General features: G+C 37.8%; 2 protein-coding genes across 5 annotated transcripts; one reads left to right on the top strand and one right to left on the bottom strand.

Moving 5' to 3' along the window:
• Positions 1 to 21,312: 21,312 nt before the first annotated feature.
• ninl (ninein-like) lies at positions 21,313 to 53,096 on the top strand. Of its 4 annotated transcripts, none has more exons than XM_065297276.2 (28): positions 21,313 to 21,539; positions 22,792 to 23,003; positions 23,130 to 23,226; positions 25,127 to 25,320; positions 31,740 to 31,806; positions 31,884 to 32,074; positions 32,216 to 32,371; positions 34,730 to 34,897; positions 35,164 to 35,300; positions 35,475 to 35,615; positions 35,695 to 35,869; positions 36,253 to 36,363; positions 37,146 to 37,238; positions 38,332 to 38,479; positions 38,623 to 38,691; positions 38,777 to 38,898; positions 41,802 to 42,160; positions 42,868 to 44,424; positions 46,622 to 46,726; positions 46,821 to 46,890; positions 46,968 to 47,252; positions 47,390 to 47,503; positions 47,590 to 47,736; positions 47,813 to 47,962; positions 49,933 to 50,046; positions 50,464 to 50,673; positions 50,794 to 50,907; positions 52,826 to 53,096. In XM_065297276.2, the coding sequence occupies exons 2-28, from the start codon at positions 22,821 to 22,823 to the stop codon at positions 53,015 to 53,017; spliced, it is 5,469 nt and encodes a 1,822-aa protein (XP_065153348.1). In that variant the 5' UTR covers positions 21,313 to 21,539; positions 22,792 to 22,820; the 3' UTR covers positions 53,018 to 53,096. The 4 variants fall into 4 exon arrangements, with proteins under 4 accessions (XP_065153348.1, XP_065153349.1, XP_065153350.1 ...); XM_065297277.2 differs by having other exon boundaries at positions 37,149 to 37,238; XM_065297278.2 differs by lacking the exon at positions 42,868 to 44,424.
• Positions 53,097 to 53,239: 143 nt separating this feature from the next.
• Positions 53,240 to 56,744, bottom strand: gins1 (GINS complex subunit 1 (Psf1 homolog)). The gene is made up of 7 exons (XM_065297280.2): positions 56,520 to 56,744; positions 56,371 to 56,435; positions 56,194 to 56,292; positions 56,012 to 56,102; positions 55,815 to 55,931; positions 53,845 to 53,919; positions 53,240 to 53,768 (listed from the first exon to the last, which is right to left on the bottom strand). The coding sequence occupies exons 1-7, from the start codon at positions 56,592 to 56,594 to the stop codon at positions 53,700 to 53,702; spliced, it is 591 nt and encodes a 196-aa protein (XP_065153352.1). The 5' UTR covers positions 56,595 to 56,744; the 3' UTR covers positions 53,240 to 53,699.
• Positions 56,745 to 68,279: the final 11,535 nt, after the last annotated feature.

Genomic DNA, 68,279 nt, shown 5'->3' on the forward strand with positions numbered 1-68,279 from the left:
CCAAACGGATGGATGGGGGATATAAAATTCACCCCCTTACACCTGATTATCCTCCATGTTTTTAACACAATCATTGATTGGTCACACTGATGATGGCAGCAAGTAGACATTTGTCCTTGTATCTCCAACATGAAAATATATCAGTCTATATATTTTTATGTAAGAAACACTTAGACTGTGTAAGATAACTGTGCTCTTGGAAGTCAGCTTAAGTCAGTGTTTCTCAAACTTTTTCTGCCATTCCCCACTTTGGAGGTAGGGAAGGGTTCCGAGCCCCACCTGTCCCCAATCGCCCCAACAAAATGGTAATCAAGTACACTTTAAATGAAAACACCAAGGTTTTTCAATATTTTACCATGTTCTTACCTCAACTTTTTTCAATGCTTGCACTTAATCTTTGTACAGCGCGTTGTGAATGTGTTAGCATTTAGCCTAGCACCATTCATTCCTTAGGATCCAAAAAGGGATGAATTTAGAAGCCACCAAACACTTCTATGTTTTCCCTATTTAAAGACTGTTAAATTAAGTAGTTGCATGAGTAAGTATGGTAGCACAAAATAAAACATGGAGATTTTTAAGCAGATAAAAAATTTGAACTATATTGCATATATACCTCGGCGCGCAGTAACTAATCACTCCTGACTACTCCCCTCTTGCTCAAACTTCCGTCAATATTACTGCGCCCAAGGTCGAAGTTAAAGATAATAATGCAACTATGTTTGCATTTTGTCTTTGACAAAAGTCATCATACTTTCTCTTCAGCTGGCTTTTTAGTTGATAAGGTCCACTGTCAGTCTTGGTTTTCTCTGCAGGTGCCGAATGTCCAGTTCTTTCTATTCCATGTCACAAACTTATCCATTGTTAACTTTTATACCCACTACCGCCTATACCGCCTACACATTAAAGTTTTTGTTCCGCTTCAATTAACATTCCGACGTTAATTTATTGTTGTAGGCTATAGCTCAGTGTGACATTTTCTTCACAGTCTGATGTTGTTTTAAGTTAGACTTATTTTTAAATGTGTCGTTTTGAGTGATTAGTCAATAAATAAATGAATTAATAGAGATCACAAAAATTACCAAATTTCCTCCAGTTTATCATGCCCCACTTGTAATATTCCTATTCCCCACCAGTGGGGCCCGCCCCACACTTTGAGAAACGCTGGCTTAAGTGAACAAATGGTAATGTTTATGAAAACTTAACTTTTGACACTGTTGCAAACTAATCCCACACAAAATATGAAGAATAGTGAGAATCTTGATGTATCAGACACAGGTGTGTAGTATCTGTTATATATTGGCGGTTGACAGGTTTGTTTGTATGTAATTGCATTATTATTATTTTTTAAATCCAGTCTCTTTTCACACAGCACCTGATCTGCTAAGATGCACAGATTCAACTCTGACCCAGCATCATCCCAACATTATCAGTTTCATTTAATGTCCGTCAATTGCAAATGCTATTTATTTTAGTTCTATAACAATTTAATATGAACTTTAATTGAGACTTGTATTGTGTAAAACAGGGCTTTTCATTCCACAACCTATTAGACAAATGTAATCTACCCTAGACCCACTAAAAATTATTTTTTAAATAAGGAAAACACATTTGTTCTCTTTCAGTCATTTTATTTTCTATTTCATAATGTAAAGTACATACAAGTTTATTTGCAATATCAACATATTTTATGGTATATTCTATCAAAACCATTGTCATTTTTCAGGCATCCCTCCTCCTCCCCATCTCCTCATTCGCTGCTCTCTTTCTTCCACTGTGCAGTTGTGTTAAAATTGAAAATTAAAGTCGCATTTAAGTCTTGTGTAACAGTCTCTCTTTTTTGTGACTATATTCACGATGTAACATGGTACTTTCAGCACTTACTACATTACAGTGTTATAATGCTTTTTATTTTTAGGTTTATTATAAATTCATTTGTTTTTAATGAATTCCCTTTTTATCTAGAACTTTTAAACTAGAGTCTAAAATGTAAAATGTCATGATGAGCCCTGGGTCTTGTGCTGTGATAAAATGAACAGTTGGTAAATGTCATAGCTTTGCAGTATAGTGGGCTCTGGATGTAATGAACAGTCAGCACACAGGTTTCATAAATATAATTTGGTAAACAAACTTGTCTGAACAATTCATGCTGTGATTCTGGATAATGCCTGATTAAATAAATACATGTATAATGTGTTTCCACATTTGTATAAGGTTACTTCATCTATATAGACATCTATTAGAGAACAGTGCAGAGACTGCTGTGCATTATTGGTTACAGTGTATTCGTTAAAATGATTATGAAGACCCTTCCGTGTACAAGGTACTTTCTTTGAGTATCTTTATGTGTTTTATTATTCTGCACTTAAAGCAAAACGCATTTGCAGGTGCCCCCTCTTACGTATTACTGCAAAATATGCAAGTGAAACTGGACTAAATGCATCTACATAAGGGCCTGATTCCATGTTTTTGCATTACACGTGATATGATATAGGGTATATGATAATTACATTTTGTGCATGCAAAATAAAAACCAAACTCTTAAAAACTGTGGCAAATTATATGCATTAGATATATTTTTTTCAAACTTTTTGTTTGTGTTCAATACAGTAAACAAGAAATGAGTGTAAAAAATGAAATGAGTTAAGCATTGAGGTCAGCTCTGCCCTTGTTTGTATTTTATTGTGGTAAGTAGTTTGTCACACTCCTTAATTAACCTGCACAGCGTTATTAGGGTGCACATTGTGATGTCACGTACAGAACTCTGACAGAGCGCTTGGGTGATTATTTCGTCACTCTCAGGTCCCTATATAAGCCCGCGCAAGTTACCATAGTTTCGTGGGTTTGTTGTTAGGAGTGCACTTGTGCAGGTTTTGTTGTCTTTGGATAGCGACTTTTTTTGAAATGAAGAAGAGGAATTATCGAGGACCAAATAGGGCCGCTGCGGTCAGTCAGCCATTCTTTGGCCGGCTGATCGCGCGGGTCTTTTTTGGTCTCTGTAGTTTCTTTCATTCGATCTTGCGCTGTTTTCGGGTCGCGCGGCCCGAGGCAAGCGCCAACGGGCAGCCACTCGGTGAACCGGAGGGAGTCTTCGGACCTCATAGCGAGAGTCCAACGATGCTCGCTGTGGGGTCCGAGGTGAACCCGGTTCATCGTGTTGACTGCCCCGTTTCGACACCTGGCACCGCGCTGGAGATCTGTAAGTAAACTAATTTCTTCTGTTATTAACTATACAGTACTGTCATATCTGGTTTATCATCCTTGTTTAAGAGGTGTTTTGACCACTTTTTGGGCTGGTTTTAGTTGGTCAGGATGGCTGGTCTTAGCTGGATTAAGCTGTTTTAAACTAGTCAGGCTGGCTGGTTTTAGCTGTGTGACTGGTCTGAATGGAAATTAAATGAATATAAACTTGTGTATCAGATTATTAAGATATTGTGATTTTTGTTTTGTATTTGTATTGTATTGTTGTTCATTATAGAAATGCAGTGTTTGTTTTATTTGTATTCTCTGTAACAAGTCTATTTATAACCCAAACAATTTGATTTCATTTTCAGTTTTTTCCCAGATAAGTTTTTTGCTACTACCTTAAAAACTTGACAGTTCATATAAAGGGTCAATATCATTATAAAGTGCCTTTGAGACTGCACAATCTAAGTTTTTCCATTTAACTTCATGTGTTTTGTATTAAGGAGACCTTAGGCTGTTAGAAATGCACTTTTTTTAGCGGGTCAGGATGGTTTTAGCTGGTCTCCCAGCCTGGTCATAGCTGGTTTATCATGCTGGTTTAAGAGGGGTTTTGAACACTTTTTTTAGTTGGTCATGATGGCTGGTCTTAGCTGGCGAGGCTGGTTTTAGCTCTTCATGCTGTCTTAAGCTTGTCAGGCTGGTCTTCGGTAGTCATGCTTGCTGGTCTTAGCTGGTTTAAGCTGGTCAGACTGGTTTTATCTGTTTTAAGCTAGTCAGGCTGACTGGTTTTAACTGTGTAACTTGTCTGAATGGGAATTGAATTAATATAAACGTGTGTATCAGTTCATTAATTATTGTGTCTTTTTTCAGTACTGGTGACATTAAAATGTGTTCTTTATTATAGAAATGCTGTTTTATTTGTTTTTTGTTTATTTAAGTTTATTTATAACCCAAACACTTGTTAAAAATGATAGTTGATTATATTTGGTCATACAACTATGGTGAATGTATTTCTTCAGACAATAATTTAATCTCATTTTAGTCAGGGCATGCTACAGACTCATGCTTATGCTATAATTTATTTGTGTTTTATCATTTTGTTTTAGACTCCCCTCAGATATATTATATCATTAGCAACTAGAATTATTTAAGCTACATTACCCCAAAATGACAGTGTGGACAGCAATTTCGTAAATGTTTGGCCATTTATAATAAAACCTCAGAATTTCATTATGCTGGATTATATTCATGATGACTCTGATGAGGACAGCAAAAGGCACTTTATAGTGATATTGACTCTAAAACCCTGTTGTTAATGTTGTTGACATTGCATGTTCTTTTTCACCTGACTGAATCTCATTTGGACTCTTCTGGATAATATACAGGAAGAAAGAACAATCTTGTTGTTTTCCTTTACTCTTGTACTGTAAAACTTATGAAGTGCTTTTCAAATACAGGTCCAGATGCCCAACCCCGAAGACCTCTCCTGAGGTTTTCAGAGCGGATGTCTGTGACAGTAAGCGGCTGTCTCACTAAAAGGTAACATAAAACATTCACAGTAAATAATATAAAGAATCGGTTGAAATTCATGAACTTGTTAATGCAGGGGTACCCAAACTCGGTCCTGGAGGGCGGTCTCCAGCAGGGTTTAGCTCCAACTCGCCTCAGTTTCTAGTTAGTATGCTTATTAAGATGTGTTTGATTAGGGTTGGAGCTAAACTCTGCAGGATACCTACCCTCCACAACCGAGTTTTGGTACCCCTGTGTTATAATGTCAGTGGGCTTGTAATGATTTAGATGAGTGCTGAAGGAAACGTTTGTTTTTTCTTTGTATTTACAGACCTTCATTTTGGAGTACTGCACGACCTCTGGGAGTGACTCCTCAAATGTGTCCCACTTGTGCTTCACAGGTTAGAGTTTACCAAAGCCCTGATCATAACTAGTGCCAAGTTACAAAGTAGTAAAATGCATGTATTAATTCTCTGTTTGTTGCATTTACAGCCAAGTGGTACACTTTTTGAGGAGTTTACACCAAGGCCGTTGCATGCTCGAAATGATCGATCTTTAGTTGAGTCCCGTTACGTCTCCACCAATTATCAAGCTAGGGGAATACGTAAGTTTTGAAATTTTTGGATAAATATTTATTTACATTTAAGGACTTTACAATTGTTCTTAAACTTGTAATTTTTGTTCTTGCTTATCAGGTTCTGTATACCCTAAGCTTCTCCTCCGTTGTCTGGGCCCTGGCAGGATACGCTCTGCTGACATCGCACAGGTTCAAATTTGATCATACCTAAAGCCAATTTCAAGCTAAAAAGTAGTTTAATGATCATTTGTTAAGTCTCAGTTTGTTATATTTACAGCGGACTGTCAGAGAGAGGTATGAGGAGGTGGAAGTGATCGTTAGACGTTGCACACGCAGATCTAACGTTTCGTGAGTTCAGCTATTAACCTTTTGTTTTAATTAATCATTTGCCATTTTTGTTTTAGCCATGTTTATTAAAACAAATATGTAAACCGCAGTTGTGTAGTCCTTGAATAATTCAATGTTTATTTATAGACCCGTACATCCCTTCCCGCTACCTTCCTTGGTTCCCCAGCGACGTCGAGGTCATCCTGCTGCTCCTACTGTAGGTAGTAGAGCCTTAGAGCAGGATACCCCCAGACCTCTTCTGTCAGAGGAAATCTGTAAGTTATAAAAAAATGAATTTCAATTTCCAAGCAGTGCTATCAGTTTTTCTTATATGCACAATTGTTTTTAAAATCTTATCAGCTTCTGCACAGCCTGAGCGTCCTCGGGCCCTGGAACCTGGCAGGAGTCTGTCTGTGGTTGTGTCACAGGTTAGAGTTTTACCAGAGCTCTATTCATGACTAATGACAATTTTAAGTAGTCTACATGCATTTTTTTACTTTTTTTTTTATTTACAGCAGAAACCTGTCCAGGTTGTGCATCCTCTGGGCCGGCGTACACGTTGGGGTCGTGTCGCACCGGCTCAGCAGGTCCAGCCCTCGCCCGCTCTGCAGCTACGGGCTACATATATTGCTTGTGTCTCACTGGTAGAGTTTTACTAGAGCTTTGATCATAACTAATGCCAATTTTAAGTAGTCTACATGCATTTTTTCCTATTTCCTTTTATTTACAGCCTAGATTTACAAGCAGAGGGAAGGACCGACCTGTTCAGGTTGTGCGTCCTCTGGGCTGGCCTACACGCGAGGGTCATGTCGCGCCCGCTCTGCAGGACCGGACCCCGCCGGCTCGGCAGGACCGGACCCCGCCGGCACGGCAGGACCGGACCCCGCCGGCTCGGCAGGACCGGACCCCGCCGGCTCGGCAGGACCGGACCCCGCCCGCCCGGCAGGACCGGACCCCGCCCGCCCGGCAGGACCAGCCCGCTGCTGTCTCACAGGTAGAAATTTACCACAGCTCTGATCATAACTAGTGTCAATTTTTAGTTAAGTAATTTAATGTGCATGTATTAAATCTCTGTTTGTTTTAACATCTACCAAGAGCTCTGATCATGACTAATGCCAATTGTAAGTGGTCTACATGCATTTTTTCCTGTTTTTTTATTTACAGCAGAAACCTGTCCAGGTTGTGGCTCCTCTGGGCCGGTCCACACTTGAGGGTTGTGTCGCACCGGCTCAGCAGGTCCAGTTCTTGCCTCCTCGGCGGTTCCTGCCTACACCGATCGCTGGTGTCTCACTGGTAGAAATTTACCTGAGCTTTGATCATAACTAGTGCTAATTTTAAGTGGTCTAAATGCATTTTTCCTGTTTCCTTTTATTTACAGCACAGACCTGTCCAGGTTGTGCGTCCTCTGGGCTGGCCTACATGTGAGGAGCATGTCGCGCACGCTCTGCAGGACCAGCCTCGGACCGTTCGGCAGGACCAGACCCCGACCGTTCGGCAGCCCTTTGCTGTCTCACAGGTAGAAATTTACCATAGCTCTGATCATAACTAGTGTCAATTTTAAGTTAAGAAGTAATTTAATGTTCATGTATTAAATATCTGTTTGTTTTAACTTATGTCAATTTATATTTGAATTGTTGTGTTATATGCATGCATTAAATCTCTGTCTGTTTTTTAACCTCTCAGCTAGTCCAGACCCCGCCCGCTCGGCAGGTCCAGACCCCGCCCGCTCGGCAGGTCCAGACCCCGGCCGCTCGGCAGGTCCAGACCCCGCCCGCTCGGCAGGACCAGACCGGACAGTTTGGTAGGACCAGACCCGGACCGTTCGGCAGGACTAGACCCCGACCGTACGGCAGGTCCAGACCCCTGCCGCCCGGCAGGTCTAGCTCTTTCCCGCTGGTCTCGCAGGTAGAAATGTACCCTAGCTCTGATCATAACTAGTGCCAATTTTAAATTAAGAAGTAATTTAATGTGCATGTATTAAATATCTGTTTGTTTTAACAAATTTTTTGCGAATTGTTGTGTAATATGCATGCATTAAATCTCTGTCTGTTTTTTAACCTCTCAGCTAGTCCAGACCCCGCCCCTCCGGCAGGACCAGATCCCGCCCCCTCGGCAGGACCAGATCCCGCCCCCTCGGCAGGACCATATCCCGCCTCCTCGGCAGGACCAGACCTCGCCCGCTCGGCAGGACCAGACCTCGCCCGCTCGGCAGGTCCAGACCCTGACCGTTTGGCAGGACCAGACCGGACAGTTCGGTAGGACCAGACCCGGACCGTTAGGCAGGACTAGACCCCGACCGTACGGCAGGTCCAGACCCCTGCCGCCCGGCAGGTCTAGCTCTTTCCCGCTGGTCTCACAGGTAGAAATGTACCCTAGCTCTGATCATAACTAGTGCCAATTTTAAGTTAAGAAGTAATTTAATGTGCATGTATTAAATATCTGTTTGTTTTAACAAATTTTTTTGTGAATTGTTGTGTTATATGCATGCATTAAATCTCTGTCTGTTTTTTAACCTCTCAGCTAGTCCAGACCCCGCCCCTCCGGTGGGACCAGATCCCGCCCCCTCGGCAGGACCAGCTCCCGCCCCCTCGGCAGGACCAGACCCCGCCCCTCCGGCAGGACCAGATCCCGCCCCCTCGGCAGGACCAGATCCCGCCCCCTCGGCAGGACCATATCCCGCCTCCTCGGCAGGACCAGACCTCGCCCGCTCGGCAGGACCAGACCTCGCCCGCTCGGCAGGTCCAGACCCTGACCGTTTGGCAGGACCAGACCGGACAGTTCGGTAGGACCAGACCCGGACCGTTAGGCAGGACTAGACCCCGATCGTACGGCAGGTCCAGACCCCTGCCGCCCGGCAGGTCTAGCTCTTTCCCGCTGGTCTCACAGGTAGAAATGTACCCTAGCTCTGATCATAACTAGTGCCAATTTTAAGTTAAGAAGTAATTTAATGTGCATGTATTAAATATCTGTTTGTTTTAACAAATTTTTTTGTGAATTGTTGTGTTATATGCATGCATTAAATCTCTGTCTGTTTTTTAACCTCTCAGCTAGTCCAGACCCCGCCCCTCCGGTGGGACCAGATCCCGCCCCCTCGGCAGGACCAGATCCCGCCCTCTCGGCAGGACCAGATCCCGCCCCCTCGGCAGGACCAGACCTCGCCCGCTCGGCAGGTCCAGACCCTGACCGTTTGGCAGGACCAGACCGGACAGTTCGGTAGGACCAGACCCGGACCGTTCGGCAGAACTAGACCCCGACCGTACGGCAGGTCCAGACCCCTGCCGCCCGGCAGGTCTAGCTCTTTCCCGCTGGTCTCACAGGTAGAAATGTACCCTAGCTCTGATCATAACTAGTGCCAATTTTAAGTTAAGAAGTAATTTAATGTGCATGTATTAAATATTTGTTTGTTTTAACAAATTTTTTTGTGAATTGTTGTGTTATATGCATGCATTAAATCTCTGTCTGTTTTTTTACCTCTCAGCTAGTCCAGACCCCGCCCCTCCGGTGGGACCAGATCCCGCCCCCTCGGCAGGACCAGCTCCCGCCCCCTCGGCAGGACCAGATCCCGCCCCCTCGGCAGGACCAGCTCCCGCCCCCTCGGCAGGACCAGATCCCGCCCTCTCGGCAGGACCAGATCCCGCCCCCTCGGCAGGACCAGACCTCGCCCGCTCGGCAGGTCCAGACCCTGACCGTTTGGCAGGACCAGACCGGACAGTTCGGTAGGACCAGACCCGGACCGTTCGGCAGAACTAGACCCCGACCGTACGGCAGGTCCAGACCCCTGCCGCCCGGCAGGTCTAGCTCTTTCCCGCTGGTCTCACAGGTAGAAATGTACCCTAGCTCTGATCATAACTAGTGCCAATTTTAAGTTAAGAAGTAATTTAATGTGCATGTATTAAATATTTGTTTGTTTTAACAAATTTTTTTGTGAATTGTTGTGTTATATGCATGCATTAAATCTCTGTCTGTTTTTTTACCTCTCAGCTAGTCCAGACCCCGCCCCTCCGGCAGGACCAGATCCCGCCCCCTCGGCAGGACCAGATCCCGCCCCCTCGGCAGGTCCAGACCCCGCCTGCTCGGCAGGTCCAGACCCCGACCATTTGGCAGGACCAGACCCGACCGTTCGGCAGGACCAGACCCCGACCATTCGGTAGGACCAGACCCCAACCGTACGGCAGGTCCAGACCCTGACCGTTCGGCAGGTCTAGCTCTTGCCCGCTGGTCGCACAGGTAGAAATTTACCATAGCTCTGATCATAACTAGTGCCAATTTTAAGTTAAGAAGCAATTTATTGTGCATGTATTAAATATTTGTTTGTTTTAACAATTTTTTTTGTGAATTGTTGTGTTATATGCATGCATTAAATCTCTCTCTGTTTTTTAACCTCTCAGCTAGTCCAGACCCCGCCCCTCCGGCAGGACCAGATCCCGCCCCCTCAGCAGGACCAGATCCCGCCCCCTCGGCAGGACCAGATCCCGCCCCCTCGGCAGGACCAGATCCCGCCCCCTCGGCAGGTCCAGATCCCGCCCCCTCGGCAGGTCCAGACCCCGCCCGCTCGGCAGGTCCAGACCCCAACCATTTGGCAGGACCAGACCCGACCGTTCGGCAGGACCAGACCCCGACCATTCGGCAGGACCAGACCCCAACCGTACGGCAGGTCTAGCCCTTGCCCGCTGGTCGCACAGGTAGAAATTTACCATAGCTCTGATCATAACTAGTGCCAATTTCAAGTTAAGAAGTAATTTAATGCGTTTTAACTAATTTTATTTGTGAATTGTTGTGTTATATGCATGCATTAAATCTCTGTCTGTTTTTTAACCTCTCAGCTAGTCCAGACCCCGCCCCTCCGGCAGGACCAGATCCCGCCCCCTCGGCAGGACCAGATCCCGCCCCCTCGGCAGGTCCAGACCCCGACCATTCGGCAGGACCAGACCCCAACCGTACGGCAGGTCTAGCTCTTGCCCGCTGGTCGCACAGGTGGAAATTTACCATAGCTCTGATCATAACTAGTGCCAATTTTAAGTTAAGAAGTAATTTAATGCGTTTTAACAAATTTTATTTGTGAATTGGTGTGTTATATGCATGCATTAAATCTCTGTCTGTTTTTTAACCTCTCAGCTAGTCCAGACCCCGCCCCTCCGGCAGGACCAGATCCCGCCCCCTCGGCAGGACCAGATCCCGCCCCCTCGGTAGGACCAGATCCCGCCTCCTCGGCAGGACCAGATCCCGCCCCCTCGGCAGGACCAGATCCCGCCCCCTCGGCAGGACCAGACCTCGCCTGCTCGGCAGGTCCAGACCCTGACAGTTTGGCAGGACCAGACCGGACAGTTCGGTAGGACCAGACCCGGACCGTTCGGCAGGACTAGACCCCGACCGTATGGCAGGTCCAGACCCCTGCCGCCCGGCAGGTCTAGCTCTTTCCCGCTGGTCTCACAGGTAGAAATGTACCCTAGCTCTGATCATAACTAGTGCCAATTTTAAGTTAAAAAGTAATTTAATGTGCATGTATTAAATATCTGTTTGTTTTGTAACCTCTCAGCTAGTCCAGACCCCGCCCCTCCGGCAGGACCAGATCCCGCCCCCTCGGCAGGACCAGACCCCAACCGTACGGCAGGTCCAGACCCTGACCGTTCGGCAGGTCTAGCTCTTGCCCGCTGGTCGCTCAGGTAGAAATGTACCCTAGCTCTGATCATAACTAGTGCCAATTTTAAGTTAAGAAGTAATGTAATGTGCATGTATTAAATATCTGTTTGTTTTAACAAATTTTTTTGTGAATTGTTGTGTTATATGCATGCATTAAATCTCTCTCTATTTTTTAACCTCTCAGCTAGTCCAGACCCCGCCGCCTCGGCAGGACCAGACCCCGCCCCCTCGGCAGGACCAGATCCCGCCCCCTCGGCAGGATCAGACCCCACCGAAAAATGAAGCAGGCTTCAATGAACCAACCCCCCCCATCCTGAAATACAAATTAAATATTTTGTACATACCTGAAACTTGAGATTATTGGTTAACAAGTATTTAACTGGGTTTGTTTTTAATACTTTGATTACTCAGTTAGCTGGATTTTATTGTTAATACTTTTCTTTGATCTATTTGAATCTTAAAATCTCATCCTGTAGTTGTTGTCAGGATACAGATTTAAATGTTAAAACCTCTCCGGGGACCAGGCTTAGTTAACCAAAAATGAGAGCTTTATAATCGAGGTGATAGGGGAAGTCTGTCACAGCTTTGTCCTCTCCATGTTTATAAGAGTAATCTGTGGAGGATGCTGTGATATGAATATGTGTAAATTTATAAATTAGAAAAATGTAAATGTTAAAAAATTTGACTTCTCCATTCTTCTATAATAGTAACAGTAAACAGGATAGATTACAGATGAGTACAGTGTACAAGCTTAAAATACAGGTATACAATTCAACACGGTAAAAAACACAAAAGAGGAGGTCATGAGTTGCAGGGTTTCTTCCCCATCGTTCCCAAATGGCCACAGACAGACAGCTGTATAACTGTATATAACTGTATACCTCCAGCAATGAAGAAGATTCAAAGAAAGAAAGGAAGGAGTGTTACACAGTGAATTTTTTTTACACGTTTTGTTAGGTGATTTATATGCATTAGTTTTAAATGTTTATTTTGTACATTGTTTTATCTGTATTGAATGACCTTCCTTTGTTAGGGAGTCAGACACATTTGATTAGTCAGATCGAGACTCGTCTGTTTAACCAAGCGTTCACCTGATTTATTACCTAAACAAGTTTATGCTTCAATAGTGAGCTTGACCTGAACCAAACACACATCTATCTTACTGTAAAACTTGTACATTATATATCAGCAGCCTCCAATCTAACATCAGTTTGTTTTGTCTGCATGTCTCATGCTTTTGTTTCCAGACTCAGCTCCGGTTCAGTGTGATGCTCAATGATGACTGCAGCCATCAACCAGAAGCAATGAAATCTGTGATGATCAAACCCTTCAACTTTGCATCCCAGGATCTGTCGCTGATGAATGTGACGGCATTGCATTCATTTTGCCATCGTACTTTCGTCTGAGAGGGATTTCTACTTTCGGACGCATAAAGATATTAAGATATTGATGATGAGTTATTAATTAACACTGGTGTTGTCTTGTTTTAAATGCATCTCTCTGTTCTGTTTAAGTATGGGTGCCATCATATATTAATTATCATGAAGTATTTTAATGTAAAAATATGTTTATGTTTATATTATTTTCACAGATGCATCGGTGTGCGTAAGTGAAGCAGTGGACAACTGTGAGGATGAGACGTCCACATGCTCCTGAACTGTGATGCAGAAACACAATGGGAGGATCCATCTGTCTCTGACCACAACTACACCCCAAAATCACAGCTCAACTACATCTGATATAGGAACACAACAGGTCGGTTTATCCTAGTCCCAGACTAAAATGCATATTTTTGTTCTGACATATCTCAACATATATAAGTGCTATTGTTTTGTGTCAAGATGCACACCAGAATTGTTTTTTGTTTTTTTTTAACTATTTAAATGTCCTAATATAACTAAACCTAGTCTAAACGCTTTCCAGGAAACTGCCCCTAAAAGTCTAACACTGTTCAGTGATCTCACAAACCTCAATACTGTATAAACTTCGACACAGTTTAATTCAAAGTTTTTACTAAAAATGTATCATTTCTATTTTAGTTTTGGACATATTTTTGTCACCTAACTACATATCAGAACATTTTATTTGATAAAGGGGGAGTTTTCCGGAGAGGGTTTAGATTAATCCAGGACTAGGTCTTAGTTGTATTAAGACATTTAAGTAGTTTTTACAAACATACCATACAAAATAACTATACTGTTGTGCATCTTGAGACAAAACAATGGCACTGATATATGTTAAGATGTGTCAATACAAGAGGTTTTTAAATGAAGGCAGCTCAAACATGCATTGTAGTCTGAGACTGAGACCTATCCAAGAAATCACCCCTAAATATCTACAGTACCTAACAGGTGGGTTTAGTGTAACAGTCCTGTCTTGTGTTTCCCCTGTCCATGTCTCTTTTTTTGAAGTCTTGTTGTTGTCTGCCATGTTTGTAGTCTTTTGTAGTTCTTTTGTTGTATTGGTCCATGTCTGATTGTCTCCCTAGGTGTGTCTTGTTTCCTAGTTACCCAGTATATATTGCCCTTGTGTTTCTGTTGTCCTTTGTGGAGTACTGTGATGTTGTTTCTGTTATGATCCGTTTGGATTATCTTGTTTTATTTTGTTATAATAAACCTTACCTGCACTTGAATCTGCTGCCTACTCTCATCATTACATTTAGTGTCTTGGCCTGTTTAATGAAATTATTGATTTGACTTAGATTCATTTGAATTCTGAAGCACACACACACACACACACACACACATTTTTTGAGTGACATTTTATTCATTATGTTTAAACACTTAGACATTTAACAAATGCATAAACCAGTTTATATAAATAAAGTGGATTATTGTAAATAACTTGAATATTAACTTTGGTTAATTTGGGGTAAACAAACAAATATTAAAACCATTTAAGCCATATAAGAATAATTCAGATCTATGTAGGCCTATGGTTATCAGCTGTGCATATTGACATCAGATGTGGGTAGCAACGGATTACATTTACTTCGTTACATTTACTTGAGTAAATATTTTTGGTAACTAGTACTTTTAAGAGTATATTTAAGGATGGGTACATTTATAGTAAAAAAAAACACTGTACTTTAACTTTTCTACATTTGGTGGCGTTACCATAAATTACTGTTAAATGGTAATAATTAATAAATATCAATATAGCCTCCTGACACCCAACAATTCATTTTTGTCCTTTGTAGTGGACTTGAGCTTCAGACCTCTAAGTCAAGCACAATTTGTTCAATCTATTTGACTTCTACTGTCCTGTGAAGAGGACATCCTGGGCTTTCTAGTAATACCATTATTTGTGGGGACAGGTCTTAGAGAGCACACAATCTTTTCAAAATAATGACAATTGCAATTTTCACATTTTATGGCATCAAGGGTAGTAAGAAAAACTTTATTTGCACATAATATGTTGTCTTGATAATCATTAATTGTTCTTTCAACATGAGAGTCTAGACTACAAATTTAGCAGTATTTCAGAAATGTAAAATAATTCTGACCCTTACGAAACGAAACACAACTTTTATTTGATGTTCTTTGTATTGGACACCAGGACTTTTTGTTTCACTTCTTGTAATAGGCAGATCTATGACAGATGCTGAGACGTTTTTGAATAAAATAATTTGTAACACTTTACAGTAAAGTTGTACATTGTTGTAAAGTGTTAACATTATTATATGGATTAACTAACTGCCCACCCAGGCCCCATATTCTCTAGCTAGCCCCCATTATTTTGCCATTAATCATAGTAATAATAATAATTATTAAAATAAATAATATTAAAATTATCATATTTAAAATTATTATTATTTGTTGCTATTATCTTAGCAAATATTTTCCTTTTGATGTTTATTGTTGTTGTTAAATCAAAAACCATGGCTACTACACTTTTACTATAATAAAACCATAATTAATTTTTATAAGAGTCTGTCCAATATTTCTGTTTATTTTAATAAAAAAAAATATTTCATGTTGAACGAGTTCTAATTGAGTCATTTTCGGTTCCGTCTGGACGCTCCAACTTCTTTCCCATCTTTATTTTGTTTTTACATATGGTATTTATGTTTTATTAGGCTTGTTCGACTTCATGGGGTGCTGCGAGAACCGACAGGGGAATGACGTCAACGTACCGCGAGAGCGAGTCGAGAAATCTCCCGTAGAAGTCTAATTTTGAATCGCTCTCGCGGTACTTCGACGTCATCGGCGTGTCGGTTCTTGCAGCGCCGCAGGAAGTCGAACCCACCTATTATTTGTGGGCACGCGCCTCATGAGTTCAAACAGCGGGCATTCTGGATTTAACTGATGTTCTCCTCAGAAGACAGTTTTCGTTTCTGTGGGAAATTATGAGGTAAGTTTTCGATAATTTCTGGTTACTTCATTAAAATAAGTTTATAGTAGGCTAATGTTGTTGTTAGTAATTCGATATGACTAATACATTATGAACTTTAATGTTGACTATTGATGGCCGCTGACAGTTGGACTCAGCTCGTGACACAGCTGTGAAATAATGTAGTGCAGATCTTTTATTTGTCTTTACCTTCTAATCAAACAAATCAAATAGTGACACACTGGCTAATATCCATCACCTTTCTGTTAGCAATTAAATCCTACAGATGTACTCTAAAAACAATGGAGTGAAAACAGTATCAAAACCTCCCACAAATGCACACAATAAATCCAGATGCACACACAGTAATTCGAAGATTCACACACTGAAATCCACAGGAGAGTGCAATATATTGTCTTCCTCAAGATGGCACATACAGGCCTTATATCGTTTTTCTTTTAAACAGATGCATTACAGTAAAGTACAAGTGACATTATTGTCAAGTAGGCCTATGATAACCCATATTTGGAATGTGACTATAATATGACTATATTTGTAGCATTTTTAAACTTAGACCTTATCCTTTCTTGGAATGAAAATGATTAATAAAATCCTACGTTATTAACAAAATGTTGCATATTGTTTTTGAATTTTTTTAAAACAATGTGTGAGACCTGAAATGGAGTATATTTGTTATGGAATCTCTGTTCTCTCACTTTCTCTGTTTCTTCAGGTAGTGCTCATTAGAGCACACAGGTGCATTGCGTGTATAGTAAACATACTTTTTTTAACCAAATGAATAGGATGGACTACATAGGCTACATTTTATAACACAAATAAATAAAAGATCTTTTGATTTTACATTAAAACAAATGCTTATTTTGTAGTTCATTTATAAAAAACAATAGAACAAAGAAATTCACTTGTATTAAACAAATAAATGTTTTCTTATTTGTGCTGCAACTGCGGTTCCTGTGCGGTGCAGTTCACCTCACACACATCTGCGGTGTGTATGGCCTACACGGCCACCGGAGCTGATTGCAGTCACTCTAGTCAATGCTGTGTTTATACCATAGAGGTTTATACCTGCCATTTTAGATGTGGCCCGGCTGTGTTTTAGTCATTATAAACAGGGTGCGATTTGTGAAAAAAACAGAGGGGGGGATGTTTTCAGAGGCGTCGATTTCGGCGACGGTGGGTACTCACCATATTTCGTCATGAGTTATTTTGAACCCACCACCAGTTTTTACTTTTTTGACTGTTTTCAGTGGTTATGAAGAGCAATATGAGAGAGAAATTTGGTAATCATTGTCCGACCTAACAAAAATCCATTATAATATATTTTTTTTATATATATTTCTAATTAAAATATTTCTAATATTCAGAAATGCGCTCTCCGCTCACGAGCTCTGATCGGAACAAACCCGAACCTCACTGTCTGCTGAACTTGCGCAGAAACATCAAAATAACCAGCTTTTTAAAATGGTTTTAAACTAAACATTTAGACTATTTTAGCGCAAATTATGAGCTTATCAGGGCCGCCTTAACCTAATGTGAGGCCCTGGGGCTGAGAGGTTTTGGAGGCCCCCCATCCCCTCAATTTATAGTCTCATTTAAAAAAAAAAGTGTAATATCTAGGTAATCTTCATCACAAAATGCATTAGTTTCTTTCAATACATACAACAGTGAGTTTTCCCTCTTTGCCCAGAAAACACCATAATATCATTATTAACATATCACTGAGCCCACTTGAGCATAAACACAAGACACTTTATTTAACAACCACACACAGCAACTTGTGGTGAAAATAAAACCAAAATGTATATGTTTATATATCTTTATGTTTATTATAGTTTTTTGGAATATACAAATTTGCAGAAAATTGCACACTAACTAAATGCTCACCATAAAAATATAAGAAGTTAAAGTTAGTTTTAAAGTGAAAATGCATTAATGTTATCAAAAGATAAGTCTTTATAGACAGAATCTTGTTTATTAATCAGTTATTTATTTTGTAGGCCATTGAAGATATAGTATGCATTGTATTTAGTATGTAAAACGAACACGTATGAATATGCACAAAACAGACAGGGAACATACCTGTATATAAGATCTTTAGATAAGGACATTATAAATATGAATGGTGCGTTCAGGGGATGATCATTTGAGATGGTCTTGTCGCGCTTTGACTTGCACATTTACCGTTGCGTCGTCTTTCTAAACCAACAGATGTGTGTACTGTGAGCTTACATCGCGTCAAACTACATTGCTCCAGCTGCGCACGCGTCACTGATATAAACGCGAGTAAACTTAAACTTTACAACGAGCAGCATTAATATGTTCGGGAACTCCTTTCTGTATTTGGCGGCACAGTATCTTGCGCAGAGTTGAAGAGACTTCTGCATGCCAGAGACGCAGCTGTACGAGCACAGAGAGAGAGAGCGAGCGCGCGCGCGAAAGAGAGAGACCTGCACCTCATTAGTGCTTATTATGAAATTTTAGAAATTACTCTTTCATTTGATGGTGGATTATTTCCCGTTTCTCTGTCACACTCAGTCTAACATGCAGGAATGCCAAGTTGACAACGCGCACTTAATTACATTACGCGGAATAGAAAAATCTGTTACGTCTGATATTTTATTTCACGGTTACCACGGACCAATCAGCAGCCATGTAACGTGCAGTTAGAGTGATTGACAGATAACCTGACAAGTTACAAAACAATATGAACGTGAACTTGGGAGGCCCCTGAACTTGGAAGGCCCCTGGGCTTCAGCCCAGGTAAGCCCGTGCATTAAGGCGGCCTTGGAGCTTATTGACGATTTTTTATCATTCTTGACATAATGCGTCTGTTCACAGCACATTTCAAAACATTTTAATTCATAAAAATAAATCATGAGAACATTAACTTCATCACTGCATTTGCAGGAATTGTAAAAAAATTCTTAACTCATGAAGCAGCCTAACGCAATATTTTTACACTAATAGTTTATCTTTCCCCACACATATGAACTGTGATCATGCACAACGAAAAAACACGCAAGAATTAAATCTTGAATGGCAAAACTGTATGGCACAACGTAGTGTCAACTTAAACATATATGAACAATGTATTGATTGCAAAGTTAAACCATAACAGTAGAAACAGCTTTACTGCTGCTTTTAAAGTAATAACATTAACTTTACACCGCAATGCTGAGCTACAGTGAAATGATAGAAAAGACAGATGCATTATGTCAATTAGCCTCATTTGCGCAAACTGGACGCGCCCGCGCCTCGCTAAACGCCTCATCGGCATTTATCATGTGTCACTTCTGCCATTCTCAGTGGTGTGACTGGGACACTTACTCTGCTTGTCATCATAAACAGATTATCAGATTGTGATGTTTATTCTCGCTTTATTAATATGCGGATGAATATGCTGCCTTCCACCGTTTCGATAGCCTAGAAATCTAGACGCACCCTAGCGGCCGCAAAATATATTTGCTGCCAGGGTTTAGTCTAGGCACTCACAATACACTTAACAGCTCCAAAAACCAAAATTTGGTCAGGCCAATCACATCGTGTGTAGCGTCTGTGGGGCGGGCTTAACATGATGACGACAGAGCTGCAACGGTTCCTACTTGAATGGCTGCTGCTGCTGCTGGCGAACAGCTTTCTTTTGAAGCGGCTTTGGCCGCGACTCTGGAGGACTTAGACTTATGTTTTTCTTTGAGAGAAGAGCAAATAACCCTACTGAAGTCCTTTTTAAGCAAGAAAGATGTGTTTGGAGTTTTGCCGACTGGTTACGGTAACTACGTCACCTTCTTCGTTGCTCTGATCCGTCATAGCGCTATCCTATTGCGTGCAGAGGCATTTTGAGGGACAACCTTATATCCCGCCCCTTGCATTGAGCCGTTTGTGTGAAGAGTTGCCAGACCTTACATCGTGATGTAGGTCTGGCTAACCAGGCTACCGTTTCGACACACAGCTCCATAACCATCTCGCATGTGTTGATAGGCTTTTACTCGTGAGGTGTAACCGGGTCTGTAACCAATCAGGTAGCGCCGTGGGCGGGACATTGAGCAAGTCTTCAGAGTGGTGAATACAGAGAGGCTGCGCGGCAGCTGTATCAGAGCCAGCCAAAGCAGCGCATTTTAAAACAAAATTGACTTTATTCAAACCACGGATCCGTGATAAGTTTTGTGATCCGTCTCGCCACTAGTGTAGTAGCACTGATCACTTTGAGGGGGGGATAAATTTATCCCCACCGGGGATAAAAATTATTAAGCAGAGGCAGGGATACATTGACCAGAAAGGGGGAAATCCCACGCATCCCCCCCAGCAAATCGCACCCTGATTATAAACACCTCAATTATCTTGTATGGTATTAACTAATGAAATGGTAATAACTTTCCTTCGAGTATAAGATGTTTAGTCAATATGATTAATGACAGGCATTATATTAAATTAGACATGCCTTTCCATCTTATGTGAAAATGGCCCCTAACAAAAGAATAACGTGATAGCCACTGATCTATATTAGTGGGCTCTACGCAGACTGATCGGCGCATGACTTTAAAGTACCGCGAGAGCTGCAATTTTGAACCACTCTCGCGGTACGTTGTATGTGCCGATCGACCTGCGCAGCATGGCTTGAAGTCTTACATGCCTTTTTAACTAAATTTAAAGTTGTTTTCTCCTGCTGGTGGGTGAAAATGCTGAGATGCTTGGTTTGGAGTATCACTGATATTTACAGATGAAACATCTAAAGTAAACACTCTATCTTACATTGGTTGTGTTAACATGGACCAATTTTCGTCAATCCAGTTGGAGATGAGAGGTCACGTACCGTTGCTGTTCTGAGTCATGGTGAGCAGAGAGTGATGATGACTTCTTGTATAAGTTCTCTTCAGTTTGGGGAATTTCTCCAAAAAGAACAAAGGGCGCACACTTCACTTTTAGTATATGTAAAAGCACACTCTCTGGTTTAATAGTTCATTAAGACTTAATCAAGATCTCTAGAAAGTCGTTTTCACAAAAGGAAATAAGTTATAACTAAAATATAATATAACTAAAATAGCCCCAAACGTAAACTTAAACTCACTCATCTATCAAAGTTTACATACATGCTATTCTGGTATTTTATTGTGGAAATAAAACGGGGTTATATAATAGCAGTGAGCATAACCAGTTTATGCAACATCCTGTAATGGCATACGTTTGTCATAAGGCGGCGTTAGTGATATACACTCAACAGTTGCATACTGTACAATACAAAAATGCTGTCTGCCGATGGGTGGCGCTATAATAAAATTTCGGTGTGCTTGAAATCTTCAAAGTATAATGTGACGATGTAAATAATATCTACTATGTCCTCCTCTTTGTTTCAGTGCAGAAGGAAAAACTAAAAATAAGAAAACCATTAAAACATCAGAAAATTTGTCAAATGTAATAATGTTTTTCTTTGTCTGTTACAAAAAATTGTAAGCAAGAATGTCTTTTGAATTTTTTGGACAGAAATCATACGAACTGCAATATATCCTCCACGTACCTTTGTTTGTTGAACGTTTTATAAAACATAACCACGTCAACTAAAGTTTGCGTTTATATAAAAGTTCAAATTTAACTTGTACAATAAAAAATAGTCAGGACATTAAAGTGCTTAGCTGTTTTCATGGGACTCATGTTTGAGTCTCGTCCACCGCCTGACCAGCAGGGGCTGCAGACAGAGCATCTCTGACTCTGTACCTCCCCAATCTGAAGCTGCTAATACAGTCGGGGGACGAGTGCGAATCTGCCCTGCAGCCGTGTACTTTTATCCCGTACAGTTATCGTAAATGTCGTATTTATATCGCAAAATATAAAAGGGCAAAGAGATGTCTGTCTGTGGCCAATATCTCTATGAACATAATGGTTCTTAGTAGGAGAGCGCAACTGATGCTGGTCAGAAAGTGACTTTAACGGCAACGGAGGCAACGTGAGTTTTACGGTAAGATGCTTTCATGTACTGTTGTCATATTAGCGCATAAGACGTAGATTTAGTTTCATAGTTCATCCATACATCTTTCAGGGCTCAAGGTTTTTGAACCGTACTGGGAAAGTACCACGATCCAGAGTGTTTTCCCCCATTGTTTTACATTATTCTTGTCCCTCGTTCCCATGGTGAAGTGTATACCAAACCCGCGAGATGCATTGTGGGATACCTGTAGGATTTAATGTGTAAAATGCCTAAAATACTTAAAAACACTTTTGTAGGGTTAAGACTCGAATGCTGTTTACTGTTAATGTCTTTTATTGTTATTATTTGATGTTCGTATTGATTTTAATATATCACATGTGAAAAATGAAAATATTAAATAAGTATAAAATATATTAAGAACCCATTTTTTATTTGTGAAAAAGGCTCTGGTTTTTAAAAATAAGATAAATAGTGAAAAATCCAGCTAAGACCAGCATAAACTGGTAGCTGGTTTAAGCTGGTCCTCCCAGCCTGGCAAAGCTGGTCAAGCTTGTGGGTGAGCTGGTCTTCAAGCCTGACAGCTAAGTAAAGCTTAAAAAATGACCAAAACACAAACCAGTTTGCTACACCAGCTAAAACCAAGCTGGGAGACCAGCAAAAACCATCTTACCAATTTATGCTAGTTTTTGCTGGGGTTTTTCCATAATGGATTTACTCATATACTGTTTTGCTTTTTTCAGTGCATTATTTTCCCCAAATTTACATAGGTAGCGCTCTCATTGGCTAAAGTTTCTAAAAGTCTTTATTTTATTTGTACCAAAACAATGACATTTTTATCTCTTTGTAAAACTAAAGATGCCTTAAAATAACAGGAAGCATCAACATGATATAACAGAATAAACATTTAAGATTTTGAAACTAGATTTATAAGACAAAGTATAGAAATATATGTGTTTTAAAATATATTCATTGTGTTTTAGCCTAAACTTTATTTCTATTTGTAAATGTAGTCTTAAAGACTAGACATTCTGTTGGCTCTTTAAACTAAATTTGAATGCTCCCTTATTTTAAGAGGCTTTTGATAAAAGCATCTGCAAGTATGTGTGTTCACTGGCATTCGAACCCATGAGATTTTGCATTGCTAACACAATGCTTTACAACTGAATCAAACTTTATGCTCTTTGTGTGGGATGCAAATGCATGACAAACTACCCTTCCATAGGGTATTGCAAGATTGACCACAAAGCTTTTTAACACTTATTATTTTACATTTATATCCCAGAACTAGCAAGCGGTCCAGAATGTTGTGGGATGGATGAGGAGGAGCAGAGTCGCTATGTGGCCCAACTGAAGGCTGAGTTCGACAGCTGTGACACCACAGGCACAGGTTACCTTGACAAAGAGGAGCTTACCGCCTTATGCCACAAACTCAGTTTAGATGCCCATCTGCCCTTGCTCTTAGACACTCTGCTAGGTCCACAGCATTATGCCAGGGTAAGATAAGCAGGCTTGTTATCCTCTCTCATTCCTTCTTTGGTCAAAGCAGCTGTTGTAAACCTAATGCTGGATTATTATCAGATATCATCAGACATTAAAATAATCAAGTGTGTTGCGTTGCAGGTTAATTTCGAGGAGTTCAAAGAGGGCTTTGTAGCTGTGTTGTCAAGATCGTTGGATTTTAGTACTTCAGAAGAGGAGAGCAGCTATCTTGAACCAGGTATTTGAATTGCAGATTGTTAAACTTGTATTTATCATTATGATTTTTGTTTTTAAAGTTAATCTGGACCTTGTCCACTCAAGGTTTGTCATTTGAAGGACTTAAGGCTCCTGGTAAAGTTGTCTAAATTCTTATCTTCACAGCACAGTGTATTCAGGGTTTTATTTTTTTTTAAAGGGACACTTTCCAGCTCCCATAGAGTTATACATTTGATTTTTACCATTTCAGAATTTATTCAGCCGATCTCCTGGTCTGGTGGTACCACTTTTAGCATAGCTTAGCATAATCAATTAAATCTGATTAGACCATTAGCATCACGCTAAAAAATAACCAAAGAGTTACGATTTTTTTCATATTTAAAACTTGACTCTTCTGTAGTTATATTGTGTACTCTCATTCTGGCGTAATAATCAAAGACTTTGCTGTTGTAAAATGGATTCAGGTGGGTCATTGATATTACGCAGCGCCCGAAAATAGTCCCCTGCTATTGAAAGTTACCAAGGGGACTACTTTCAGGCACTGCGTAATATCATTGTAATATCAAATAAATTTTCCGTCTGTCTTAGTACACGATGTAACTACAGAAGAGTCAAGTTTTAAATAGGAAAAATATTGAAACTCTTTGGTTATTTTTTAGCACAATGCTAATGGTCTAATAAGATTCAATGGATTGTGCTAAGCTATGCTAAAAGTGATACAGCCAGACCCAGAGATCGGCTGAATGGATTACAAAACATCAGGTGTTTAACTCTATGGGAGCTGGAAAATGAGCATATTTTAAAAAAAGTTGAATGTGTCCCTTTAAGTAGTGATGTAAACATATAAAAAGCATATAACTTTATATATCTTTATGATATGAATGCCATTGTATTTATAAAAAGTGTTAAGACCAAAAAATAAGACAGCAAGTGTTTTGATATTTTCTGGTTGTCAAACTTGTCCAAAGGACTATGGTTATGAACAATGAAATTGGGACCAACTGGTATAAACAAATGTCAAAAGTGGTGTGTCAAAGTAAAGTTAGTGTTAAGGACTAGCAACATCGACATTTTAACAAGGTTTCCAAATGCCTTTCAAGGCCAGTTTATGATCAGACAGTTGTTTTTATTTCAGTAAATAAAGATAAGTTTAGGTTTGTCTTATCGTGTGTTTCGATGTTTGATCATATTTTAATGCTGGAAATGCTAAAAAAAGTACACAAATAGAAAAGGATTTACGTGCAATAAAGACAGTGTGGATATATTTGGAAAGACAAAATGGCATGTTCATTAATGCATTTACAACAATAGTTTATAAGAATATGAAGTTTGTGCCAAATGATTGCTTTGGCATTTTTTACTGAACCCAAGATCCTAAATGCAGAATCGGTTATCTTTTGTGCAAAAGCTTCTGTAAGCCATATCCAAAATACTTCTAATTTGCAGTCTGTCAGCGTGCATTTACAGTTTTTGCCAGTTATATCTGAAACCTGTGATGAGAAACAGATGTTAAGCTAATCTCTGATCTGGAGATGTTCCTGGTACACTCTTAAAGATAAAGGTATTAAAATGGAGATTTGCAGTGATTGCATAGAAGAATTATTTTTGGTTCCTGAAAGATCCTTTTAGTCAAAGGTTCTTTAAAGCACCATTTCTTTGTTACCCTTTTATGTCTGAAGAAGCTTTATCTTCTCAAATAACCTTTTAGGAACCTATAGAAACATAAACATAAGAGCACACATTTCTTATTTTATTAGATGAAAATAAGATTAGGTTAGATCTTAAAATATAGCAACAGATGTAACATAGGCTTTATATTGTAATCAATCTACTGTAATAGATTGTAATAGATTAATATGATTATTTTGACTTCTATCTCAGATGCTGTCATTATCTGTAACACATAATTTTCTGTGATTCAGCAATCCCAGAGGAAGTGAAACCTAAATATGTGAAAGGAACCAAAAGGTACGGCCGCCGGTCACGACCAGACAAGAATGACTTGGAGCTTGTGGCCGACTCAGAAGACTTGCCATCATTTGCGACAGACAAAGTAGAAACAAATGGTGTGAGAAGAGCTAAACTCAGACGCTCCACCTCATTGGAGAGCGTTGAGGTAATATTCATAATCTTATTTGCTATGCCATTTCCATTTGAAAGCAACAGAGTGTTTTGGGTTTCTGACTTAGGCTACTAAGAACCTGATTTACAGTTTAAGTTTATGGTAATCAATTATAGAAATAAAATTAAAACAAGATTAAGAGATTAATAAACGAACCTAATACATCTAATGAGATAAGGAGACACTTCAAGTGTTAATTGAATTTGAATGCAGATTCAATTGCAAATAGGCCAGTCTTTATAGGACTGTATGCAAATGAGTTTCATATCTTAACACCTAATGTTTAGACTGCATTTCCACTAAAGTGTTGTATTGTTAGTCAGTTGGCCACCTGGATTTGTAGTGAATGGGTCTGGTCTGACCTGGTTTTCACAGACAGGAAGTGCAGTATTGTGGAATGTGCATGAGCTTGGCCACGGTGCAGCCTCCACCTTCACCAGACTTTAGTGTTACTTTTGGCCCAGGATCAAACATGGTTCATTTCATTTCATTTTCTTTCGCTCACTTTCTTTCTTTTTCCAAAGAGCTGGCGCGCTTATATAAAAGAGGTCTGTTGTTTTTGCTGTGTCTGTGCTTTTCTTTTGAGGAGTCATTTTACTTTTTCATAACAGTTCAAATGCAAACCTGTGCTTGATTCTTATGTTTTGATATTTAAAGAACTATTTTGGATAAAGGATCATCTTTTATTGGCATTAGATACAAATTATGATACTTGGAGGTTGCCACAATGTCCTATCATAGGATGTTACAATTATAGTTGTTTTATAGGGGAGAAAGTATGTTTGTGTTTTAAATAACATTGTATATTAGTGGTGTTGGCAAGGACAACTGTAATTGTTTCTGTTTTTGAACAAACCTAAGCTTTGACTTTGGCTTGTAACCCATTCCACACAGTTTGTTGCTGCTCTCATGAATGATCACTCAAATCATGTTGAAGAGTCGTTATGCTATTTTTTTTTTTTTAGATAAAACAACATGGGAGATACTTAGGCCATGTTCACACAACATGACAAAGTTTTTCCTTTGTGTTTTTGATAAATGTAATGTATACTCCAACTTGCAAAAGCATTAATAAACTTAGTATCTTATGCAGCACAAACACATTCCTGTATGCAGCCATTGTTGTTTTGTTTATACTCGCGCATGCTTCTAGACGGTTTCAGCAGCAGCAACATAAACAAACGGCTTTTGTGGACCAAAGTTAACTTTCAGTAGACTGCCGCATTGAATCAATAACAACAGCATCCTTCTAGAGTAGATTATTTCTGATAACCAGCTAAATAAATGACAAGTAAATTACCTTTGTTTAGATATCATATCTAACTACATAGTATAAACACATATCTTTGGGGCAGCTGCACAACCGCAGCACGTGTGTGCATCCAATGAAACCATCAGTAGACTGAATTAACACATGCGCAAGAAATCACTGTTTTCACAGATTTGCGGTTTACATAGTTTACGTAGATGACAAGCCGTCATTTTAGAAAATGTGCACCTTCAAACCCATTATCAACAGTTTGCATTTTCAGGACCACAAAAAGCATAAAACTTTCCTGTATAATTTTGTCGTATAAATGGCGACTCATCTAGGAATCAGAGATTCGGAGGTGCGCAATTTTGACTTGGGCCAGTAAGCAACCACATAGCATGCTCCAGTGACCACCCAGAATGGCCTAGCAACCACATAGCAATGTGTTTAACTATGTGTCGCAATGTACAGCAATCCTGTCAACCACCCAAGCATTCTAGCCTAATGCAGCCCCATGGTTGAGTAAAATACGGACAAACCCAAGCACTGTGTTAAATGAACCGATGGTGGGTGATTTTTTTGGGATGATTTAAACCAGCAGTTCTGTCCATATTTTACCCAACCATAGGGTAAAAACAACCCAGCAATTTTAGAGAGTAGCTAAAAGTTTTGCATTGGCTTAAAGGTGAAATCTACTCTAACAATGCTGCTTAGGTTGATTACAGTCAGCAGTGAGTTCTTTTAAATGCATTAACAAAAAATGAAAGCACGCTGGCCCGCCACAGTACAGTTTATGTTGGCAACCACCAGCATTCTGCGTTTATCAACCAGCACGCCAGCCTCCATTAAGTCTGGTTTGTTTCAGGGCCTGTATGTTCAACATGGTGTTATTTCAGACTTTTTGAGTTGGTCTGGGTGGAGTTCACTCTCACATGGGTTTGCTTGTAAAGCATCAGCTGTGGCCAGAAAGCCTGATAATGTAAAGTAAAACAGGGGAAGGGTTTGGCTATAATTTGGCATGCCGCTTCCTCTAACTGTGCCTCTCATTTTAGAAACGCATGCTTGCATACCAGAGCTCTCTCTCTCTCTCTCTCTCTCTCTCTCTTTCTGGTATGTGATCCTATCCTCCCTCTAGTCTTCTTATTCTGATGTTTTAAAATATTTAGACCCTTTATGTAACTCAACATGGGCACTTTTAGCTGATAAGACAGATTACATGCTTTCAAAAGCCATTCTGTCAGAAGTGATTTCATGTTACTGGGTAGGATGAGTCCAACTCATCATGTCTGGATGAGTAATCTCTTTTATACAGCGACTTTGCAATGTTATTTTACGTAAGCATTATGTAAAAGGCTTTAAAAATGAATTTGTCCCTACTTCCCACTGTTCTTGTTTTAGAGTGCTTGCTATCAAGAGCATATCATGCATGATAAAATAATACAAAACTTGATGTGCACCTCCTAAAGTGCCAAGTGTTTTAGATGAGCTCAGGTTTTTTTTTGGATCTGTAAATGAAATTCTGACACTCAGCATTGGCACAAACAGAAACACAGAGTTACTGTACAGTTTTAAGACAGATATACATGATTAAATGTGCAAGGAAGACTTCTTCCATCTCTAAAATTACTTCTTAAAATACCATATTTGTTCCAGCCTCCTACTTTTCAAAACATAGTGTTATATAAAACTCACTCTTCATGATTCAGTCAGTTCCTAATGGACAAAAAAATATGGGTTGCAAACACATGTTTGCTTTTTAGACTTTTTGCTTTTTTACTGTAGATCATTTGGAGCAGACTTATCCATTATGTAAGCAGGGTGAATTGAGGTTGATCGGCAGTCATCTCAATGGCAAAAATATGTACAACCAGGAAGCATGCTGCATGAAAATGTGTGGGACAGCTTTCATGCTTAGTAAATGCTTTAGCTTTGGTGTTTTCCTGCACACCCAGTGCATGGAAATGTACTGTGTAGTTCTTGTATGTATGTATATAGGGATGTTTGGCACTTCATTTTTAGAGATGACACAAAGTATTCTCTTATTTTTTACTGCAACGCTGTAAACACTTATGTAAATCTGTTTCAAATTTAAAATAGATCAATTACGTCTTCTCCCATATTTAGAGTTTGATCCCTTTATGCTGGAGGCAGAACTTTCTGACGTGTCTTACACGTCAATAGCTAGGTTTCCATTCAAATGTGAAGTGCTGTGGGTTTAATGTTCGCTACGTCAGAATTATTTTGGCAAATGCGTTTCCATCTTCCATTATTCACATTTACTCTTTTTCGCATAAATCAAAAACCAAATTAAGGGATTTTTAATCGAAATGTGGTGTTTCCATCACTCTTTTTTGTTGCGATACTTCAAAATGTGCATAAAATCATGCTGATGGAAACATGGCTAATGATATTGTAAGTCCTTCACTGGACGGCACTAGCACACAAATTGAGTCTCCAACTGCAGGATCATGACCTGTACCTTAAAGCGATACCAGCCTATAATGAAAATTACCCCATGATTTACTCAGCCTCAAGCCATCCAAGATACATTTGGCCATATTCTCTCAGATGAACACAATTGATATTATATAAAAAAATGTCTTTGATCTTTCAAGGTTTATTACAGTAGTAAACAGGCATCAGGGAACAACTTTTGCCTTTGAAGCTTAAAAAAGTGCCTTCGCAGTGTGATTCTTCACAGACATAATCCACACGGCTCCAGGGCGTTAATAAAGGTCTTATGAGGGTAATCGATGCAATTTTGTAAGAAAAATATCCATGTTATAAACTATAATTACTAGCTTCCGGTAACATCCAATACCTGATATAGTATTCACCTGATAGTAGCGTTGCACAAGGTGTGTAAGATTTGGTGAGAAAAGACTCACAAAACTTGCTTTGTGATTTGTTTTAGCTACATATAGGAATAATTAAATATTCTCTTGTCTTATATCATAATCATCCTCCATATAAAATCCTCGTTTTAACTTGTGCCTGGTGTTTGTTGCGTTTTTCCCTGTTTTGTGCCTCCGCCCTCCACATTCATCAGTATACCACTACGTATCATACACTGCGCTGATACTCTCTTGTGAATGCAGAGGAGTAGAAGATTCCGTAGTTTCTGGAGTCTAGTTATTTTCACAGAAAAATCCCATCGATTACCCTCAGAAGTTCTCTATTAAAGTGCAACTATTTCATTGCTAAAAACAATGTTATATTGTGTATTTGATATAATATAGTGTGTGTTTAAAAAAACACATTATTTTCTTCATACCGTACATTTTTGTTGTTCCAGATGTCAGTCTCTTCCAGAAATGCACTGATTTTGTACAAAACTCATCGATTTGAAAAGTTCTTTCTCCCTGATTGGCCAGCTAATCTGTACATTGTGATTGGTCTGAATACCTCTGATGTCAGCCGGGAATGTGGCGTTCCTTACCGTGTTTGAAAGATTCGGTCACAATGCAATGCTAACAGGAGTTAACTTACAGGCTGTGACTCCAAGCGGGAGGAATTATGATAATGGCGTTCTTTGCTACATCATCAATCCAAGGAAGTAAACTGTTGCCTACAATTCGTGTGTTTGTTGTAGTCCAAGAAAAGAGATTTACGTTGAAGACGATAACTCGCGTCATTGTTTACTTTGGGATTTGTACCTTTTGCATGTCGTTAACATGACTAATACACACTTACACACTTAAGGAAATTTAAAATTGTGAATCGGACCATAGGTGCCATGTGGATTCGGCCGGGAACGATGGGTGCACTTTTTTCTGCTTCAAAGTCAGAAGTTGTTCCCTAAACCCATTTACTTTTTTTAATATAACTTCAATTTTGTTCGTCTGAAAGAAAATGGTCATATGCACCTCGGATGGCTTGACGGTGAGTAAATCATGGGGTAATTGAAATTTTTCGCTGGAGTAATTCTTTAATACAGTTTCTGAGTAAGACAAAACAGTTACATTTAGAATAGCACACCAACATCAATTTACTGTAGTCATACTATACTAATATATGTATCCTGTGACACAATCATTGAACGTATAAAGCTGGCCGTCGGCATCATGGCAGCGCGTCATTCCCAGATAACCAAAAATGGGCAAAGAGGTGGAACGGGGTGGAGCTCCCACCTAGCTTTGACAGAAGTGACAGCAGCGAGAATTCAACAGTTACTCATGTGGTGACGTCCTTACTTATGAAGAACTTTAAGGCTTAATATAATTCAAACGGATAAGATACAAAAATTCACCCGCCTCATAAATTTGCTATATAGACCAAAAACACTTTGTACCAGGCGGTAAACATTTTTTTTTTTTTGCTGTAAAGTTGGACATTTGGGAGGTATATAGGATTTTCTTTCTTTTGAAGCCTGTTAATAAATTGCAGTTTAAGTCACTTCCAGGTTGGATTCACGGGAGAGACTTAAAGGTTGGGCACAATATGCATTTGTTTTTGGATCTATGAAATACTTGGATAAAATGCCAAGTTCACACAACATAAACTGCACAGAACATTGTATCCCAAAATGCAATGTGCTTAACTTGATTTTCCCTTTTGGATAAGTAATAAGTGCCATGATTTTGTTATATGCTGAATAAGTTTTTCTTCCCTCATTATTTGATCAAACAGCTAAAATGCTTACGATTGCATAATGTGTACTGTTTCAATTAAATGCAGTATGTTGTACCATTGGTGTAAGGCATTAGTTGAAAGCTCTTAGATGTGGTACTGTTGAATAACTCTAAATCATCTCTTACATAAGCTTTTTTGCATCATTAGGGTAAGATTTAACAGAGCTCTAAGCCCTATAGCACACTTCAGAGCCTCTGTACTTATGTAAAAAAAAGAGCTTGTTTCCTCAGTCTCTTCCAGTTTTTCCTGTCCAGTATTGCAGAAGTAATGACAGTATGACTGGAATGCCTTGCGACCGTTGTATGGCTCTTTCAGCTGTCATCATGCACGTGCACTTGCACAACAACACTTTAACAACTAGTGTGAACTGAACTCTTCCTACTCCCCTTCAAAATGACATTTGTTATCCTCATTGTGTTTAAATTAGCTCAATACCATACTTAAACTGTTTCTGTAGCATGTATACTGTTCATAGCGTGTAAATGTTCTGCATTTTATACGTTTTAACTCTTAAATACAATTTTTACAGAGTCTCAAGTCTGATGAGGAAACTGGAAGCAACAAGGACTCCACACACCACTTTTTTGTGGCACAAGGTAAATTAAAGACTACCTCTACTTCATGTGGTGAAATGAAATGCATTAAACACACTTCTTTTTTATGCATCCTCAAGGCCAGTTAAAGATCTGGAGTCAAGATGTAACAGGAAGTCCGCAACGCTTCCTCGACCCTCGGCAGGAAGTGACAGACGGGCAGGTGAGGGCAGTATGGGCGGAGCTGGGGGTCGGAGTTGGCGGATCACTGAACAGAGAGGAGCTGTCACTCGTCTGTGACCACATCGGCCTCAAAAACTTGCAGTCTGGGGTACAGACATTTTTTAAGTTATATCAAGACGATCTGTCTCCCGTGTTCACTACAGTAGTTATTCAAATCACTGTTTATGCCATTTCAAAATTTTGTGAATAAATATGTATACGAATATAATATATTTTTGTCTATGTGCAGGAGTTAGATGCTCTTTTCAGGAAACTCGACAGAGATCAGGATGGTAGAGTCAGTGTCAGTGAGTTTCAGAGCGGTCTGTTCAGACAACACAATCATTCTGCACCTCTCTCTACCTCCACCCCTGCCCGGCCCAAAACTCAGCGCTCCATCTCAAAGGTCAGGATGAATCCGCAAGGTCAAGCTGACATTGCTATTGAAATTGAAAATTGCTTGATTGTTTGAAATGTTGATACTGACATGAAAGAGTATGATGGTTAGTGCTTTCTGTGCAAATGAAGCAGCAGTGTGTAAATATTTTTATTGTACTAGATAAAAGGTACAAAAGATGTCACTGGGGCTGTATCTTTTCAAAGAATGCATCTTTATACCTAACAAAATTCATCTTAGTACCTCAAAAATACATATCTGTATTTAAACCCATACAGCAAAATAATGTATTTTAAAGGTCACGTTCTTCCTGATACCATTTTTTAAACCCTAGTTAGTGTGTAATGTTGCTATAATAGCATAAATAATACCTGTAAAATGATAAAGCTCAAAGTTCACTGCCAGGCGATATATTTTCTTCAATAGAATTCCTCTTTAAAAGCCTACAACGAACGGACGGTTTGGGCTACAGCCCTCTATTTCCTGCTCTAATGACGTCAGTAAAACAGTTTGTTGACTAAACTCCGCCCACATGAATACGTCAGTCACCAGCTTTGGCTCAAATGGCTCTGCTAAGCTAAGCTGCTATCGAATCACAGCACACTAAACAAACTACACAATCAGAACTTGTTACGTGTTTCTGAAGGAGGGACTTCACATAACAAGGAAGACATCAGCCTGTTTTGAGGACAGTGAAAACAGCGCTATACAGATAAGTAAATTGTGTGGAAAAATACCGCGTTTTTTTACACGTGAAACATGAACACATGTTATATTGCCCACTATAAATACAATCAAAGCTTCAAAATCCCAGACAGAACGGGAGCTTTAAAATATACAAAAAATGGCCAAAAAATGTATGTAATGAAATATATTTTAAAATATGTTTACAAAATTTTTATTTTCATCAATAGTCATTTTTGTATATTTTGAAATATATTTTGAAATTAAATATATTTTGAAGCATTTATATTCACGTCACATTGAAAGAAAAACCATAACAGGTTTAAAAAGAGACTTATAGTAATACTTATTGTATAAAAATAAATTGTATACTTATAATTTTGATTTTTATACATACCTATACATTTTATACTTTATACAATGTATACAAACTTTATATTTTGGCCAGTAAAAAAAAAAGTTTGAAAACCACTGCTCTAAACATAATAAAAATGATTCTCAGACTTCAAATTAAGTAGATAATTTGAAAAAAAAAAATAAGTAAATACAACAATAATATTTACTATGGAAGCCCATTTCGCCACATAAAATATCATGCTCTGATAAATCAAAATTATGACTTTGAAAGTCATATACAAAATGTATAATTATGACTATTATGAGATAAAAAGTCAGAATTATAAAATTAAAAGTCGAAATTATGTCTTTTAAAGTCATAATTATGAGATAAAAAATTGAAATTAGGAGAAGTCGTCATAATTTTGACTTTTTATCTCATAATTATGACTTTAAAAGACATAATTTTGACTTTTAATTTTATAATTCTGACTTTTTATCTCATAATAGTCATAATTATTTTAATAATTTTACTTTAAAGTCATAATTTTTTCTTTTACCAGAACATGATTTTTTTTCTTATGTGGCGGAAATGGGCTTCCATAATATACAGATAAAGCTAGCAGAAATATTGCAGTTGTTGTTAACTTGGAAAAAATAAGTCTCAGAATAGCAAGTTTTTATATATTTATTGGATGAAAGTCTCCACAGCTGACAATTTTTTATACCTACTGATTTTGTAAAGGTGACAGGTTGAGGAAACTGTTTTGAGGAACAAACAAAACAATTAAAGGCAAGTTAGTGAGAGCTGCACAGACTGCAACCAATTAACTTAATGAAGAAGGAGGAGCCTCTCTTTCACTCTTCAGTTTCTAGTGTCATGTTTTCTGTGCAAAGACCAAACCTGTACCTGTACTAAACTCTGACACCATGTACTGCACGGCAGGCCTCATACCTGCATGTAGCGTATTTACCTGGGAATTTAAAGAGTCCTATGGTGATGATATTTCTGAGGTGAATTGCCATTTTAGGCACAAAGCATATCATTTTAACTTAAATTATGTAAGAAAGGATATGTGCACATATTCAAATGACACAAAATAGACCAAAGGGTGCTTTAAAAGAAGAAAACATTGTGTTCTGTTGTTGATGGTGTTGCATGAATATTTTGCAGTGACTGGAGCTTAAAACTAGGTTAAGCCAGCTTAAGTGTTGCAACACCAAAAGAATGTTTATTAGTGGTCTGTAAAAATAATTTTGTTCAGTGGGGTGTCAAGGTAGCATTGTTCCTTGTGTGGTTTTCTTTGACTTTATTTTTCCCTCATGTCATTCCCTCTGCTGTCTCAGGTCCTTGAGGAACGTGCATTGCGATCCACCTCTCCCTCAATACTGTCGGCCACTGTGGGTCAGAGGCTCTTGTCCCGGCTGGATGATGGGTCGGGATGCACAAGCCCAGAGAAGGTCATCTCGCTGTGGACCGAGGAAGGCATCCACAACAGCAGGGATGTCCTACAGGTAATAAAACTTTGGATTATTCATTGCACTCATACTTTGGGTTAGGGGATTTTAAAAATGGTCACAACCTTTCTCTCATTGTTTGTGCCGTGTACATTATTACTACTTTACATCATGTAGCTCTTTAAGGAGAGCTGTGGTGTAACTTTTAAATGACTAGGCTTTATACTTGTTTTCGAAATGTATGGTGAACAATTAATATTTTTGGTCTCCTAACTTTTAGAAACCTTAGATGTACAATGTCTTGTTTGTGAATCTGTGTGCAGACTCTGGACTTTTCTCTGGAGGAGAGACTTTGTCTGTCTGAACTCACTTTGGCTTTGGACAATGAGTTATTGGTCAGTGGAAATGGCATCCACCAGGCTGCTCTGGTCTCCTACAAGAATGAGATAAACTACTTGCAGTGGGTGTCATTTATATCACATCTCATATCTTTACTGATAAATGAAGTAAATTAAATCTTCTTCGATATTATTGAGTCGTCATGTGCGGTTTAATTCTCGAAACAATCTTTGGCTTTGATCTTAAGATGTGTTATTTCACAAAACATGTACGAATGATCTCCGCTCGACTTTAGGGTCCTGGCAGACCAGGCCTGTCAGGAGAGAGACAAAGCCAAGGCTGACCTGGAACTAGCTGACCGCCGAAACCTGCAGCTGGTTAGAGAGGTGGACGATCGCCATAGCACCATGGAGTCTCTCAACGAGTCAAAGATCAAGTAAGGTCGCTCTTCTCTCGATGATATCTCCGTTGAAGATGCTTGTCAATGCTCTACAGTGTCTCTTGATCTGACGCAGGGGTCTGGAGCAGGAGTTCAGAGATAAACTCACGGCACTGCGGAGCGAGTCCGAGTATGAGAGCGAGATGATCCTGGAGCAGGTGGAGAAAGAGAGAGAGAGACTACAGGAGGAGCTGGAGCTCATCAGGGCTCAGGATGCAAACCTGCAGGAGGAAGTTTGCACTGCTGCAAAGGTAACCGATGACATTGCCATTATACATACTGTAGGAGTATATGATGGGAGATTTTTCACACAAAATGTAACATGCATAGGCTAGTTTAGACTCTGGTAACTGTCTTGGGTGCCTTATTGTTTTGGTAGGTGCAAAACCAAATCTTATTCGCCTAGACATTCTGCTTAACAAAATGTTATCATTTTATATGAAAGAAAGCCTTTGCGGACAGTATTCATAGGTAATGGTCAATGGACATCCGTCTAATGTTTCACAATAATTCAGCTCTTAGCCACAGTACAGGACTTGTTAAAGAGGAGGTGATCTGTCATGGTTAGTGGTGTATGTTTCTTTGGGCATGTCACGATGGTGTCAGGTTAAACATCTCTAGCTGTGTGTTACAGGAGAACAGTCGCTTGGAGGAGGAGGTCAGCGTCCTGAAGGAAAAACTGACTGAAGCGGAGAACACCATCTCAAAACTACAAAAGGATCTAGACCACCTGCTGCAGGACAGGGTGAGATGTCATTGAGTATCGGTTTGGAAATTGCTAAATCATATCCATTTAAAAGGGTACTATGAAGACTTGTATGCTTTAATACTTTGCCTTCTACTACTAAAATCCATTGATAGAAAATATTTTCATCATTACTTCAAAACATCCTAACATGTAATACTTATTTTAAGATGTTGAGGCTGGCATTATATTCTGCATGTAGTGCATTCTGGGTTGATGACGTGTAATGGGAATATTACTAAAGTTTACTACAGAACATACCATGGCATTTACTATAGTTTTTAATGTGAGAATGTTGTACTCCTCTTTGCCACCTTCTTACCTTTTATTTGTATTTTTTTGTATTGTTCATCATTTATGTTACTTTCATGTTGAATGGGCTGAACAGAAGACGTTGAAGTTCTTGTATTTTAATGGCATGCAGATGTCCACATACTGCCATCTGCTGTCCGTGTGCAAGTCTCATCTTCTGTTTCACATCGTTTTACAATCTACTGATTGAAGTTTACCTTGTTTGCCTCACTATAGCATTAATAGAATGGGTTTTGACTGCAACCTGTTTGACGTCTTTTATTGTGATGTAAACAAAATGGTGGCCTTTGAGTGATTTTTTTTTTTTAAATATTAATAAAGCTATGACATTTGTTTTTAATTTCACATTCATTTGGCTAGTCCCAGTATTAATCTATTAAGCCTTACGTGTGTCTATACTTGTGGTACTTTTCAAATACTTAGATTTTTAAGAAAATTTGACTTAATTGTCTCTTGTTTATGTTAATAAGCAGTACGGTGACCTTGATCCAAATGGCCCAGGACTTCTAAATGAAGAGGAACACTTCTCTGAGATCATTAAGGAGTATGAGAAGCAATGCAGGGTATGAGAGACACTAAACAACATGCCCACCAACATGCCATAAACATTATATACAGTATACAAATAAAAGTGCTATAAGGGGTTCTTGCAGCGATACAATAGAAGAACCATTTTTGGTTACCTAAAGAACCATTTAGTTTAATTTTGCTTTTTCGCCTGGTTTCACAGATAAGGCTTAGCTAAAGCCAGGGCTAGGCCTTAAGCCCGGGATACACTGCACAAATTTTGGCTGTCCCAGATTAAAAAAATGACCATCATAAAACAATCTTGGAGATTTCTGTGTTCATGGCTCTTCATCGGTGGTCTTATCTCATACAGTGAGAAAGGTTCAAAGATGGCCATTTTCCCGGTCTTGGGTCCAAAGATAACCAGTGTCAGAAATTCAGCATGATCAGCGCACAGTGTGTTTGCTGCTAAGACCTGCAAACCAGTATTTGTTTACCACTAGCGCATGCTGACAACGTTGCGCTAACGTGTGCCACAGCCATCGAAGCCTCCGACTCAATAGGTGTCATCATCGTCTAGTCAACATGCTTGTCGTTCCCATGTTTAAACTCTCCATGTCGCACAGTGTGATAGGTCATGATCTTATAGGAGTGCAAAAATCCTGCAGTGTATCCTGGGCTTTTGTTAAATTAAGATGTTTAAGCTTTTTTTTAAACATATCTTTGAAAAAGACATTACTGATGTGTATCTTGAGACAATAGCACTGGCACATTTTAAGATAAGTGTACGCATGTTATTTTCAGTTGAGACCGCTCAAACATCTGTTTTAGTCTAGGACTAGCCTTAAGCATTCTCTGTGAAACCGGTGATTTATGTCTTTTTTTACCTGGAAAATGGCAACCACCCAGAGCACCACATAGACTTAACCAATGGTGTGAGTTTGTGGTGGAACTACCTGTTTTCCTAACCAATGGCAGATGCGTAAAGAACAGAGAAACCTGTTTGAAAAGAGTGAATACTTCAGTTTGGTGGCACAGACATTACACACTTTTGCAAATGCATAACTTATTTTGCTTTGAGGGTTTCTTGCTGCAGAAAGTTTAACTTGTGTAAATGAGCTTGTGACTCCGCCTCACTACCCTATGCAGGAGTTGCAGGACAGGAATGACGAGTTGCGCTCAGAGCTGGAGTTTGTAAAGTGTCAGGGTTCAGAAAGGAGATCCAAACGTTGCAGAGAGAGTCTCTCCTCTCATGACTGGTCAAGTCAAAAAGCAATAACCACCGAATCAGATTCTGGTAAATATAACACATTGATTTTATAATTTGTCTGTTTTATTATTAAAGATTTCATATGCTCTACATATTATTGTATAACTTTATTCTTTAGTTCAAGTTTCACGGTTGTGTGAAATGGCATTTCTTCATGTTTTGTTCTGCAGATGATTCAGAAATGAAGAAAGGTACATCTCCTCTGGCAAGAAAGAAGCTCCAAGTCACTGACAAGAATGGTAAGGACCAATAAAGGCAAAGTTAGTTTTTCCCATAATATACATATACACATTGGCGACAGTTTGCTTTGGTGTGCCTCTTCAGCTCTGGCTTCCTTAGAGAGTTTGGCTCAACCAGTGAGCATTGGGACAGAACTGGCCATGGGGCAGATGAAAGAAAAATATGAGCAAGAAGTTCAAGACCTAAAGATCCAACTGGAGACTAAGGTACAAACATTGGAGGCAAACATCAAATGTAATGATTTGATTCAGTTAGATCTGACATTACTGCCATTGTGTAGAATACAAGTATAAAGCCAATGATAGGCAATTAGCATCTAACAAAAAGTGCACTAATACAATTAGGGGTGTCCTCGACTAAGGATTTACATATTCGAATCAGAATTGTCGAATCTTTCCATAGTCGACCGATAGTCGAATCATCTATGTTTGTGTGCATGGGTTGGGAAGGGGCCAGGTAACTTTTATTTTCTTTCACAAGCAGCACACATAAACAACTTTCTGATAAAGTGACCAAAACTGTCTTTCAAGTAATAAAAGAAGACAAAACTGACGATGCATTTATATATATATATATATATATATATATATATAATTTTTTTTTTTTTTTTTTTTTTTTTTTTTAAGGTAAAATGTAAGGCAACATTTGTTTAATTATTCCTCATAACATTTTAAAGCCACGATCTACAGACCATCACACAAAAATACATTTTGATAAATAAACCTAAAAAAATAACAAAGGTGTTCCTGCTTTGGAAACTCCGGCTACAATTAAGTGTTTTTATTTAATTTGGAGATTTAGCGCGTCAAAGCAGTCATGACCAAAAAAACCCGACAAATGAGAAATGACAAATAATTTGTGATTGTGACTGTAAATGATAAAAACTAATCTTTATATACAATTCGTTGTATATAACCATATATACAAAACGTTAATTTATAACAAGAAAAACACTGAAATTAATGATTTTATAGACACTACGCGTTATTATTTAGCACAGAAATACCTGCTTGCTTGCTTTGACTTTGATCATCTCTGTATTAACTTTAGATACAGAAAGACCGGGTGATATTATTTATTTCAGGAATCTCTTTGCTATCATTTGAAAGTGAACACCGACCGACAATAATATTAAATCACAAGAAAGACATTCGTGTCAGGCAGAAATAGGTTCGGTGCAGATACTAGTTTCCGTTTCATCACCGAAAAAAAAAAACGGCTTACCTGTTTTGTAGTTTAACTTTTAACTTTTGAAGATAACCACTCTGTTTTCAATACATTTTAAAAACTTCTACTCGTCGAAAAACATCCGTTTTTTAATGTTTAGTTTGATGAACTCCTAAATATGAGACGCAGAGCACCTAGCCTGTTCGGCTAAATTGCATGCCCAAGCATGGCCAGCACGCAATAGCGCAACATCGATACAACGAAAAGCTATCCAAAATTTACAGACTTAAATTAGATCAGAATTTACGTTTATAATAAATACAATTTTGTTAATAAAATAAGGTCAAAAGTAACAAAGTGCAGAACAAATATGCAAAATGCCTCAAGTGCACGGAAACAAAACACAAGCCAAATAGTTAAATCAGATAACCCAAAGTGATTTATAAATAAAATAAAATATAGAAATTATTAAAAGAACGAAAGTCATAGTTTAATTTGCCAGCTTTGTCTTTTAAATGTAGAAACAAAGAGGCAATGGTTTATTAACATATAAACCTCTTATGGACGTGTAGCCCAGTCACAGGGGTTGTTGGATTTATTAAAGCATTTTAAAAATATTTATTGAAAGCTGCTACTTCACATATTATTTGCAGCATTATCATAATATGCAGTATATTAATATATTGTGAGAAAGATGTGTGAGATCAGATCATGTGTGCACCCACGGCCAAAATTGAATGATCCTCATTTCGTAACACATCTGCGACGATTCGACTGTGAGATTGGTAGTCGAATCAGGCTTATCCTATCGATGCATCGAATCTTCGACTATTCGGGGTCACCCCTAAATACAATATTTACATTCCTAAGGTCTTGCTTGGGTCAATAAAAATTAGAGGAGCGGAACAAGTTGTTGGTATTAAAATGTATATCTGTCTATATTGTATATGGGCTTATATAATAGTGGTTTGTAAGAGTATGGATAATGTACTGTATGTTGTATAATATAAGATTAGTGTATGTGTGTGGTTGCATGTACTAATATTAGTATTACTGCAGAATTAAAATGGCAAATTTATAGTATGTCTGTATATAGTACTATAGTAATGGTCTTTTGAAGGCCCATTTCCATGTATGATGGAAAGCATGTCTAGATGACTAAATGTCCGATAGTCAAAGAAAAAGTGTATACCATTTTATTAGATTATAAACTGTTTGAGGACAGTAAAATTTGCAATAATATTTGCTCAGATGCAAAACCCTCATAAGTGCATCTGACATGTTTTTTTATCAGACTCTTAATGAATTCTGTCAACAAAGCGGTATTTCTGAATGACCTAAGGGCTACTCTTAAGTAGATTTTAAGTAAAAGTGTTTGATGAACGTATAAAGTGTGCCGAGGGCATTCGGTAAATATCATCTCGTTTTTGACGTAGGTGGCGTTTAGTGGCTTTTGCATCTGAGCTGCTTTGAAACAATGCAACATTGTAAAAAAGCTCTATGTAATTAAACTATGCACAAGTTTTTAGGTACAAGCCTTAGGGGGCGTGCACACCAAAGCCTTTACGCCAGCGCATGTTTCCAATGGAAGCTCTGCGTTTTTCAAAAAAGCCAGCAGCTAGCGCTTTTCTTTCGCGCTGAGAGTTGAAAAATATTCAACTTTGGGTGAAAAGCTCCACTCGTCAATGTCAGTACTCACATGGCCGTCCAATCACAGTGGAGGAGGGGCAGGACATTACCACAGCAACCAACCGGCCCACAGCTGAAGTATCAGAGCTACCAAAGCGCTCAGCTGAAGAAAGCTGGCACTCGGCTAAAAAACATTCGGCGTCCTCCAGGCGTTTTCAGCCTTGTTTAAATGTTTTGGTGTGCACAACCCCTTGTGCTTTTAAACTTTTTAATTGAAAGGTGTCAAACCATGATCTTAATGTTGTGTACACAGGTGAACTTCTACGAGCGCAGTATAGAGTTGATGCGGCAGAATATGGAGGTTGAGAGGAAGGATATTTCGCAGAGCTTTAAGATGGAGATCAGTGAATTAGAGGACCAGAAAGCTCGAGCCGAGGAGCGTTCAGAGCAGATGCAAAAGGCTATGGAGAGACTGGAGGCAGAGCTGAGGGGTAAGACTGCGGGCGGTTCCTGGGGTCCAGAGCAGGAGCGGCGAATTCAACGAGAGCAGGCTGAACTGGAGCAGAACTATGCTCGTGAGATCAGTAACATCGTACTGCGCCTAAGCTCTGAAAAAGATCAGCTGGAGGCGGAGCTCAAGCTGAAGATGGACCAGGAAGTGCTGCTTGTCAGGTACGTGCAGGATCTCAGAACTGTCAGGTAAAGTTTAGAGCAGATTAAAGTACACAAGTACAGTTCCTAGGGAAGAAGATATGTTTGATAAGTACTGATGATGCGAAAGAAAGTAGTCCAGAGGAAAGACAGGAGGTATCTCATAAAAAGTCTAACAATGGGTGACTACCCTCCGACACATTACAAGACTAGTGATTGAATGAAGCACAGAAACCGTTTTGTACCCTTGGGGGTGGTTTCCCGGACAGGGCTTATCCTAGTCCCAGACTAAAATGCATGTTTGTGCTACCTTAACTTAAATACACTTTGTACTGCCATATCTTATCTTATATATCAGTGCTATTGTTTTGTGTCAAGATGCACACTTTATAAGGATTATTAATAAAAACTACTTAAATTGTCCCAATATAACGAAGACCTAGTCCTGGCTTAATCTAAACCCTGTCCAGGAAACTGTCCCTTAAAGTGTTGTTTTCTGGTTGGGACAAAACTTAACTGGGTCATATATCACCCTTAAATATAGTAATTATGTATGTTTCCCCTTCATTATGTCAGTCCTGGGTACAAATCGTTCTGAACCTTGTCATGCTTGTCATATGTACAACTTGTTAACCACCATCCCTGTACCCTAAAACCCAGTTTTGGTCTCCATGACATCATCGGTCTAGATTTAGACTTAGAAATGTTAGCATGTTGCTGTGTCTCAGGGAGAAGGCGGAGCAGCAGATATTGCACATGAAGGCGCAGCACAGCAAGGCCCAGCGGAGCCTGCAGTGCGAGCGCAGTCGCCTGCAGGAGCAGTCCAGGCAGCATCACAGAGAGATTGCTGCATGGGAGTCACGAATGGAGCAGCTGGAACAGGAGGCGCGCAGGGAGCGTCTCCTCAGTGCCGAGCGCTGGGGTGAAGAGCAAGCTCACATATGCAGTAGAGTGGCACAGGAAAAAAAGAAACTGGATGAGGATCACCAGGAGGAGATCGGGAAGCTAAGAGAGCGCATTCAGTTAATGGAAGATCAAGCCGAGCTTGCCTCCAGGGCTGAGGAGGAGCTGCTCATACTACAGAGAAAGCTCGAAGATAAGCTGGAAGAGATGTGTGTTCAGCTGGAGGACAATACTGTCTCCATGAAAGCCCAAGATGCCCTCATCCATCATCTAACCTCGGAGCTGCATGCCAAAGATAAGGAGATGGAAATCAGGAATGAGAACGAGCAAATGCTTTGCGCTAAACTGTCTCAGGTAAAGCAAAAGCTTAAAGATGAGCGAGAAAAGAAGCAGGAACTTCTGAAGCAAAATGAGCAAACACAGAAAGAAACTGAGAGGGGTTTACAACAACTAGAGGTGAAACTAAGGGAGGAGAAAGAGAACAAACAGGAGCTTCTTGGTAAAGTTTATCGGTTGACAACAGAGTTGGAGAACCTAAGGACAGAATCAGCAGTTTGGCAGAAGGAGATTGAAATGATTCGGGACAATAGTAGTCAAACGCATCTAAAAGAACTTCAGGAGCTTCAAGAAAACTTAGCAAAAACACACGAGGCATTGAAAAACAGAGATGGTGATCTTTCAAGACTGGCTTCTGAGCTGAACGCTGTGGAGAAGGAGAGAGATCATCTCACGGAGGAGCTCAGAGGTCAGTGTGATGTTCTCAAACAGCTACAATTGCAGGTCATTAGCGTCTCTGAGGACTCTGATCACCTTCGAAGCTCCGTTCTTGTCGAGCAGCGTAAGGTTGAAGAGCTACAAGCCTTTCTCAGCTCGGAGCGAGACGAGACCAGGCGTCTTGAATTGGAGAACTCTAGCTACATGAGACTTGCAGACCAGCTTTCATCTCAGATTGTTGAGATGGAGGCCGAGTCGAACAGGCTCGAACACAACGTTGAGAAACTTGCATTGGAACTACGAAGCAAAGACGACCAAATGCAGAAACTCCGTCAACAGCTTGAAGCCAAAGCCGAAGAGATGGATTTGCTCTGGAATGAGGTTCAACAAAAGATGAACCTGTTTAAAGATGTCAGTCAGCTTTCAAGTCAGCTTGAAATTTTGACCAACCAACTGGAGGACAAAGAGCGAGAGCTGTGCTCTTTGAGGGAAAAGGGTGACGACACGGCCAATCGACTACAGCAGTCGCTGATGGACTCTCGAGCAGAGCTTCATCAGATGGAGGAGGTGTTCGAAAGCGAGAAGAAACAAATGAAAGAACGACTTCTTGAGATGGAGGGGCTTGTCTTAGCTTTAGAACTGGAGATGGACACAGCCAATCCCCACAGGTTTGTGGATCACCGGCTGGTAGATGACCGTCGAAACCGAAACGAAAGACTAACAATTTTTTTCTCCCATACGGATGCCTGAGTTGAATGACTTAAGAGGCAATATCACCACTCATTACTGTTTTGTCTGTCCAAAAAATGTTTGAATGTTTCACAGAATGACATTTCATTAATCATAGCCGTGCAAAGCACATCATGCTGCATCTCACTAACTGAATTAGGGCTGCAAGATATATTTAAACTATCAGAATATTGCAGATGTGCATATCACAGTGATTTGTAATAACTGAATGATTTTAAAAAGTTATGCAAAGTCAGAGTTTTAGGTTGATGCAGATTGCAAAGAGTCTTGTAAGACAGAGAGAGAGATGCTTTCTTTGCCTATAAACAATGTGGAACCATGTATGTTGTTATATAATTTAAAGTGGAAGTCCACCCTAAAACAACATTATGCTCCAACACTATATTTCATCACATATGTAGTTGATTTTGCTGCCATCAAATGTACTAACTCTATATAAAAAGTTAAAGCTTTTAAATGCTACAGTAACAGTGATTTGACGGTTGTCAAATCACCGGAAGAAGAACGCACGACTACATAATTCTGAACGTTGTAAATGGGGGCGGGGTCTTGAGGCGAGATGATTGACAGTAGATGATAACGTTCTTTGATTGACGAATGCACAGGATGAGCTGACGTTAGCTTGCTTTGCTTGTGTTCATAACAACAACAACATAATAAATTTCTAAGTAGTATGTTTACCGTAGTTACACAAAACAAGCAACAACTAAGCCAAATTAAGTTTTCGATATTTTTACCATTTTACATTACCTGAGTCCACGGGAAACTGGGCTGAAAACAGTACTCGAAATCTTCCCGACGAAAGTGCTGGCTGCATGTTCAAATTTTCGAGTAATCTGTTAAGGGTGTCTCAACCAAGGGTCGCGTTGATGTAAACAATAAAAACTCCCGTTGGTCTGAATTTGTTGTCCTAACATCCACACACTGCACAGGTTCTAGTCATCTTTTATCAAGGGTTTTGTTGATTTCCCTTTCAGAGACGGAAAAAGCGGAGTTACTCTTTGGTTGGGTTCGTCTACCGGCTAACTTCGAGTTGACCTGAGTTGATTTGAGAGCAGGTTGAGCGGCAAAAGAAGTTATTAGGCTTATTCAACTTCATGCGGCAACGCAAGAATCGACAGCCGGATTATGTCAAAGTACCGCGAGAGCGATTCGCAAAATCATACGGAGGAGTTTGCTTTTAAATTGCTCTCGCGGAACCTTGACGTCATCTGGCTGTCGGTTCTTGCGGCGCCGCATGAAGTCGAACAAACCTGAAGGCTGCATCGGTCTCATTAAACATGTTGTTTTGATTCTATTGTTAATGTGATGTCACACTTGACAATTGAAAGCAGTTTAAATGTTCAATCTGAATGAAAATGCTCCATGTAAAATCTTTTGTAATCTGCTCAAAAGGCCATGTAAACACTTGATTGGATTGATAACTGAAACTGAGACGCTCTGCACATGTGCATTGACGATAATTGACATAATGACGTATGAGTACGCGAGATTGCGTTGTTGAAGGAAGTGGCATGAAATGACTGTGTTATCATTCTTATATTTTATAAAACTCCTTCCAGTCCTCTGTGAAGTGATACGAAAGCGTTGTTCGGTCAGTCCATGATGTATACTCTGATCCACAAACGCGATTTCATACGCCGTTGCACAGTTCAAAGGAAACTGTACTACATGCTATAACAAATGATCTGTGGGGTATTTTGAGTTGAAACATCAGACACATTCTAGGAACACCTGAGACTTAAATTTCATCTTGTTAAAATGGGCATAATATGCGCCCTTTAATTTTTTTTATTCAAATAAATGTTTAAACCTTAAAGCATTATAGTTTATCACATCATTTAGAAAGTTATCGCATATTGCCATTTCCTCGATATCATGCAGCCCTAAACTGAATGAAACTGTTACTGACATGCATGATTTTGTAACTCACCCTCAATAACAGTCATGTTTTATTAAAGTGTGTTCTTGCATTATTTTAAAGTGTTGTGTTTGCTACTCTAATCACTCAGTCGTGATTTTTGAAAATCTAACTATAATTGAGCTTATACTTGTTCGCGAGAATGTTTATTTAGGGAGAAAACTTACCTCTTCCTTTTGGACCTCTTCCTTTAGGGAGCAACTTGATGAGGTCAACTCTGAAAACTCTGCTTTGAAAGAGAGACTTGCTGTTTTACAGCAGGATGTGAAATCGCTTGAAGATGAGGTCAACAAAAAAAGGTAATAAAATCATCTTTGGGTTACAGCATATAGACCCTACTGCTTTATTTTTCCATCTACTTCATAAATACCAAATTTCCCTGCATGTTTTCAGGAGGAAGCTTGAGGAGATTGAGAGAGATTACACGAAGAACCATGAAGAAGAAGACCAGCTCCGTAAAGAGGCAAGAATAAAGTGTCTGGTCATGGCCCCAGGCTGTTAAGTTCCTGTCTTCTTAACTAATACTGTTTTCCAAAACAGAATGCCAGATGTCGAGAGGAGGTGCTTGACCTCAGCGCAAGAAACTTGCAGCTTAGCAATGACAACGCTGAACTGAGTTCCCGGCTCTGCGCTGATCAAAGAGCTGTGCAGACGCTGACTGACAGGCTGTCACAGGAGTGTCAGGAGAAAGATGAGATGGCGGCTGCTTACAGACAGCTGCAGGAAACTCTTAAGATGAAGGATCAGCAGACACTGAAGCTTCAGGAACAGTGGCAGAAAGACAAAGAGCTTCTGGAGAGGGAACTTAAAACAACCAATGAGAAGGTATGGTTTTATTAGACACAGTGTGTGATACAGAACCCTGGGGGGGGGTGTCATTGCCAAATTTCTATAAGGGGTTGAATAAATATCATGTCATGTGACCATTACACCACACTATAATATATCTGCTGTTGATCCAGTTACAGCATTTGATGGATGTTGAATCTGCATTAACAACTCAAACTCTGAAAAACCAAGCACTAGAGCAAGAAAAGCACCATTTGTTGAAAGAAACCGCTGAAACGGACCAGAAGGTGAGATGCTGAGGTGTTTTCTGGATGAAGGTCTCTGTTTCTGGAGTTCTGTTGTGCTAAAAGTTCATCTGTGGTGGTTATTGCAGCTGGAGAAGCTTCAGGAAGCTCTTGGCAACTCTGAAGCGCAGATAGAGCAGCTCGACTCGCAGCTGTTGAGTATGTGTCAAGAAAAGGATCTCCAAATCCACGAGGTCTCCACACATCAGAAGATGCTGCAGCAATCCCAGGACAAGGTAAATGAAAATCTGTTAATGTCAAGTTCGCTCTTATTATTTAGGATTGTTACAAATATAGCTGTTGAATACTCAGGTGAAGGAGCTGGAGGAGAGCTTGTACCGGCTGCGTAAAGAGAAGGAGCAGGTACTGGAGACTTACAGGATGCAGGAGGAGATGGCAACCGCTGGTTTACAGAAAGAGTGCAAGAGTTTGCGAGTACAGAACGAGGAGCTTTTTAACAGGGTAAGACAAGGACCAGAAAAAAGCTAAGGTTTCCTACAAAATAATTTATAAGCCCTACACTGCAAAAAATGACTTAGTATTTTTGTCTTGTTAAATCAAGATATGTTTTTAAGAAAATAAGTCTAGTTTTTAGACAAAAAATATACAATTTAAGTGAATTTGTGTTTTAAACAAGCAAAAATATCTACCAGTGGGATGAGAGAATTTTTCTTGAATAAAGTGTTTAAAGGTTCAGTGTGTAAATTTTAGCGGCATCTAGTGGTGAGGTTGCGAATTGCAACCAACGGCTCAGTCCACTGCTTACCCATCGCTTTTAAAATGCACAGAGAAGCTATGATAGCCGCCACCAGAAAAATTTCATTGTCGGAGACAACTTGGGAAAAAAGCTTTTTCCGTTAAGGGCTTCTCTAGAAACATTGTGGAACAAAATGGCGACTACCACGTAAGGGGACCCTCTGTGTATTTAGATAAAAACGTCTCATTCTAAGGTAATAAAAACAGAACGGTTCATTATAAAAAGGTCTTTATACACTCCTGAAAATATAGTTTTGTATATTATTTTGCATTTCTGTCAAGATATCCTTTAAAAAATTACACACTGCACCTTTAAGATAAAAGTAAACTCATTTCAAGATTTTTTTAGCAGATATTTGTGCTTTTTAATGCACAAATTCACTTAAATTTTATATTTTTTTTCTAAAAACTAGATTTATTTTCTTAGGTCATTTTGCTCATCAAGAAAAGCATCTTAATTTAAGAATTTTTTTTATATTTCTACTAAAAAAAAGACACAAATACTGAGCCATATAAAATAAAAATACACTAAGATAACTTAACGTACTTCATTTTGAATTTTTGTTGTTTTCAGTAAAAATATCTAAATTTTTTAAAATTAAGATGTATTTTCTTGATGAGCAAATGAACTAGGAAAATAAGTCTAGTTTTTAGACACAAAATTTAAACGTTAAGTAAATTAGTGCTTGACAAAAGCAAAAAAATCTGCCAATGGAATAAAATGAGAACATTTTCTTAAAATAAGTTTAATTTTTTCATAAACACTTAAATTCAAGAACATTTTCTTATTCCATTGGCAGATTTTTTTTTTGCTTGTTTCAAAATACATCTTTAAGAATTTTTAGATATTTTTACTGAAAACAAAACAAAAATCCTAAGTAAGAAAGTCAGTGTTTTGCAGTGTAGTTGTTAGTATTTTTTCTTGTTTTCAGTAAAAATATCTAAAAGTTCTTAAATTAAGATGCTTTATCTTGATGAGCAAAATGACCCAAGAAAATAAGTCTAGATTTTAGACCAAAAATGTCAAATTTATGTGATTTTTGTGCATAAAACAAGCAACAAAAAATCTGCCAATGGGGTAAGATAAACACTTAATTCAAGAAAAATCCAAGAAAAATTTGCTTACCCCATTGGCAGATTTTTTTTGCTTGTTTTATGCACAAAATCACTTAAATTTGATATTTTTGGTCTAAAATCTAGACTTATTTTCTTGGGTCGTTTTGCTAATCAAGAGAAAGCATCTTCATTTAAGAACTTTTAGATATTTTTACTGAAAACAAGACAAAAATACTAAGATTTTTTTTCTTGAAAATCATTTTTGCAGTGTGGGATGTTCAGATAATTGAATAACTTTTGTCCAACAATTTGGAAGTTATCAAATGTCAAGGAAGTATTTTATTAAGAAGTTAACATATATAAACAGTAAACATGAAATCACATCATCCAGGTGGTCTTTATGGCTAAACGAAAAGTTTGTAGTTTTCTCTCGCATACTGATAAAATTTACATTTAAATGATTTGAATACTTAAATGCTTTTTAAATGTGTTTTTGGATGTGGGACAGCAGTTTTCACCAATTCTGTAGATTGGCCCATGTAGTGCATGTTCACCATATGAATAAATAAGTGATATGTGAGACAGTCTTAGTCTTGTAAACTTGGATTTTTTGTTTATAGGTGGCCCAACTGCAGACTCAGGAACTGGAACTTCAGAAGTTGACTCATGAGCACCTCACTTTAAAGACAAAACGGGCAGAACTGGAGACCGCTAAACAAGAGGCAGTTCAACAGGTTTGGTGAATTGTGTCTCTGGGTTGTGCATAATTCAGAATTTATGTCGTTCCTTAATGTAGGTACAATAAACTCAAAATTGACATCTTGTACACTATGCATTCTTTTCAAGATATTATAAAATCATATTTTAATTTAATAACTTTTTGCAGCAAACCGGTAAAATTAAACCAGTACATTTATGTTGACTTCCAATTCAGCTTTATCTATTGCATTGCAGTTTCATTAAATATCTAACTTATAACAATAAAGACAATTTCTGAATTCTGAATCTTGCCCAATAACAATATAGTATTATGTTCTTTCTTGTATTTGCAAACTAATAACTCATTGACATTTCCTTTTGTGGAATTTGTTTACTATTTTTGGTGAGAAGACATTTGCCTTAGTTTTGTGTGTTGGATGTTTCCGATTTAGACACTAAGGGCAGAGAGCGCTCTGTCACTGATCCAGGCTCGGCATACACGTGAGGTACAGGAACTAAGGGAACAGATGGGCTCTGGTACCCGAGAGCACCTGACTCACCTACAAACACAGCTAGCCGAGCAGCAGCGCAGAACGCTGGACTTAGAAGATCTGCTTCAATCACAGGCCAAGCAGGCCAATGTTCAAATGGGACTTCAGCAGGTAGACAAATTCAAAACCACAGTGGTGATTGCAATGCTTGTTACATTTTAACACATTTTAAGTAATTACATTACATTTTTCAATGTATGTTTATTAACAACCAAATTTATAAAACAACAGGAGCAGTATGAGAAATTGATGGGGAGTATGCAGGAGCGTATGGATGAAGTTGAGGCCAAGCTGAAAAACACGCGTGTCATGCTACAGGAGAAAGTCAACCAGCTAAAAGAACAGGTAACCTTAATGCTGTTACAACCAAATATATGACCATGGATGACAAAACCAGTCATAAGTTGCATTGGTATATTTGAAGAGTTTGTTTCCAAAACGCAATAAATCCATTTTGACTACTTTGGGTAAAAATGTGTTTTCTATACCAAGAAAGTGAAAGATGAAAACCACTATTTTCTGTTAGAAAACTTAGCACAGCATCTTTAGGTTATAAAAACTATGCTCCCACAAAACAACATAAATTAGACTGTTTAAGAAAAAAACCTGCGCTTCTAGCTCCACCTAGAGCCTTCTATTTGTTTTGCAAAATCCACCGCTCCCGGTTGACTTGGTCCAATCTGCGCAGGCCGGTTCATTTGGTCCAATCAGCGCAAGGCTGTGTAAAATCTCCCTGTCAATCACAGTACATGCACGCGCCACAGATCCCTCCTCCCCCTCGCGCGCCTTACAATATCACGTGCATCCACCTGAAGTTCACAAGTGTGTTGGATTGAACGCAGCGTTTATCAACCATTGATTGTATTTCGGAGTTTTATGTAAGTAATCTAAGTATTCTTGCTAAGTATGCGTTCCAAATAATACTGGTGCACACGCCCTGACGAGGACGAGCTCGAAGGGAGGTTGCTCGGTGGTAGTGGGGGAGGGACATGAAATTGTAAATATTTGGAAACTGCTCAATCCTCCAGAGTTGCCGACGGCAGCTTTAAGAACACGGTCATTGCTGCGGTCATCCTTGGGACGTCATCACTGAATTGTTTTGACAGCGATCAGCTGTAAAATGTTTTGGTCCTGCTCGATTTTCGTTGACTTAAAAATAATGAAACGTTTTTTATAAGATCCGGTGGGGTCAATGTGTTAGCATGAAAGAAGCTTGATGCTGTCGTGTGAGGAGAAGCAACAGCTGGCCTTTTTCTTCTCCAGGGTGCCTTTCATGTAAATTATTCGCTTTTTTTCCTCGTCATAGAAAACCACCACAGGTTTATCAATGCCATCAAAATTACTATTTTGTTTGTTTGTTGATCATGAAGTAAAAAGTAGATGGGGAAAACTAGGATTTCAGGGTTTATTCAAAGCACCACCCTTATTGTTTACAATTCGTGGAATGGTGCGCTGTGATTTGTTAAGTGGATTTATTGCATTCTGCAAAGAATAAAGACCGGCGTTTGTCCCAGTTTGGAGAAAAGATGACCGAATAAAACAGCGGATATCAGATTTTGCGTAAAATGATGATTTGACTTTTTAATACTGACCTGATATAATACTGATTTGGGCAGTAAGTTTTTTTTAATGGCTTTTATTGCGTTTTGGAACCAAACTCTTGAAGCAATAGCAAAAAAAAACATTGTATTTCTATGGGTCAAAATTGCCAAAAATCATTAGGATATTAAATAAAGATCATGTTCCATGAATACATTTTGTACATTTCCTACAATAAATATATAACAAATGTATTTATCATTAATAATGTGTTGCTAAAGACTTATTATAAATATTTTGCACCCTTAGATTTCTAGAATGGTTGTATCTCTGCCAAATATTGGCCTAAAAAACAATACATCAATTGAAAGCTTATTCAACTTTCAGATGATGTATACATCTCTCTTAAATAAAAAAAATTGACTGGCTTTGTGGTCCAGGTTCAAACATAGGAAGTAAGGCTGTGTTTGGAAAGAAATAACGGGGCTTTGTGAATTCTGCTATTTGAAAAATAATACTAAGTGAAACCGTAGGCATTAAGCAATGATAAATATTTATGACCTCAAGAGGTGTTGAGATCAAGTTTTGTCAAATGTAGCATCCTGATCGTTTTCATGTTGTGGTACAGTATGTGTGTTATATACAGAACAGTTTATTAGTAAGCTGTTCCAAACATCAATGAAAATCAACAACATAACAATCCCATTAACTCTTTCCCTCATAGCTGGTCAAAAATGCCAAGTCAGATCTACTGCTGAAGGACCTTTACGTAGAAAACTCTCAGCTCATGAAGGCTCTGCAGGTGACCGAGCAGAGACAAAAGATCGCAGAGAAGAAGTCTTTCATCCTCGAGGAGAAAGTGGTTGCTCTTAATAAACTGCTGCGTAAAATTGCTCCAGCATCCCTCACTGCTTAGAGGTTTCCCTGCGGTATAAATCTCTTGTACTAGACTGTGAAGTCCAACCTCAGTGCACTCACTGCGAAATGTTTAACAATCTTAGTGTTAAAGCACAAATAATGCAAGTATTACACAAAATGTGCTATTTTCAAAAATACAAAATGACAATGTGTCATTTAACTTCTGTAATTGTACACCAATCCATAATGATGTTTTTGTCGTACAAGGCCAGAGCATGTGTGAACATTAAAATTGCATTTATTTTTGTTGACTGTGATGTAAGGTACAAACATCAAGTATTATCTGACAAAAGTGTAGATCACTTAAGTATTTAAAAAAGCATTTTTATTCATTACATTTTAATACCAATTTGATGCAATACCTATGCACAGTATTCATAATGAAAGTGTACAGTTTTGATACAAATCTTATCTTGAAGTTTTTAATTATGATGCACTAATGTCCACTTGAAAATCAATTATTGTAAATGTTACAAAAATTCTCCTTTGATGGTACCACTGAGTTGTATATGTATCATACTGTCCTATTATTACTGTTGAAAATTTGAGCAAGTAAAGTTTCACCCATGTACACATTCACTCCTGTTGTATGCTTGGTGATGAGATAACCGATCAGACAATTCAAATCTCCAGTCTCCTAACACCTAAAAAATGTACAAGTGTCCACAATAAAAGTGTGCTTAGGATATGACATGCTCTAATACACCCTGACGAATGAGCTGCTCACATTTCCATCTGGGCAAAAAGTGCTGTGAAGTGCAGAAACGGGTGTTAAACAACATACAAAGCAGTGTATTGTAAAAAAAAAGTCAAGAATTCAAGTACCTGGCTATTTTTCTTTAGCAGAATAACTGTGCCATCATCAACTTCAAACTCTCCATGGTCTTTTAGACATCGCACCTAAAAAAGTTTCATTAAAAATTTGGATTTGTGTTGATCAAAGGGTTAAGTCACACAATAACAAATACTTGGTCATAATTTATTCACTCTTATGTCATTTGGACCCCAATATATTTCTTTGTTCTTCAGAACCCAAACCCATTTGTGTTTTCTTGTTACTATAGGGGTGAGCAGTGACCACAGTAAAGCTTCAAAATGACCCAAAAGTGTTAAATAATTACACTCGACTTGTGATGTATATTTATTTTATGTATCCTGAAGGCAAACAAAAGGTTTGGTGACAAACTAAAATGTAATTCATTAGGCTTGTTTGACTTCATGCAGCACCGCAAGAACCGACAGCCGGATGATGTCAAAGGACCGCGAGAACGATTTGAGAAATCATACGAAGTCTCATTTCATTTCGCTCTCGTGGTACTTTGACGTCATCCGGCTGTCGGTTCTTGCGGCACCGCATGAAGTCGAACAAGCCTTTTTGATTCAAGTCTTGATCTGTATTTCTCTTTCGGTGTACCTTCTCTGTCTGAACTGTTGTTTAGGCAGTTTTAGTATGTTTACTTTTAAAGGGCACCTATTATACAAAATGTATTGACTATTTGTTTGGACTAGGGATGCTAAACAATTAATCGTGATTAATCGTTAGCAGAATAAAAGTTTTTGTTTACATCACATATGTGTAAACTGTGTATAATAAATATGTATATATATATAAATATGAACACATTCATGTATAATATTAAGAAAAAAATGTATATATTAAGTATTTATATTTATATATATATAAATTAAACATAAATATACAAATGTATATACACATGTAAACATTTCTAAAACATATACATGCATGTGTGTACATTTATTTATACAAAGTTATTATACACAGTTCACACACATATATGATGTAAACAAAAACTTTTATTCTGCTAACGATTAATCACGATTAATCGTTAAGCATCCCTAGTTTGGACATAAATGTGTGTTGGCAGTGTGTGAACACAACAACCCTACAATAAAAAAAACAAACACCCACTCTATTTTAATCCCCAAAAAAACAAAGCTCATTAGACATGTTGTTTTAGTTCTAATTAATGTGATGTCACACTGATAAAAGCCACACCCACTCCACTGACTGACAGTCTTGCATTACCATAATTTCTGTCCTCAGTGAGTTGCACGTTGTTCGCCATATCTCAATAGTGAGATACTATTGTCTCAGAGCGTATTCACATAAATCAGATCTACTTTAACTGAAAGCGTTTACCGTCTCTTCTTTTGGTAAGGGAGTGAGGTGCAGTAGCTCATTTGCATTTAAAGGTATAGACACGAAAACAGTGTATTTTGCTCCCACATGAAATAGGGGCATTTTGGACATGCCATAATACATTTTCTGTAAAGTATTTTGAGCTGAAACGTCACAGACACATTTTGGGCACACCTGAGACTTATATTCCATCTAATAAAAATGGGCACAATATGTGCGCTTTAAATAATATGTAACAACTTGAATTGTAAAACCCACAGAAAGTAAAAGAATAAATGTCTTCAAGATCATGACACTTAAGATATATGTAAATTATTAGTTGAGTGGAGTTATTTATTCAACACTTTTTGGGTTATTTTGTAGCTTGCAGGGTTCTCTGGTTATTATGGGAGCGGATGGTGACTGAGGTGGTCATCATTTACTCACATAGTAACTCAAAATAATACTTTTGACATATGGGTTATGAAGAACAAAGAAAGATATTGGGGATACAATAAGGGTGAGTAAATAATGACAACGTTTTTGTTTTTAGGGTGAACTATCCCTTTAAGTTTTTTTGCATAACATGCATTATGACAAATATATTTTCAGTGTTGATTCAGGATATTTATTAAATCTGAAGGTGGTTGCTTACCTCAATGTATAAACTTTTAGGAGGCTTCATATCCTGTGTTATGTCCAAACCTTCCTCTCCCCCAAGGGATCTCATATAGGTTGCCAATGACTTTTTGTACTGATTAAACCACTCCGTCTGCACATGATGTGTATCTAGTGTTATTTACAATAAACAAACCAATGAAAGGTACAGAACAATGACTTTATCAATCCCACCTCTTCAGCACACATGTGAAATCTGATGGTTGTGGGCAGCACACTTCCATACTCCCATCTGAGAGCACGGATGCGCAAGAGACGATCATATCTGTGAGAGAAGTGACAAAGGGTCGTGTGTGTGTTTCCACATAAATGGCAAGGTACAGTAGATAAATTACGAAAAAACAGGTGTTATGTACAGGTATGCAGCAATACAGCGCTGGTTCCTCAGCAGACAGCAGTGCCGAAACTTAATCGTGGGAATCAGCTCACTTTTGCTCTCTGTCTTTGCCTCGTTCCTTTAGGAAATCAAAATCAGTTTAGTTATAATGCTTATGAAATCACACAACGTTACTTTAGCACACTGAACCACTTACACGTCGCTTTGATTCTGTTCGTACAGTGCTTTCATTTCCTCTAGGACTTGGCGAATACCGTCTTCCTGTCAGACATCAAGAGAAATTTACACTGTAATGCAAATGTAAATGCGCTGTGTAAGTACTGTACAAAGTGGAGCTTAACTTACATTAAAGGCGGGCAGCTGACCGTCGCCCATCCGATGAAGTTCTCTAATGAGCTCCACTGCCTTCTCACAAAACATTATAAATGTGTCCCGAAACAAAACAAAAATCAATCGATATTACTGCAATATACTATTAGCTATGGAATTTCTAATGTAGTAGTCTTGTTTTCGCGGTAATTTGTTATTGTGATCACGTGAACTTTAAGGTACTACGGAGAGTCGCGTAGGACAAAATGTGTTCAACTACATACGACGTTGCGCAGACTGGCACCGTATGACATTAAAGTACCGCGAGACCATATATGTTTGTGCTTTCTCGCGGTACTTTGATGTCATACGCCGTACGGTCTGCGCAACGCCGCATAAAATAGAACACGTTTTCAGGTCCTTCCACACATTTATTCACCCGTGTAAATCTATAAGTCGAAAACGATTTAGAGAATACTCTGATATTTTAAAACAATTTATCTGCTGGTCATCTGAAAACAGTGGCATTTACTAAAGTGTTTAAAGGCGCAGTTTGTTAAAATAATGATAAACAAATTAAACATTTCAAATATTCTAATAAACAAAACTTATATAAATATTAAAGGAATGAATGACATTTTATACAGCATTTGGTAATAGATATTAAAGTATTTCTTACATGTGTATTTTCATCACTACTTTACAAGTATTTGAATGTGCAAGTAATCAAGTACATACTGCCACCTAGTGGCCTTACATACAAATACACTTGTAATACAATGCCTCTTTTTTCATTTGCCATTCATTTGCTAGCACCAATTTATTTGCATTATTTATTTATTTATTTGATGGTTGAAAATGTTGTTATTCCACTCCAACTTTACACAAATCCGATCATCTACAGTCTTTCTCTAAACTGGTTAGATATTGGACTTTTTACTATAGGCTATTGTTTTGCTTACTCTGAAGCAGAAGAAACAAAGTCTTTTTTGCAAATTTGCATTTTATTTTCAGTCTTCTTTGTCTTAAAGAAAAAGAAAAAGACCTTAAAACTGTGAAAAAATCTGTAGTGACGACTGTTGGATGGACACTCTTATTATTTTACATGTTTTACATGCCAGTTTATTTGTGAGATATATTGCTTATCAGAAAGCCTTGCCCCTAAATGGCATGTAAAACCAAATGAACTGTGGTTGGTATTTTGGTCAGAATAGGCTGTGGACTAGACTTTATGCTTCAAGTCAAAAGTCTGGCTAGACTGCTTTCAGCAAGACCACAGAAACAAAGCACTTCTGGGGTTTGGGACAAGCTGTTGAATGTCATTAAATGGCCCAGACTTGAACCATATAGAAAAGCCACTCCTCACTTATTCTGTCAGAGCTTAAATGGGTCCCAGAGGATGAATAAACAAGTTCATGTTGTGTGTAAGCAACAGATGAAAGCCTAAACCAAACTAAACAGCCCTGCAAAAATTGCAACAATTTATATCATGAGTCATTTCTTCAACCACTGCTCCAGCAGGTGCGCTCACATCAAATCAAATTATTTAACATTCCTTGGAATTAAAAGATTTTAGAAAATTGCAAAGATACGCATGTTACCCTCAAGCAACATTTAGCTACAATGGAATCACATTAGGACAAATCATAACTTATTTTAAATATGTTTTTTTTTCTCTTTAATATGCATAAAAACATCCTTTATATATCAAAGGAATAAATCACCCTAAAATGAAAATTAAGCTACATTTTACTCACCCTCAAGTGATTCATTTTACTTTTTTCAGCCATTCACAATTAATGGACACAAATGTGGACAAAATTTCACTGCTTCATATTCAAAGAAAAATATTTGGTTATTATATTTATTGGGTCTTCCTTACCCCAAAATAGCTGGAAGAAATCTGAAAAAAAAGAGAAGCCAAAGCTCGGGTCCTAGGAGGTTAAAGGTCCAGTGTGTAGATGTTTAGCGGCATCTAGTGGTGAGATTGTGAATTGCAACCATTGGCTCAGTCCACAGCTCACCACCTTTCGAATCTTACAGAGAAGCTACGGTAGCCGCAACTGAGCAAACATGTCATCATCTGAGACAACGTAGTGACAAAACGCGCTTTAAAGAGCAGTTTGTCCATTTAAGGGCTACTGTAGAAACATGAAATGACGACTTCCATGTAAGGGGACCCACGGTGTACGAGTTAATACAAACATAATGCCTCATTATGTAAGGTCTTTATACACCACTGATAATATAGTTATGTATATTATATTGCATTTCTGTCAAGAGATCTATCTAAAAGTTAGAAACAATGCACCTGTAAAAATGGGGCACTATTCAATGCCATTCTAAAGCTGAAAAGAGACAATTAAACAATTTCTTTAATTTTTACCTTTAAGGCAATGTTTAAAAATCCTTAAAGTTAAAAGTATTTATTGCATTACACATACTATAATTAAATAAATATAACTGAATAAAAAAAAACAATTCACTTGACATTATAAAATGTGCATCCATCAAATGATGGCAAACTGTCTAATTCCATTTTAAAACATTTAAATCATTTGAAGTATTCTGTCATTTTAAAATAATTAAATTCAATAAAATAATTAATAAAATAAAGTAAATTCACAGAGGTTTTTTTATTCAACTGTCTTGTCATAATGATTTCTCACATATCCCAGATCAGCCAACCATAAACTCAAAGTAATTAATTAAAGCATGGTAATTTACCATGTTTTACAGTGTGGGAACAGCAGAGTTTGTAGGTGTGAGCTAGATAAACGAATAGGCGTTTACGAGAGAAGCAAAGAGGGCAATATCATTTTCAATGGAGTTAAATGAAGTCACGCTCCGAGTCTGTTCCATGCACAGTTTGATTGGGACGCCTCCCAAACTGTGGATAACTGTATAATTAAAAGGGACAGCTGCAGATATGGACGCTCTGTCAGCGGCCTCACAGGACCCGTGCCCGAACCAATCTCAGCAAATCAACTTTTGAACCACAGAAACGGTTCACAGTCATATCAGTGTCTTGTGCAGCGACAGGTGCTCGCTCAAGTTCAATCTTCAGCTTTTCAGTGTATGAGCTGCCCATGGTCTTATTAAAGTCTGAGTCACGTTTTAACTTGAAGACACTTGTGTAATATTTAACCTCTTACATTACAAACATCCTCCGCTTGCTTTGTACTTTTCAGGCAGCTTACAGATTGTTCTTGACATGGCAATGGTATCCCATAAACCCTATTGGGCTTAGGATGCTGTCACTGTAGTACTTAAGGGATCTTGCATGGTTGCAGGCAACAAAATCTTGGGTACCTGAAAAAGGCACAGAGTGCAAATAACAGAGATGTTGAGATAAGCAGAACGAAGCAATGAATGACAAAGAGGATGAAGGATCTGTGAAAAGGGTCAGTGGGATTTATGCGGTTTTCTCACAGCTTGAGTTCAGCAGCATGCGTCTAAAGAGTTTCAGCTATGTGGCTTTGGCTCCTTCGGTCTTTCTCATCGACTGGATCAAACAGAAGTGAGTCAGCTGTGGGCTCCGCTCAGATCCCACTGGAACTGCACAAATGTTGCCATCTGAGCCCCTGATGTCACCTCCACCCCTTGTGCTATTAAACCACTCCAGCTGATTTCAAAAGAAACCTGCTGTCTGTTTTTAAAACGCCGCTTATCCGACTGTTGTGTTTCAGAAAGCTCACTGATTCCCTGACACAATGATTCACTAAGTCACTGTTGTATATATTCCGGCAGGGATTAGGTCATTTTTATTTATATAGCGCTTTTCAAAATGCATATTGACTTAAAGCAGCTTATACAGAAAACTATGCCCTAATGTTTTACATTGACTGTGTGGTGACTATGACAAAATTGGGTATAATAATAATATAATATTATACAATTCAATACAATACAATACAATACAATACAATATAATGTCATATAATTAGGGTTGTCAAAAGAATAATTGCGATTAATCGCATAAAAAATAAATATATTTGTGTGTAATTATTATGTATATATAAATACACATATAAATGTAAGAAATTTTTTATTTATGTATATTTTTATTTATATATGATATAAAATATATAATCTAAATAAATACATGTGAATGTTTCTTAAACACATACATACATGCATGTGTGTGTGTGTGTGTGTGTGTGTGTTTTTATATATACAAAATAATTACACACAGTGTACACACATATATTATGCAAAAACAAACATTTATTTTGTATGTGATTATTCGTGATTAATCTTTTGACATGCAACCCAATTCAATACAAAATCATATAATTAGTGCTGTCAAAAGATTAATCACGATTAATCGAATACAAAATAAAAGTTTGTGTTTGCATAATATATTTGTGTGTTTATTATGTGTAATTATTATGTTAATATATAAATACACACATGCATGTATAAATATAAGATTTTTTTATTTATGTATATATTTTTATTTATAAATAATATAAAATTTATAATCTAAATAAATATATAAATATTATTAATGTTTAATAATGTGTGTGTGTGTGTGTGTGTGTGCGTGCGTGCGTGCGTGCGTGCGTGTGTGTGTTTATATATACCAAATATTTACACACTGTGCACACACATATTTTATGCAATAACAAACTTTTATTTTGAATGTGATTAATCGCAATTAATCTTTTGACATGCAACCATAAATACAATACAATACAAAATCATATAATTGAGGTGTCAAAAGATTATTCATGATTAATCGGATACAAAATAAAAGATTGTGTTTGCATAATATTTGCGTGTGTTTTTTGTGTGTGTAATTATTGTGTATATATAAATACACACATACATGTATAAATATAAGACATTTTTTATTTATGTATTTTTTATATATATATTATATAAAATATATAATCTAAATAAATATATAAATACATGTAAATGTTTCTTAAACCAATACATGCATGTGTGTGTATGTTTATATATACAAAATAATAACACACAGTGCACACACATATTTTATGCAAAAATAAACTTTTATTTTGAATGAGATTAATCACGATTAATCTTTTTACATGCAACCCTAAATACAATACAATACAAAATCATATAATTAGGGCTGTCAAAAGATTAATCAGGATTAATTGATTACAAAATAAAAGTTTTTGTTTGCATAATATATTTGTGTGTTTATTGTGTATAATTATTGTATTAATGTATATATATATATATATATATATATATATATATATATATATATATATATATATATATAAATACACATGCATGTATAAATTCAAGAATTTTTTATTTATGTATATATTTTTTCTTTATATGTAATATAAAATATATAATCTAAATAAATATATAAATACATGTAAATGTTTCTTAAACCAATATATGCATGTGTGTGTATGTTTATATATACAAAATAATTACACACAGTGCACACACATATTTTATGCAAAAACAAACTTTATTTTGAATGCGATTAATCGTGATTAATCTTTTGACATGCAACCCTAAATACAATGCAATGCAATGCAATATATATATATATATGTATATATGTATATATATATTTGACTGTATTGAGTGAATGAAATTATTGTGGATGTTTAGAGGGACTATGATTTTATTATGGCTAATGTAAGCTGCGTGTGAAGCCACTAAATGTTAGCTGTGACCTTGACTGATACTGTTAGCTGTAGTGTTTACAGTCTGGATGAATTTCCACTCGGGTGACAGATGTTCTGATATGAATGGAAGGCCATTAACTCTAAATAAATACTTCAGGAGACTTCATTATGTGTGTTTAGAGACTGCCAAAACATTTGACCATACAACTTTATCATTCAATGTGTCGTACATTCATCTGGTGTAATTATGAGGTTTTCTCGTTTCGACTTGCCTTAAATATTGAGATCATGTGGGCCACCTGAGCTCCAATTGCTCGCGTGTGATTGGCTGTCTGTGTTTGGAGTATCCGCCCTCCAGTTTTCCAGTTCATGCATACAAGAGCTTATGTTTTAAGCTGTCAACATGAGCTGAAGGCCAAAGAGTTCATTTAAATAAAGGGTTTTGAGAGCACTTTATTTCATCCACAGTGTCTGTGAATCATTTAAAGTTCTCATACCTTACACATGTCAACAAGCAGTTCTCATTTTCCTTGTCAATATAACCATGGATTATAAATAAGGTTACGTTGGCTTGTAACCGGATGTTTGTCTGCTGGGATTTCCTAACAATGAGAGTTTAAAAATGAAATACATTTGGATGGATCTAGTATTATAAAAAAAGACTACTGTAATCATAAAATGATACTTTCATCATGAACTAAGACAGTACGGCTAGCTTGGATTGCTCTGGATTTTCTTCCACCATTGGGAAATTGTTCTTTCACCACTGTCACCCCATGGTACATTTTTAGAAAGCAGCCAATAACAAACTCATGTGTGCCATATGCTATTAACTTACACTGTAAAAAACATATTGTGAAATTCACAGTAATTAACTGGCAGCAATTGACAAGTAACTTACTTTAGAAAAAGCACAGTAAGTTACTTGTCAATTGCTGCCAGTTAACTACTGTGTTTTTTTTCTATAGTAAGTTACTTGTCAATTGCTGCCAGTTAACTACTGTGATTTTGCCGTACTGTAAGTTACTTGTCAATGGCTGCCAGTTAACTACTGTGATTTTTCCGTACAGTAAGTTACTTGTCAATTGCTGCCAGTTAACTACTGTGATTTTTCCGTACAGTAAGTAACTTGTCAATTGCTGCCAGTTAACTACTGTGATTTTTCCTTACAGTAAGTTACTTGTCAATTGCTGCCAGTTAACTACTGTGATTTTTCCGTACAGTAAGTTACTTGTCAATGGCTGCCAGTTAAATACTGTGATTTCTTTTCCACAGTAAGTTACTTGTCAATGGCTGTTAGTTAACTACTGTGATTTCTTTTCTACAGTAAATTACTATTGTCAATGGCTGCCAGGTAACTACTGTGATTTTTTTCCACAGTAATTTACTGGCAGTCATTGACAAGTAACTAAGCAGAGATTATATGTTTTTAATATATAGTTCAGTGTGGTTTTACCTACAGCATTTGATTGGTTAGTTATTTTCTGTAAACATTCATCAATGTTAAAATAAAGTTGTAACGGCCAGCCTTAAAGGTTGAGTTACAATTATTTAAAAACTCAAGACTGTTAAAAGAAGGAAATACAAAAAAACAAATCTAAAACAATATAAAAGTCCAAGCGTGTTAAAAGTCCAAATGTGCAAAGTTTCCACTGTGTATATAAAATGTGATATCCAAAGTCCATAAAACATAACTGGACAGGTAATCCCAAATACACAAACTCCACACACCAGCAACCGCTTGTTTTAGCTATAGCGTCAGCTAACCATGTGCTCCTGCTCCTTCCTTTTATACAAAGTTCCATGTCATGTGACCCCTCACATGACAGGCAGACGAAGCAAAATAAAAGACATGCACACATAAAATAGCAAAAGGATAAAATGGCTAAGAAAACACGTAAAACTAATTTAAACTCAAATATACATAAGTCACAATATAATGAGTGGTAAAACATGTATCTTGTGTGATCATGTCACAACGTTAATTATCTAATTTAAATATGCTAAATTACAAAACAATACAATAAGTTTTCTGATTTGAGGGAAAATGCTACTATTTCACAGATATGTACTAAATTAAAAAATTTTTTTTACAGTCAAATACATTCAATAAATGCATGCTAACATTTGTAAAATAACATTTTAATTTGGATGAAAAAGTATGAATTCCCAAGAAATGTATCTTAAAACATCTTAAACTTTTGTTACAATCTAAAAATATCTAAATATAATTCAGTACAATCTGTAAATAAAACAAAATCATTAATTATAAATCAAAAGTACACTTCAAGTAAACTGTTAAAGTTTCCTCCAATTTTTATTAAACACAATATTACTGTGAAGTATAATAACTGAAATGCAAAACAAATTTATGTCTACAATATTTTCACTCCAAAATAAATAGTTCTAGTGCACAACACAACCATTGATTCTAATAATGATTCTAAATTCAGAATCCTAATTTTACAGTGTATAAGTAACATTAAAATATGCCCAAAAAGCTCAGTGAAACCATACCACAACAGACAATGTTAAGAGATTGAAAAGCTGTTTTCATTTAAATTGCTAGTAATCTACTGGATCCTACAGTATGAATAAACATATTTACAAGATTTACTAAAAGTTAGAATTTATGTTTAATTCTATTCAACATGCTTAAACACATTATTGTTTAATTTACATTAAACGTGCCTGTATTGACATTTAAGTACGAAATTATATCAGCTTTGAGTGGACTAGTTATCAGATGTTTAAGTGAATCACCAAAACATGACTCCAAACAATGGACCTTTTCCAATAGATTATGTATCATATATGTGAACAAAGTTATTTATTAAGTTATTTATACACACTTCACTTTGATGAAAATGTGCAATTTTATTTTCTGTGTGCAGGTTTAGCCACTGGTAAAACTCTAATGGGACTGCTCTCCATTCAGATGGCTCATGTGTTTTCATGTCTCACCAGCATATGGCCAAGATGATTTCAGTGTAATACTGTTTAAAGTATCTATTAGCCTACCATGTGTATTTTCTCTCAAATTAAATATTTTAGCAGCAAAAGAAGTCACAGAAGAAGAAGCTAAGCAAGTTAACCCACAAACGAAGAAGAAACAGCAACTTGTTGTGTATAATTTGAGAAGACCAGTAATGATGGAAGTAAATAAACATCGACTTTTGATGCAATTTGAGTTAAATCACTCCTCAACTTGGCTCATTTTTGTTTTCACCGTCACAAACGGAAATACCTATGACACAGTTTTTTTTACCTGACGGGAGGGGTTCTGGTGGACCAATCTGACGCGCTGTAGATAGACGCGCGTCAGTAGATCTGATGCGCTGTTAAAAATTTTGTGAGGTGCGCGTCAGGCTACGCAGAGCTATGCACAGGCTACGGACCTATGCACGACTATAAATTGCCCTTTAAACTGACATACTGGGTGCATCCCAATTCAGGGGCTGTGGCCTTCCAAGGCCGTATCTGAAGGCAAATGACATCACCGGGCTGTGACGAAGGCTGTCACAATTCGAAGGCTCATTCATATAAAAGCTTCTTACTGTGGCCTTTTCCCCACTGAAACCGAGTTAGGGCTGTAACGCTATAGCTTGTCCCATTATAAAGACCTGCCTGATTATGCATCAAAAATCATAATCATTCAAAATAAAACAAAATCATTCAAAATCATTCAAAATATTCTTTATTATCATGAAAATACCTGAAACTATTTGAAGAACAGCAATATAAATATTCCTGTAGACATTTCCTGGAACAGCGTTTGCAATGCTAGCCTACTTCTTCTGTGGCACAAAGTTAGTTTCTGCACGAGAGCGCCCCCTGGCTTTTGGATGTGGCGGCATTTCACCGTAATTCATGCAAATTCATTAAATGAGAAAACGCGCATTTGCACGATAAATCGTTACAGCCCTACCGAGGATCCATAGATGTATCCTTCACAGCCTTGGCTATCCCAAAATTCAATATGAAGTCTGGGTATTTTGAAATAAACATTCAAAACTGTAGTTAAATAAAATTGTATATTTTGCTAATTAAAGGTCTTTGTGTCTGTTTTACTATTATAAATGATGTTTTAGTGATGTAAATTAATGTTATTGCTGCAATGTTGTGTGTTGCATTTTGCTTTTGTATATTTCTAAGGTTGGTGAATTTTACATACTGTTGGATAGTTTAATCTGCATCAATGTGTTATATTTTCTAAAGTATACAAAGAACAATTCCCGCACACTATCTGCTTGCTGAAAAAATGTATTTAATGAAAGTTGCGTTGCAACGTTTCGATCAACTGATCTTCATCAGGCAACTGATGAAGATCATGTTGCTCTTCATGTTGCCTGATGAAGATCAGTTGATCGAAACGTTGCAACGCAACTTTCATTAAATACATTTTTTCAGCAAGCAGATAGTGTGCGGGAATTGTTCTTTGTATATTTTGAGACTTTTTGTCGTCTTATCCTACGCACCCATCTATTGACTTCAGGTGTGCGACGCTAATTTGTTTGAATATTTTCTAAAGTAAAATAAAAAAATCTGCCACCATATTTATTTTTAAAAGTCTGATAGGTCTCAGCTTTTGTGTCCCAGTGACAAGCGTAGTGGGCGGGAAAAGCAAGTGATGCCCCCGTAGGCTAGACCGTCTCATTTCATTTCACTCCGTGGCGTTTAGAGGCTGCTGCCTTCAAATATTGAGCCTTGCCTTCAAAGTCCGCGGCCTTAAAAGGATCCAGACCCTGAATTGGGATGCACCCTTAGTTTGTTCAAACTAAACCAGTGCTCACACAGCAGTCATTGGCCAGTTTACTGAATGACAGTCATATTAACCAATTATACTCAAAGCAACATGACGAGTCCGCCAATACAATTTGGTAACACTTTTTTTCGATAGTCCACTTTAGACATTTTACTAATTATAAGTAACTTTGCAACTATTTATCCTACCAATCTTTACCGTATTAGTAGACTGTCTGCTTAATATCTATTCACACTTTATTGTGATGATATTGTGATAAGTATCTTTGCAGGTGCATGTCAACTTATTACACTAACCCTAACCTCTTCCCTAACCCTAACAGTCTACTAATACTCCAAGGACAGTTAGACAGTTAGTTGAGATATAGTTGCAAATTAGTGAAAGTTGGTTCACATAGTTGAAAACTTATTTATAGTTGTATAAGTATTAAGTGTAACCTACAATTTATTTCAGTGTGGTAGCATATTTAATGGAATGTTGTGTGTACCATATTGTAGACAAAACAATAATCATAGTGACTTTCTCCTTTAAAGAAATAGAAAATAAATCTAATTTGTCATTACTAGCATAATACTCAAATATAATATAATAAATATACTTTAAAAAGGAATTCCCAACAAAGATTATTGAAGAAATAATTTTCTTCAGTTTATGTTGAGTATCCGGAATAAGATTAGACATCAGCATGTTGCTAACAAAAATTGTTGTTGACTGGACTTAAATACATTTACTGTAAAATGTGCTGTAACACATCATGAAGTTTGATTTCTCAGAGTTTTTAAAAATAAAACTCAATCGGGTTTAAATGTCAGGAGTTCCTGTCGGGATGAAAGTAACACTTGTTACTCTTCTCCTACTGCCAATACTGTTGCATTATGTTGAAAATGTATATTTTTTTATTTGATTTAATTTTATTGTGTTCAAACTGTTAAAAATGTTTTTTTTTTTCAACAATTCAAGTTTGTACTGTCAGGTTGCTTTAGAAACATTTGATGAAACCAAAATTTAACCGAAAATACATATAAACAAGATCATAGTCATGTTTATTTACTAAAAACAAGTGTAACACAAAAATCTATCTTGTTCTGTTCTGCTTTTGAGCCACCTATGTGTTACTTTCGTCCCTGCTGACAGAGTCTAAGGCCATTTTGTTTCCAAAATTTCACCTGGAATTCATAGTCCACACTTGAGTTACTGATCACAGCAAAAATATATCTGTCTAAAACTTTATCTTTTAAAATTAAGTTTTTCTGAAAAATTGTACTTTCGCCCCTGCTCACCCCTACTGTGAGTCTCTACAGTACAATGTTGGTTACTGTGAGTCTCTACAGTACAATGTTGGTTACTGTGAGTCTCTACAGTACATTGCTGGTTACTGTGAATCTTTGCAGGATATTTTATTTACTGTGA

Source organism: Paramisgurnus dabryanus, chromosome 20 (genome assembly GCF_030506205.2).
Source record: "Paramisgurnus dabryanus chromosome 20, PD_genome_1.1, whole genome shotgun sequence".
Lineage (NCBI taxonomy): Eukaryota > Metazoa > Chordata > Actinopteri > Cypriniformes > Cobitidae > Paramisgurnus > Paramisgurnus dabryanus.

Excerpts from the sequence above, each read along its gene's own strand:
- ninl (XM_065297276.2), top strand. The coding sequence starts at position 22,821 with ATGGATGAGGAGGAGCAGAGTCGCTATGTGGCCCAACTGAAGGCTGAG. Across the intron at positions 31,807-31,883 it reads CCACTTTTTTGTGGCACAAG|GCCAGTTAAAGATCTGGAGT; the intron begins GTAAATTAAAGA and ends TGCATCCTCAAG. Across the intron at positions 37,239-38,331 it reads AGTATGAGAAGCAATGCAGG|GAGTTGCAGGACAGGAATGA; the intron begins GTATGAGAGACA and ends TACCCTATGCAG.
- gins1 (XM_065297280.2), bottom strand. The coding sequence starts at position 56,594 with ATGTTTTGTGAGAAGGCAGTGGAGCTCATTAGAGAACTTCATCGGATG. Across the intron at positions 56,436-56,519 it reads GTCAGCTGCCCGCCTTTAAT|GAAGACGGTATTCGCCAAGT; the intron begins GTAAGTTAAGCT and ends GATGTCTGACAG. Across the intron at positions 55,932-56,011 it reads TTCACATGTGTGCTGAAGAG|ACGGAGTGGTTTAATCAGTA; the intron begins GTGGGATTGATA and ends CATCATGTGCAG.